General features: G+C 47.1%; 1 long non-coding RNA gene and 1 pseudogene across 1 annotated transcript; one reads left to right on the top strand and one right to left on the bottom strand.

Moving 5' to 3' along the window:
• Positions 1-24,324: 24,324 nt before the first annotated feature.
• Positions 24,325-24,515, bottom strand: LOC144511048 (small nuclear ribonucleoprotein F pseudogene; annotated as a pseudogene).
• A 17,836-nt stretch (positions 24,516-42,351) lies between these two features.
• On the top strand, positions 42,352-69,587 carry LOC144511249 (uncharacterized). The gene is made up of 2 exons (XR_013500780.1): positions 42,352-42,522; positions 69,248-69,587. It is a non-coding gene; the product is annotated as an uncharacterized LOC144511249 (long non-coding RNA).
• The last annotated feature ends 2,502 nt before the right edge of the window (positions 69,588-72,089 follow it).

Below are 72,089 nucleotides of genomic sequence, written 5' to 3'. Positions count from 1 at the left end.
GATGGGTTGAGTATCAATAGACGCACCATTTAGAGATTTCTCAGTGGAAATTGGAAAGGTGGGAAGGCTTGTAGAATCAATCATGAGCTAGTGCAGGTTGATCTGGAGGTACCAAGGATGGGAATAGTGGCCATGGTGATTCGTAATGGAGTTCTAGCCACCACACTATAGGAAGGATGCGATTGCACTGGAAAGGGAGCAGAGGAGATTCACCAGGTTGTTCCCTGGGCTGGAGCATTTCAGCTATGAAGAGGCTGGTTAGAATGGGGTTATTTTCCTGGATGGGGGGCTGGTTGAGGTGTACAACATTATGAGGGACATAGAGATGGGAAGAAGCTTTTCTCTTTGGTAGAAGGATGAATAACCAGGGGGCAAAGATTTAGGTAAGAGGCAAGAGATTTAGAGGGGATTTGAGGAAAAACATTTTTACCCGGGGGATGGTGGGAATCTGCAACTCACTGCCTGAAACGATGGTAGGTATGGGAACCTTCAACATTTAAAAAGCATTTAGATGAGCACTTGAAATGCCTTCAAGGCTATGGACCAAATGCTGAGAAATGGGATTAGAATAGATAGGTATTTGATGGCTGGTGGAGACACGATGGGCTGAAGGGCCTCTTTCTGTGCTATAAAACTTTGACTCAATGAGCCCGACGAGGATCCAGCATGCCAGCAGAGGAACGTAAATGCTAATGAGTGGCGGGCAGGGTTCAAAGGTCATTCTGCAGCAGGTGACCAGAATCTAGAGCAGGATGGGAACTAGCAGAAACCGACCATAGTTAGCTCGGTATGGAATGAAACATAGCAAGAAGCAGAAAACTGAGAGCAGGTCTGTTACTGGAACTGAGGTATGCAGCAGACAATGCAGACCTTGGAGCAACTGGAAGCGACTTTGGAGATCACTAATGTATAGAAGCAGAAGAGAAATGGACTTTGGCCAAGAATGGATTTATGGATAGGACCTAAATAGTTGCAAAATAAAGTCCGCATATAAGCCCAAGAACAAAAGTTGCTGTGATCGGAACAATGAATATGATTAACTATTGCTATACAGTAGTAGCAATATTGAAGCTGTCACAGTGACTTATCTAATCAACCCAGTAGGCCTGGAAGGACAGTGATAACAGACTAACTGCTACAGGCTTGTTAGTACTTGTTGACTTCAAAGAGACCACTAATGTATGCTTCCTTGCTTTAATGTAATGTGCCGAGGTTCTTGCCAAGTCACAATGATGGTTGGGCCATAAATCCATTCATTGTTGGAATTCATGCACATCCTACATTAGATAATGTTTCCAAATTAGTTTTATTTTACATCTGATCCCGGAGTTCTGTATCTCCGGGTGTGGTAAGCTGAACAAAATTCCACCGTCCTGACGATTTATTAAAAGACAGCAATGTCAGGAAGTTACAGCCGTACTGTTTTATTTTTTGGCCAGGGAATGATTGGTTAAAGAAAGACATGCACCAATGTAACAATTTTCACAAACTCAGGGCATCCCGGCGTGCTGTGAATTGTGGCAGCCCATCTGTCAATGCAGAGCAAGATCCCATAATCAGCGACGACAAGACAACTTGTTTTTGCAAGACGGCCTTTGGATAAATTCTGGCCAGGATACTGGAGATAACTCAGCCTCTCGACCTCACAGTAATGTCAAAGGATCATTTACTTTGACCTGAGAGAGTAGATTGACATCTCATCTGAAAGGCAGCACCTCTGACAATGCAGCACTCCCTCGATACTGCCCGAGAGTGTCAGCCTAGATTGTCTGCTCAGGTCAGATGACATAAAGGGCTTTGCATCACCTGTTCCATGTTTGCAATTATCCTATGTTTTCTTTTGGTGGCGTGCATGTGTAGTCAGCATGTTTTTTAAAATTCATTTTACAGGATGTGGGCGTTGCTGGACACACCAGCATTTATTGCCTTTTGGAAGGTGGTGGTGAATCACTGCAGTCCCTGAGGTGTAGGTCCAGTTTCATTCCTTTTTATTGACTTGCATAGAATCCCTACAGTGCAGAAGGAGGCCATTCAACCCATTGAGTCTGCCAGACTCTCCAACAGAGCACCCCACCCAGGCACTATCCACGTAACCCCATGTATTTACCCTGATAATTCCCCATAACCTACACATCTTGAGACACTAAGGGGCAATTTGGCAATCCACCTAATTTGCATATCTTTGGACTGTGGGAGGAAACCGGAACACCCGGAGGAAACCCACGCAGAACACGGGGAGAACATGCAGATTTCGCACAGTGACCGGAATCGAACCCAGGTCCCTGGCGCTTTGAGGCAGCAATGCTAACCACTGTGCCACCGTGCCGCCAACTGCTTTGTAGCAGTTGAATACAACTGAGTGGCTTGCTAGGCCATTTCAGAGGCTATTTAAGAGTCAACCACATTGCTGTGGGTCCAGAATCACATGTAGGTCAGACCAGGTAAGGACGGCAAGTTTCCTTCCCTAAAGGACATTAGTGAAATAGGTGGGTTTTTAATGACAATCGATTCATGTTCATCATTAGACTTTTAATTTCATTTTTTTGTTGAGTTTAAATTCTCCCATCTGCATTTTTCATTTAATTTAATTTTTTGTTGAGTTTAAATGCTCCCATCTGCCGTGGTGGGATTCGAACCCGGGTCCCCAGAGCATTACCCTGGGTCTCTGGATTACTAGTCAAGTGACAATACCACTGTGCCACTGCCTCCCTCAATATGTAAAATCGGATGTCATCATTCCAGAGGCACTAGATGAAATATTATTTTTATTTGCAAAACGTCATTGCTAATAAGACACTGAAATAGGCCTAATTAATCTGAATATTGTTTGCCCTATCATTAGAAGTTGGGAAAATCCATAAACAGGACAGTGAATGAATTCACTCGAGCAATGCATGTTTGACCAAAAACATTGAGAGATGTGAAGCAATGTGAAACTGGTAATTTAGTTACGGAGGATATGTTCGTTGTAGGCAGGGCATTCTACTGGGCAAACAACCTGAGCTAAATGCTGAAATCTTTAGTAGCTTTTTGCATTAAACCTTAAACAGTTCTTCCAGTCCATCCAGTTGTCAGTCAATTACCACCCAAGAAACCAGTCATTGACATGACTGATCATGTTGTCATTTCTGTCACGTACAACATCTAATATGCATTAACAAATCAGATTGCAAATAAAAGTTACACTTTATGGCATGAGGTTGGATTTGCTGATGTATTCTGAATGCTGCGTTTAATAGATGCTTCTATTTAAAGATTTTAATAGCCGGGCTTGTAGATAGCAGTATGCTCAGTGAAGACTATTTTAGAATTTTGCAGTTGAGAAAAATACCAGTTTATCTGGAGACTGGTTTGATTACATTGCCAACAGTGGCAACAATGCTCTCGACAAAAAGAGGCCAATTGGCATGGCAAGGGTGGCAGGGGAGAACAACACTTGGCACCTAAACTCCACAGTGAGGGGGAGGATGGGTGGCGCTGTCCAGAAGGCCCATCTACCCTCTCCACCAAGTCATAGCTAATAATATACCCTGGCCATGGCAGTAATCCTGTCCACTGTATGCAGGTGCAGCGGGTAATAAAAAAGGCAATGGGATGCAAAAGGACTGGAGTATAAAAGTAGAGAAGTGCTGTTGCAATTGTATAGGGTGTTGGTGAGACCACATCTGGAGTATTGTATCCAGTTTTGGTCTCCTTATTTGAGGAAGGATGTTGCGGCATTGGAGGCAGTTCAGAGGAGATTCACCAGATTGATTCCGGGGATGAAGCGGTAGACGTATGAGGAGAGATAAACAGTTTGGGCTTGTGCTCACTGGAGTTTAGAAGGATGAGAGGGGATCTGATCGAGGTATATGAAATTTTAAAAGGGATTGATAAAGTAAATGTAGACCAAATGTTTCCTCTAATGGGTCAATCTCGAGCAAGAGGTCATAGATTGAGAGACGGTAGATTTAAAACTGAGATGAGGAGGAACTACTTCTCGCAGAGGGTGGTGAATTTGTGGAACTCGTTGGCCCGAAGCGCAGTGAAGTCTGAATCGTTGAATGGTTTCAAGAGGGAGATAGACATATTTCTAATTTAAAAAAAGGGAAAGAGGGATATGGGGAACGGGTGGGAAGGTGGATTTGAGACCAGGGAGAAATCAGCCATGATCTGATTGAATAGCTCTCAGGGCTGAATTTGCCTACTTTTGTTCCTAATTCCTATGTTCACAACATACAGCCTTGGTAACATATTGGAAGAAATTTCATAAAATGCCAATACAATAAGAACCGCCTGAGCTTAATACAATGTAAACAGAACCGTATATGTTACCATAGTTCAACTTCCATTATTAAACACTTGACATTTACCTCCTGCGCATGGCCTTTCTGTGATTCCCAACTGCACTGGAACTATTATGTTCCACAATGACTTAATTGGTTGTATGTTGAAATGTGAGCAGCAAAGCGAAAATTGAAGTTCTGTTTGGCAGTCTCCCTCGGAGAGATCACATGGCTGGGCTGGTGTGAGAAGAGGAAGTTGCACATTGGGGCAATTGTGAATGAATTTTTCAGATTAAGGTAAATGCGGTTAAAGTTGACGGAGTGTAACCTCCAGATTTGACCATTCCAATGCATTCTTTGCCATCTTCTGTCTCCCGTAAACTCTCAAACTCATCAAAAAACAGCACTGCCCACATGTATCCTGGCTTGTACCAAATCCCATGTTAAAAGCACTGCATAAATGTAAAGTGTTGTTGGTGTCCTACCTATGCTTTCCTGAATTGAATTTGCTTAATCCTTACATTGGCTATATAATCGTAATGATTCCACACCAGTTTTGACATAATCTTCATCTTCTATTTGAAGAAGAGAACATTTGACCTCACACGCCATCCGTACTTTAAGGGACAATGGTAATGTAGCGAGTGGTATTGTCACTGGACTAGTCATCCAGAGACCCATGGTAATGGTCTGGGGACCTGGGTTCGAATCCCACCATGGCAAATGATAATATTTCAATTCAATAAAACAATCTGAAATTAAAAGCCTATTGATGACCATGAAACCATTGCTGATTGACATTTTAAAAAAAATCTGGTTCACTAATGCTTTCTAGAGAAGGAAATCATGGAATCTACGGCATGAAGACAGGCCCTTCGGTCTGTGCTGACCAAAAAGCCCACCTAAGCTAACCCCATTTGCCTGCATTTGGCCCATATCCCTCTAGACCTTTCTTATCCATGTATCTGTCCAAATGCCTTTTAAATGTTGTCAATGTCCCTGCCTCAACCACTTCCTCCAGCAGCTCATTCCACACACGTACCACCCTCTGTGTAAAAAAAAAATTGCTCCCCAGGTTCCCATTAATTCTTTCCTCTCTTAACTTAAAGCGATGCCCTCTAGTTCTCAATTCCCCAACCCTGGGAAAAAGACTGAGTGCATTCACCCTATCCATGCCTCTCATGATCTTCTCCACCTCTATAAGATCTGCCACACTTGCCCCAGTCTGGTCTACACATGACTCTAGACGCACAGCAATGGGGTTGACTTTTAAATATCCCTCTAAAATGGCCGAGCAAGCCACTCAGTTCAAGGGCAATTAGGAATGGGCAATAAATGCTGGCCTGCGATGCCCACATCCCTTTAAATGAATAAAAACAAAACTTTGCAAGCTGCCAAAGGCTAATTTGCCAACTCTTGTGGTTGAAGAGTTTGCCAATTGCTCAGACACCCATGATCAAAGGTAACCTTTGAAGAGATTCAAAGAGGCAATTTTACTGCAATGTTTACTGTGGCAATGTTTACAAGTAGAGTAATTGTTCAATGCTGCGCTGCTATGCTGACGGTGTTGATAGCAACTATCCTGCCTTGCTTCTGAATATTTATATGATGGTAACCCGAGATTGCAAAAATACAGATTTTCCCATCACAACATCTTGGGGTGAAACCTTGTGCTGCTAATAGATTCTGTCTCTTGTCTCTGAGTTTTCAAGTTCTCTACGTATTCACTTCAGGCAGTCTGATTGTTATAAACAATATGATTGTTATTTATAACGCTTAGACATGAGATCCGAAACACTGTCTGAAACACAGGGCAGGATTTTCCGGCCACACTCACCACCCAAAACTGGCAAATCCCGCCAAGGTCAACGGATCTTTGTATGGTCCTGTCCCGCCCGTTGTCATTCTCGAGGTGGGCGGGGTGGGAAAATTCCACCCACAATTTCAAAACAAAGCGGATAGAATCAGAGCTGGAGAAAATCTTGAAAGCTGGACAAGCCGGGTGTCAACGAGGGTGAAGCACGTGTCACCAGGTCCTAACCACCCTCATTGAAAATAGCTCTGTGTCAAAGGTGGCGCTGGTGTGAGAGGAAGCATGATCCACAGATGATGATGTGGAGATGCCACAGTAAGAAGTCTCACAACACCAGGTTAAAGTCCAACAGGTGCTACCAAATAAACCTGTTGGACTTTAACCTGGTGTTGTGAGACTTCTTACCGATCCACAGGGGTGGCAGGATCCTTCTTGAAATCCGGCTGTTTGTTGAGATCTGGAGAGACACTGATGTACATCAAGCAAGCTTTAAAAATACCTGGAGTGCAGTTGCAAAGAGAGAACTTCGAAAGTCTAGCTGGAAAGGGTTATTTTTAGATTCCTTCCTGCTGGTTGGAATTTACTGTGTGTGCACGGCGGGGGCAGGGCTGTGGATTGCAGCTCTATCTGCAAACTCTCTGTTCTTTTTTCACCCAAGAAAGGGTGGATTAAAGTGGGAAACAGGAGCCACTGAGGTCCTGCTGCAAATTGCAAGCTGTTATTTCTACTTTTGGATTGCTTTTTTTTGCAGCTGGAGCTCTATGAGGGGCATGCTGGGACTTGTAGTTCAGCCTGGAACCATCTTGTAGTTTTTTCACTCAAGTCAAGTGTGAATTGGTTTCGTGTGGGGAGGCAGCCCAAGGAAGAACTCCCTGTGTCATAAAAGCTGCAACTGTCAGATCAACCTGGGGACACTGTGCTGTTCCTTTTTTCACCCAACCAGGGGTGAATTAAAGTGAGGGAGAAGAATCGCAACTTGCAGCTCGGTTGGGAACCCTCTGCTGCTTCTGTTCACTCAATTAAGGGTGAGGTAAGGTGAAAAGCAATCCGTGTAAGAACTCTCTGGTAGATCGAACAGCGAGACAGCTTGATACGTGGACGGAGAAATAGCGCTCCAGGCTGGAGGAAATGGGTAAGCCCACAAGCGCTGGCACTGGCAAAATGGCAGGAGGCAAACCAAAATCGAAGAGTAGGACCACAGGGGCAGAAGGGGGGTCCCCACCACGCTCTCCTGGAGGAATCCCTGAACAGAGCATGCTGAGCGAAAGGACAGGGGAGGCTTTTATGGAGGCCATGCAAAGATTGGACAGTAAATTGGACCGGTGGGCCACTGAGTTGCAGGCCAAGATAGACGAGCTGAGGGAGGAGCTCGGATCATTTGTTAAATCTCTCCAAGTGTCACCATCGCCCATGAGAACCGCTTGAAGGAGCTCGAGGACTCGGAGGCATTTAGTGGAAACACTATCTCCGAGGTGAAGAGCCAAGTTACTCATTTGGCATCGGAGGTTAAGTCCCTAATGGAGAAATGTGATGAGATGCAAGGGCACCAATGACAAAATATCATCCGTCTAAAAGGCCTTCCGGAGGGAATCGAGGGCCCAAATATCACAGATTTTGTCACCCGGCTATTGAAGAATGTGCTGGAACTTGAGGATGAGCCGCTTCTGGATTGTGCACGCAGAATTACGGGCAAAGTCCAGACCGGGCGAAGCTCCTCGGCCCATTATTGCATGAGTACATTACACCTCAGCACGAGACAGAATCCTGCGGCAAGCAGCACAGGCTAACACTCTGAGCTACCAGGAAAATAAGCTGTTGATAGTTCCAGATTTTACCCCGGCGGTGGCAAGGAGAAGGGCAGCCTTCGCTGATGTCAAAGGGCTTCTGCGTGACTGTCCTGGGGTCAGGTTTGGGCTTCGCTTTCCAGCCTGCTTGAGGATCACTCTCAACAAGGGAACCGAGCGCAAGTTCACGGATCCGGCGGCAGCGATGAAATTTGTGGAGCAGACTTTTGAATCGGGTGACCGCACGGAGGATGTAAACTGATATTTGTTTTTTATGAACCTGCATGCTATATCCAGATCAAACTGTCGGCCAGGAAAGGGTCATGGGTGTGGCGACTGTTAGGTTAAGTGTTTGGTGTTGCTACAGACCTTTTCAGGTTATAGCACCTGTGACCGCGATGGGAATGGAGGTGGAGATCGTGTCCCATGCGGAGTGCTGTGAAGGGCACCACGATAAGGAGATGTTGGAGGCACAGGCAGCCTGTTTGGGGGGGGGGGGGGGGGGGGGGGGGGGGGAGGGGGGACGCTGTGTTTGTGGGTTTGGTCTGTGTAGGTGTTTTGTGTCTTTGCTATATCTTTTTTCTCTGTGGGTGTGGTTTGGCCTCTTTCAAGCCCACCCTCCCTTTCTACGTGGTTGGTTCCCCGCAGCCGGTGGGGAGGGTGGGGGGGTGGGGGGGGCCCTGGGGTGCGGCGTCTGCCGATGTCAGCGGTTGGGGGGGGGAGACTCCCCAATGAGGAGGGATACCAGGCTACTGTTAGGAATGTGGGATGCTGGCTAAGAGGCCCTTACGCTCTGACCTTGGAGCGATCAAGTTCACCAGCTGGAATGTCAGGGGATTAAATCATCCGCTTAAGCACAGTAAGATTTTTCAACATCTTCGACAATTGGGTAACCAAATTGCATTCCCCAAGAGACCCACCTCAGGCCAGTGGACTATTTTAACCTCCGTGGAGGATGGGGGGGGGGGTCAATGCTCAACTTTTCACACCGAGGTGCAGGGGACGGCAATCCTCATCCACAAGTCCTTACCCTTGGGAGTAGCCAATGTCATTTCTGACTCAAATGGCCGATACATCATTGTCACGGGTAAATTATATGGGATACCCCTGGTGTTAAGCCAATGTCTGTGCCCCAAACTGGGACTGTGAAAACTTTTTCCGATCGTTTTTCACGCTATTTCCAGATTTGAATTCGCATTGGTTGATACTGGGTGGAGATTTCAACTGTTGGTTGAATCCTACTCTGGACCGCTCCTCCCCCAGGACCACTCCTCCCCCAGGACCGCTCCTCCCCCAGGACCACTCCTCCCCCAGGACCGCTCCTCCCCCAGGACCACTCCTCCCCCAGGAGCGCTCCTCCCCCAGGACCACTCCTCCCCCAGGACTGCTCCTCCCCCAGGACCGCTCCTCCCCCAGCACCGCTCCTCCCCCAGGACCACTCCTCCCCCAGGACTGCTCCTCCCCCAGGACCGCTCCTCCCCCAGGACCACTCTTCCCCCAGGACCGCTCCTCCCCCAGCACCGCTCCTCCCCCAGGACCGCTCCTCCCCCAGCACCGCTCCACCCCCAGGAGCGCTCCTCCCCCAGGACCACTCCTCCCCCAGGACTGCTCCTCCCCCAGGACCGCTCCTCCCCCAGGACCGCTCCTCCCCCAGGGCCGCTCCTCCCCCAGGACCCCTCCTCCCCCAGGACCACTCCTCCCCCAGGACCGCTCCTCCCCCAGGACCGCTCCTCCCCCAGGACCGCTCCTCCCCCAGGACCCCTCCTCCCCCAGGACCGCTCCTCCCCCAGGACCGCTCCTCCCCCAGGACCGCACCTCCCCCAGGACCGCTCCTCCCCCAGGACCGCTCCTCCCCCAGGACCGCTCCTCCCCCAGGACCGCTCCTCCCCCAGGACCGCTCCTCCCCCAGGACCCCTCCTCCCCCAGGACCGCTCCTCCCCCAGGACCGCTCCTCCCCCAGGACCGCTCCTCCCCCAGGACCGCTCCTCCCCCAGGACCGCTCCTCCCCCAGCACCGCTCCTCCCCCAGGAGCGCTCCTCCCCCAGGACCGCTCCTCCCCCAGGACCGCTCCTCCCCCAGGACCGCTCCTCCCCCAGGACCGCTCCTCCCCCAGGACCGCTCCTCCCCCAGGACCGCTCCTCCCCCAGGACCGCTCCTCCCCCAGGACCGCTCCTCCCCCAGGACCGCTCCTCCCCCAGGACCGCTCCTCCCCCAGGGCCGCTCCTCCCCCAGGACCGCTCCTCCCCCAGGACCGCTCCTCCCCCAGGACCGCTCCTCCCCCAGGACCGCTCCTCCCCCAGGACCGCTCCTCCCCCAGGACCGCTCCTCCCCCAGGACCGCTCCTCCCCCAGGACCCCTCCTCCCCCAGGACCGCTCCTCCCCCAGGACCGCTCCTCCCCCAGGACCGCTCCTCCCCCAGGACCGCTCCTCCCCCAGGACCGCTCCTCCCCCAGCACCGCTCCTCCCCCAGGAGCGCTCCTCCCCCAGGACCGCTCCTCCCCCAGGACCGCACCTCCCCCAGGACCGCTCCTCCCCCAGGACCGCTCCTTCCCCAGGAGCGCTCCTCCCCCAGGACCACTCCTCCCCCAGGACCGCTCCTCCCCCAGGAGCGCTCCTCCCCCAGGACCACTCCTCCCCCAGGACCACTCCTCCCCCAGGACCGCTGTATCTTCCAAGTTGGCAGAAATTATTAAATCATTTCTCATGGAATACGTGGTGTCGGACCCATGGAGGTTTCTTAACCCCACTAGTAAGGGAATTTTTTTTTTTTCACCTGTCCACCGAACGTATTGACATATAGATTACTTATTGGTAAATAATATTTTAATTTTTATTTGATTTATTATTGTCACATGTATTAACGTAGTGAAAAGTATTGTTTCTTGCGCGCTATATGGATAAAGCATACCGTTCATAGAGAAGGAAACGAGAGAGTGCAGAATGTAGTGTCACAGTCATAGCTAGGGTGCAAAGAAATACCAACTTAGTGCAAGATAAGTCCATTCAAAAGTTTGACAGCAACAGGGAAGAAGCTGTTCTTGAGTCGGTTGGTACGTGACCTCAGACTTTTGTATCTTTTACCCGATGGAAGAAGGTGGAAGAAAGAATGTGCAGGGTGCATGGGGTCCTTAATTATGCCGGCTGCTTTGCCGAGGCAGCGGGAAGTGTAGACAGAATCAATGGATGGGAGGCTGGTTTGCGTGACGGATTGGGCTACATTCACAACCTTTCGTAGTTCCTACCGGTCTTGGGCAGAGCAGGAGCCATAACAAGCTGTGATACAACCAGAAAGAATGTTTTCTATCGTGCATCAGTAATAAGTTGCTCCCGGCTATGCGCTCATGCTCCTATGAAACCACTGTAACCTCGGACCATGTTCCCTTGACAATGGACTTGGTAGTGGGGAGCAGGGTGGGTCGCCGTAAGCCTTGGCGATTTAATACTTGTCTGCTATCTGATGATGAATTTGTTAGATATCTGTTAACCCAGATCGATGATTTCTTTGAGTTTAATGATGCTCCGGGAGTCTCAGCAGCTATCTTATGGGAGAGATTGAAGGCTTATTTAAGGGGCCAGATCATATCTTATTCAGTGCACGAGGCAAAGCAGAGAGGTAGGAGGTATCGCCTAAGTTGATGCCGCATACGCTATGGGCCTGTCCCCAGGGGTATATAAGGAATGTTTACTACTGCAGGCGGAATTTGAGAACTCACGTCAAGTGGAAGAGATGTTGTTCAAATCTAAGTATACACACTGTAAGCATGGGGACAAGGCAAGCAAGCTACTAGCTCATCAGATGCACCAATTCTCCACCAAAAGTCAAATACTACAAATGCAGACTCCAAATGGGGTCTATACTGAGCCACAACAAATAAATGAACTGTTTAGGGACTTTTACTCAACCCTCTATAGCTCCGAGCCAATGAGGTGGACTTCCAAGAGTTCTTTGGGGCACTGAATCTCCCCGTGGTGGACACGGGAGAGGCCGCGACACTGGAGAAACCAATTGACGTTGAAGAAATTGTTAGGGCAGCCAGAACTATACCGAGTGGGAAATGTCCAGGACCAGATGGGTACCCCACTGAATTCTACAAAAGATTTATGGATAGGTTGGCTCCCCTGCTACTGCGCATGATCAATGAATCACATGAGAACTGCGCTCTCCCGCAGACTTTTGAGGCAAGCGACAATTTTGCTTATCCTTAACAAGAGTAAGGACCCGCAAATCTGCAGCTCCTGTAGACCGATCTCATTGCTGAATATGGATCTCAAACTGATCTCTAAGATTCTGGCCATTCGCTTGGGGGACATTCTGCCCTCTATCATCTCACCTGATCAGACTGAGTTCATTAAAAATAGACATATGTACTCAAATATTCTGCAGCTGCTTAACATTATGTCAGCGAACCGTCCAACTCGGTTCCCGAGGTCCTTTTTATACTAGAGAGGTTTGGTTGTATTTCGCGGTACAAGCTTAACTTGAATAAGAGTGAGCTCCTTCCTTTGAATGCAGCGGCTCATAGCCTCCCCCTCCACACCCTGCCTTTCAAGATTGTCATTAGGCGGTTTACTTACTTGGGAGTGCAAGTGACTAGCAAATCTAGTGGGCTCTTTGGAACTAACTTTGCTCCACTCATGGGGTGGGTGGAACAGGACCTTAAATGTTGGTCCATCCTCCCGTTATCGTTTGCGAGCTGTATCAATGCGGTGAAGATGGAGATACTACTTAAGTTTTTATATTTCTTTCAGTGCATCCTGGTGTTCATCCCCAAATCTCTTTTTCACAGACTTGGTCGGCTCATTTCAAGCTTTTTCTGGAATAGGAAAAACCCAAGAATGTGGAGGACAGTCTTGCAAAGCCCTAAACGGGAGAGGGGTACGGGATTGCCAATTTTCTATTTTATTATTGGGCAGCCATTATGAGACCAGTAGTGTGTTGGGTGCAGAGAGAAAGGCAACAGGAGGTTCCTTGTTGGCTGCAGTTAGAATCCTCCTCCTGTGCTCCGTCTTCCCTGGCTGCCTTGATATGTTCCCCGGTAAATTTTCCCTCCTCCCAGTATACTAGGAGTGCACTTGTCAAGTCAACTCTTAGAATTTGGACACAATTTAGACGCCACTTTGGGTTTCAGGCCTGGTCACTGGCCTCCCCAGTATCGGCTAACCATTTTGTTCCTCCGTCTGTTTTGGATGGTGCCTTCAACATATAGGTCAAGCATGGGATCAGAACATTCCGGGACTTGTTTGTGGACATTGTTACTATGACTGTAACAATCAAATCAAATCAAAAGTCCTGCCTCTGTGGGTTACTGATGCCATCAAACTGTTACCTCACGATGTATGGTTCAGGGTGCACATGAGTGATGAGACATGCAGCTGGAGGAAACTGTTCAACAGGCTTTGATTTGATTTGATTTGATTTATTATTGTCACATGTATTAACATACAGTGAAAAGTGTTGTTTCTAGTGCGCTATGCAGACAAAGCATACCATTCATAGAGAAGGAAACGAGAGAGTGCAGAATGTAGTGTTGCAGTCATAGCTAGGGTGATCAACTTAATGCAAGGTAAGTCCATACAAAAGTCTGGTGACAGCAGGGAAGAAGCTGTCCTTGAGTCGGTTGGTACGTGACTTTTGTATCTTTTTCCTGACGGAAGAAGGTGGAGGAGAGAATGCCCGGGGCGCGTGGGGTCCTTAATTATGCTGGCTGCTTTGCTGCGGCAGCAGGAAGTGTAGACAGAGTCAATGGATGGGAGGCTGGTTTGCGTGATGGATTGGGCTACATTCATGACCTTCCTGGGGAGTCTGGTCTTGCCCCAACCCTTTCCAATCCCTAATAAAAGCAAAATACTGCAGAAGCTGGAGATCTGAAATAAAAACAGAAAATGCTGAATAAACTTAGCACATCTAGCAGCATCTGTGGAAAGAGAAACACAGTTAATGTTACGGGTCTGTATGACTCGTGTACAGAAAATCTCTAAGGAATAGAAGCAGAAGTCCTGTGACAGCAGGAATTGGAACCACCACACCACCATTAAAAAACACTTCCTCATCACAGATCCCACAGCCTGCCCACCTGCCAAGCCAACATTTGGCACTCCACAACTGTTTTCAAACTGGCCAAAACCTTAGTGCAGCAAGTCGGCACATGTGGTGATTGTCCCTTTAAGGGACAATGATGTCCCTTTGTCCAAAGGTGTGCGGGTTAGGTGGATTGGCCATGCTAAATTTCCCCTTAATGTCCCAAGATGAGTGCGTTAGGGGGATTAGCCATGGTACATAAGTGGGGGTGGGGCCTAGGTGGAATGCTCTGTCGAAGAGTCGGTGCAGACTCAATGGGCCAAATAGCCTCCTTTTGCACTGTACGGATTCTATGATTTTAAGGGCAACACAGCAGAGTAAGGGTCACCTGGCCTGGGTGAGCAATCGGAATTCATAGTGGGGAATCACCCCAGGGGGAAGGCCTCTCCTAGACAGAGCGAGGACAAACATGTTGCTGCTCTTGAAGATCACTAAATTTTGTTCACTAATGAAGTTTCTGAAAGGACATCATTACACGGAGCCTTGCGAGGAACTCAGACTGCTGCTGTGGCGCACCCCATTCATTGGCTCACATCATTGAAGGCTGCCTCCTGACAACATTCAGCAGAGGCCTTAGAGAGCTTCGTTTAATCACAACAGAAGCTATTGTCTGGCTTGGTGATTACTGCACACACTAAAAATAAATGCTAAATATTTACATTTTACTTTTCTTTTTTCTCTTCTGTGTCTTGCGTTTTGCTAAACTTTATTTTTATTCTTGTTCTAATATTTCCTTTTTAGAATTTTCTTCTTTCTCTTTGCTCCCAATATCCACTTTGTAAGTGGCAGCAGCATTTTTAGTTGCCATTCAATGGGCGGCACGGTGGCACAGTGGTTAGCACTGCTGCCTCACAGCGCCAGGGGCCCGGGTTCGATTCCGGCCTTGGGTTACTGTCTGTGTGGAGTTTGCACGTTCTCCCCGTGTCTGCGAGGGTTTCCTCCGGGTGCTCCGGTTTCCTCCACAGTCCAAAGATCTGCGAGTTAGCTTGATGATTTACCATGATAAATTGTCAATTAGTGTCAGGGGGATTAGCAGGTAAATATAGAGGGATAGGGCCTGGGAGGGATTGTTGTCAGTGCAGGCTCGATGGGCTGAATGGCCTCCTTCTGCACAGTAGGGATTCTATTCTATGATTTGACTCGCTCAAAAATAAAAGATATATGAATATCATACCAAAAATAGTCAAAGTGCTTTTTAAATATCTAGATCACGAGCTGATATCAGTTAACCCTTTACAAAAGGCGATGGCCTAGTGGTATTATTGCTAGACTATTAATCCAGAAACTCAGCTAATGTTCTGGAGACCTGAGTTCGAATCACGGCAGATGGTGGAATTTGAATTCAATAAGGAAAAAACCTGGAATTAAGAATCTACTGATGACCACGAAGCCATTGTTAAATGTCGGAAAAACCCATCTGGTTCATAATGTCCTTTTGGGAAGGAAATCAGCCATCCTATCCTGGTCTGGCCTATATATGACTCCAGAGACACAGTAATGTGGCTGACTGCCCTCCAAGGGCCACTAGAGATGTTCAGTTTAGTTTATTTCTTAGTAACACAAGTAGGCTTACTGCAATGAGGTTACTGTGAAAATCCCCCCTAGTCACCACCCTCCGGTGCCTGTTCGGGCACACTGAGGAAGAATTTAGCATGGCCAATGCACCTAACCAGCATGACGTTCAGAGGAAACCGGAGCACCCGGAGGAAGCCCACGCAGACACGGGGAGAACGTGCAGACTCTGCACAGATGGTGACTGAAGCCGGGAATCCAACCCGGGTGCCTGGCACTGTGAGGCAGCAGTGCTAACCACTGTGATGGGCAATAAATGCTGGCCAGCTGGTGACACCCATGTCCCACAATTGAATAAAAATAAATAAGATTAGTTACATATTTCTAACTGTGTTTTTTAACATGTTTAAACTGTTTGTGTTGATAACCTTCATGAGGTGACGGAATAACCCATTGCCCTTTGTGCTTGATTTCGCAGCTCCCTGTCGGTTCCTCCACAATGTGCGGAAGTCCCTGGAAGGTTGTTTTGCAAATCGATCACCTTCAATTTACACATTAAAAATAACTGTGTGAGCATGTGCTGTCTGGATTCCTCCCCAATTTTGATTGTTTAAACATGACTTGTGCAAAACTGAACAAAAGGGTGTTTGAAGGTGAGCAGGAGGAAGGAAACAGCAATGTAAATCCGCTGGTGATACTCCCGCAATCCGACTGAGTCCATCGTAGACCATTAGAAAGCGGGCAGCCTCTCTCAGTCCCTCCCAGGTAGTAGCACCTCGGAGCCGAGTCCCGGATGTTATTGGTTGGAGGGTTGCGTTGCGATTTAGAGTGGTTTATGCTACATTGACAAACATCAATCCACCTGTATATAGAGACACTGCTGTCTCACAGTGCCGGGTTCGATTCCGGCCTTGGGTCACTGTCTGTGCAGAGTCTGCACGTTCTCCCCGTGTCTGCGTGGGCTTCCTCCGGGTGCTCCGGTTTCCTCTAAACGTCATGCTGGTTAGGTGCATTGGCCGTGCTAAATTCTTCCTCAGTGTGCCCGAACAGGCACCGGAGGGTGGTGACTAGGGGGGATTTTCACAGTAACCTCATTGCAGTAAGCCTACTTGTGCTACTAAGAAATAAACTAAACTGAACATCCCTAGTGGCCCTTGGAGGGCAGTCAAAGTTACATCAGAACTAGGAGCAGGAGCCATTCAGTCCCTCGAGCCTGCTCTGCCACTCAATACGATCATGGCCGATCTCACTTTGGCCTCATCCTGCCCGCTCCCCACAACCCTTCACCCCACGACTAATTAAAATCCACTCTATTTCCTCAAATTTGTTCAGTGTTTCAGCGTCCTCTGCAATCTGGGGTAGGGAATTCCATAGATTCACCACCCTTTGAATGAAATAATTCCTCCTCATTTCCGTTTTAAATCCGCCACCTTCACCTAAAACTATGACCCCCTCATTCTAGAATGTCCAACAAGGGGAAACACCCACTCTACGTCTAACCTGTCAATCCCCTTTAGCATCTTATAGACCTCAATTAGATCTCCTCTTGTTCTCCTGAACTCCAGCGAGAAGAGGTCTAAACTACTCAATCTCTCTTCATACGACAAGTCCTTGATCCCTGGAATCAATCTAGTGAGCCTTCTCTGAACCGCCTCAATTTACACCCTTCCTCAAGTAAGGGGACCAAAACTGTGTGCAGTACTCCAGGTGCGGTCTCATCAACGCCCTATACAGTTGTAACAGCATTTCCGTACTTTTATATTCTATCCCATTAGCAATAAATGCTGATACAAGATATAGATAATGCTCTAATTAGGGAGAATATCCCTTTTGTCCGTCAGCTGGACTCAAAACCAGGATTACTGAACGGCTAAAGAATGTGACTCCAGCAAAATGCCACTGTGGGCTACAATTCTTTTTTAAACAAAGAAACAGCTTGTGAAAATTCTTTCTGTAATTAATGATCCGGTGATGAAACCGTTGGATCTTGTGGTTTTCAAACACAGTGTCATTCAGGGGCTATCAGTTTCAGATAAAAACACTCTCCCGCATGTTTTTAAGAGACCTTTTACCCTGCTGGACTTTGTCTTCTTGAAGCAGTAAGTTGTCGAAATAATGAAACCATGTTTATTCCCTTCAAGCTTAACCTTTGGAGACTGTGATGCTGTTTTGAATATAATTTTGTTTTCAATACACTAAGAAATGGATCACTGTATCCCCATTATTGTTGTTTCTCTTCCCACACACAGTGGTGCACATATGGCAGACTTCCGTCTGTCCCCATAGCAAGGTATTTCCTGGAACAGGTCACTAGCCCGTCACCAGAGGGGTGACACAGTGGCGTTGTGGTTAGCACTGCTGCTTCACAGCGCCAAGGATCCGGGTTCAATTCCAGTCTTTGGTGACTGTCTGTGTGGAGTTTACATGTTCTCCCTGTGTCTGCATGGGATTCTTCCAGGTGCTCCGGTTTCCTCCCATAGGCCAAGATGTGTAGGTTAGATGGATGGTAAATGTATTGGACCACGGGGATAGGGCCTGGGTGAATTACTCTGTCAGAATCAATTCATCCAGGCCAAATAGCCTCCTCTGCACTGTAGGGATTCTATGATTCTCGAGGCTTAAGCTTGAGGGGTACCACTCCACATCAAGCATAGCTGACCAGGAGTCTCCCCCACTCTTACTGCCAGCCATTGACCTGTTGGAAGTATTTTGCAGGCTGATAGTTAATCTGTTTGGCCAGATTATGGATGCACTTTCCTTGACCATCAAGCCCTGGAGTAGGACTTGAAGTGGAGATGCTGGCGTTGGACTGGGGTAAGCACAGTAAGAAGTCTCACAACACCAGGTTAAAGTCCAACAGGTTTATTTGGTAGCTGAAGCTGAAGCTTGTGCTACCAAATAAACCTGTTGGACTTTAACCTGGTGTTGTGACACTTCTTACTGGGGGACTTGAACGCAGAGCTTCTGACTCAGAGCCAGGGACACTACCCACAAGAAACTCCTACCGTATCAACATACAACTAGAAAATAGTTTTGTATACTTATAGGAAGTAATTTTCATTGTAATAAATCCATTTGCACCTTTAGTAATCAAACTTTTTTTAGAAGAGTTATATTCGACTCAAAATGTTGACTCTGTTTCTCTCTCCACAGATGTTGCCAGACCTGCGAAGTTTTTCCAGCATTTTCTGTTTTTGTTTCAGATTCCAGCTTTTACTTTAATCGGATCCAAGACAGTTGGTGAAGCCAAAACCAAGATGACAAACCTTTCTTTATTTGGAGAGTTTATTGATAGCTTTATTCCCACTCAACCCAGTGTCCCAGCTGTCCCCTATTTCTATGTGCTCAAAGACAACTAATACCATCACCCGTTTGTCTTCATCTTAGCAAACGTAATTGACAAGACATTAACAAACTTTGGCTCAACTCGCTAACACTTTCTGAGTCAGAATGTTGCGGGTTCAAATCCCATTTTAGAGGCCTGAGTGCATAAATCTAAACTGACACTCCCTGCAGTACTGCAGGAGAGTATATACTGCGCTGTTGGAAATGTTGACCTTTGGATTCGATGTTAAATCAAGGGTCTGCCTACCTTACGAGATGGGCGTAAATAATGTCATGGTATTATCTTGACCGAGAGCAGGGACGTTATCCCTGCCAATAGTTACCCCTCAATCAACAATGCGAAAATAAATGATCTGCTCAGTAGCACAGTGCTTCTTGTGGGATCTTGCTATGCATAAATTAGCTGCCCCAATTGCTTCATTATAACAATGGCTACACTTCAGAGACTCTTCATTGAGTGTGTTATGTATGCGGGGCATAGCCCCTTTAAGAGGAAGGGTCTGGTGACTGGGGGTGTGGGGTGACCTGTCCAAGAAACCGCCCCAAGTACATTTCTTCAATAAATCCTATTGTCCCTGTGGCTTGCCTTTGGTGTGACTTCTTTGGAGCAACCTCTCTGGTAGCCTCAGACTTAACAGAGTGTAAAGGACACTGAGAAGTCATAAAAAGTGTAATAAATGCAAGTATTTCTTTCTAGATTATTTAAAATGTGAACACTCTTTGGATACTGCAACAGAAGTGCATTCTCAACCCCCTTCGTAATACTAGTGCGTCACAGACTCGTAACTCCCATTCGTAGAACCATGGGATCATACAGTGCAGAAGAGGCCCTTCGGCCCATCGAATCTGCGTTGACATGTGAGAAATGCTTGACCTCCCACCTAATCCCATTCCATGTAATGTGTTCCCAGCTTTCATTGCAAGTCGGCTAGTTCCCCATGGAACAGACTCCACCTGGAATTTGCCTTGTCCGTCTATTCCATTATAAATTGGCGTTGCCTTGGAATGAGTCGGATCATTTCCTTTCTGCTTACAAAGAGCTTTTATTATGACAAATTATAGGGGAGATAAAAAAAATATTGAATTGGACTTCTTCCAAGTACAGGAATGAACTGCAAAGTCCCTCTAGCCTTCAAAGGATATTCTTTTTAATCTGTTGAAGTGCGAGCCAAATGTTTTTCATCTTAAAATATGGACTATAATTTTGATGCTTTTTTGAAAAAAGAATTGTATCTTGTGGGGGAAGGTGATGGCCCAGTGCTATTATCACTAGACCATTAATCAAAAAACTCAGCTAATGTTCTGGGGACCCGGATTCGAATCCTGCCAGGGCAGATGGTGGAATTTGAATTCAATAAAACAAAATCTGGAATTAAGAATCTACTAATAAAACTATTGTCGATTGTTGGGAAAACCCATCTGGTTCACTAATGTCATAGAGTCATAGAGGTTTACAGCTTGGAAACAGGCCCTTCAGCCCAACTTCTCCATGCCGCACAGATTTCACCATTCAGCTCATCCCAAAGTTTGGCCCATATCCCTCTATACCAATCTTACCCATGTAACTGTCTAAATGCATTTTAAAAGACAAAATTGTACCTGCCTCTACAGCACGGTGGCACAGTGGTTAGCACTGCTGCCTCACAATGCCAGGGACCCGGGTTCAATTCCTGGCTTGGGTCACTGTCTGTGCAGAGTCTGCACTTTCTCCTTGTGTCTTCGTGGGTTTGCTCCAGTTGCTCCAGTTTTCCTCCCACAGTCCGAAAGATGTGCTGGTTAGGTGCTTTGGCCACGCTAAACTCTCCCTCAGTGTACCTGAACAGATGCCGGAGTTTGGCGACTAGGGGATTTTCACAGTAACTTCATTGCAGTATTAATGTAAGCCTACTTGTGGCTAATAAATAAAATAAATAAACTCTGGCAGTTCGTTCCAGACACTCACCACTCTCTGTGTGAAAAAAATTGACCCTCTGGACCCTTTTGTATCTCCCCCTCTCACCTTAAACCTATGCCCTCTAGTTTTAGACTCTCCTACCTTTGGGAAAAGATGTTGATTATCTACCCTCATTATTTTATAGACCTCTATAAAATCACCCCGAAGCCTCCTACATTCCAAGGAAAAAAGTCCCAGTCTATCCAGCCTCTCCTTATAACATCAAGTCCCGGTGGCATCCTAGCAATTCTTCTCTGCACTCTTTCTAGTTAATAATGCCTTTTCTATAATAGGGTGACCAGAACTGTACACAATATTCCAAGTGTGGCCGTACCGATGTTTTGTACAGCTTCAACAAGATGTCCCAACTCCTGTATTCAATGTGCTGACCAATGAAACCAAGTATGCCGAATGCCTTCTTCACCATCTTGTCCACCTGTGACTCCACTTTCAAGGAATTATGTATCTGTACCCCCAGATCTCTTTCTTCTACAACTCTCCCCAAAGCCCTACTGAGTAAGTCCTGCCCTGGTTCGATCTACCAAAATGTATCACCTCGCATTTATCTAAATTAAACTCCATCTGTCATTCATCAGCCCACTGGCCCAATTGATCAAGATCCCGTTGCAATCTCCACTGTCCACTATGCCAGCAATCTGGGTGTTATCTGCAAACTTACTAACCATGCCTCCTAAATTCTCATCCAAATCATTAGTAAAAATGACAAATAACAGTGAACCCAGCACTGATCCCTGAGGCACACCGCTGGTCACAGGCTTAACCCTCTACAACCACCACTGTTCTCTGTCATCAAGCCAATTTTGTATCCAAATGCATCTCCATATTTTGCATGTTCCCAATATATGCTCCCAAATGCATCTGCGTACTTTGTAGACACTACATGATGACTCCTCTAGAGAGGAACAAAGAAAAACTTGCATTGTGTTATGTCTTAATTCAATTCTCGGTGTTCCGAAGTGCTTCACAACTGATGAGTCACTTTGACACGGTGCAGTCAGTGGGCAGAATCTTCCCAGGCTTCAAGCGATCATTGAGGCCTCACACGCTGCTGGTATCTTATCAGCAAATCAATGTATTCTCCATCATTCATTAATGTCAATAGAGGAACAATTTTTTTTAGAGGAACAATTGCACGCAACACAGCACACAGTGTCCCAACAAGTGCAGGGTCTTGGGAAAGATCAGCAGTGATATGTCAGCAAATGTAGCAGCCAACTGTGCACAGCAAGATCTCACAGACAACGGGTGATATAAACAGCTACTTTATCTTTTAATTAGCTCTTGGACTGTGACGATCGCTAGCAAGGCTAACATTTGTGGTCCACCTTTAATTGAGAATGTGGTGGTTTCTTGAACCATTGCAGTCCACGTGATGTAAGGATTCTTCACAGACCAGGTGAGCAGCTTTTCACTGCGGTACTGAGATGCTGCTAAAAGATGAATTGCCTGAAACATTACCTCATGTTTCTATCTCCACAGATGCTGCCAGACCTTTGGGTAATTTCGAGCATTTTCTGTTTCTAAGTTTAAGTTTATTTATTGGTGTCACGAGTCGGCTTACATTAACACTGCAATGAAGTTACTGTGAAAATCCCCTAGTCACCACGCTCTGGCACCTGTTCGGGTACACTGAGGGAGAAGTTAGCATGGCCAATGCCTAACCAGCACGTCTTTTTGCACTGTGGGAGGAAACCACAGCACCAAGAGGAAACCCACGCAGACACGGGGAGAACCGGCAAACTCCACACAGACAGTGACCCAAGCCAGGAATCGAACCCAGGTCCCTGGCGCTGGGAGGCAGCAGTGTTAACCACTGTGCCAATCTCAGTTTTCAGTATTTTGCTTTTGCAGGAGGGAAATGAAAGATTAGATTTAGAGAGAGAGGAAAAAAAAGAGAAAAAAGGGAATTTAATATATGCTGTTTTTAATCTCATTTAATAGTTCACCATGAAAGAAGGAGTTTTCCAGCCCTTTCTGCCAGTGGGATTTTCCAGTCCCGTCGAAATCAATGGACGTCTGACTGGCTCGCCGCATTTTCCACTTCCGTCTCCGACTTCATGAGGCCATAAAATTCCATCCTCTGAAACTCTCCGCTTATAATTGTTCTCTTTCTGGGAGACTGACTGGCAGTCATTAACAATCATCATGTCATTAAAAAGACACCTACATTGATAGGTGTAGAGTTAGCTTTCTGTGGTGAGTTTATTGGGAAGTTGATGTGCAAATATTAAAGTTTATTCATTAATGTCACAAGTAGGCTTACATTAACACTGCAGCGAAGTTACTGTGAAAATCCCCTAGTCGCCGCACTCTAGCACTTGTTCAGGTACACTGAGGGAGATTTTAGCATGGCCAATGCACCTAACCAGCACGTCTTTCAGGCTGTGGGAGGAAACTGGAGCACCCGGAGGAAACCCACGCAGACACGGGGAAAACGTGCAGACGCCACACAGACAGTGACCCAAGTGGGAATCGAACCTGGCGCTCTGAGGCAGCAGTGCTAACCATTGTGCCACCGTGCAGCCTCATGAAAATCATGAGGAGGTTAAGGGTGAGTTGAGGTTTTCATGCGGCGAATGATGGAGTGGTTCAGATTGTAACGATTTGCAATTCACTTTGCCGAGCCATAGGTTGTTGGTCGACTTGCCAATTAGTAGCGGTGCACATCATTCAGATCCTATTACTTGGTTTAGCTCAGTTGGCTGGACGGCTGCTTAGTGATGCAGAGCAATGTCAACAGTGCGGGTTCAATTCCCGTACTGGCAGATTCATGAAGGCCCTGCCTTCTCAACCTTGCCTAAAGTTAAAGTTAAGATTTATTTATTAGTCATAAGTAGGCTTACATTCACACTGGTCTGGTGATCCTCGGAATAAATCACCACAAATTTGAGGGGGAGAGCAGCCTATGGTCATCTGGGACAGCACGGTGGCACAGTGCTTAGCACTACTGCCTCATAGTGCCAGGGACCCAGGTTCGATTCCTGGCTTGTGTCACTGTCTGTGTAGACATGGATACCCATGTCTACGTGGGTTTCCTCCGGGTGCTCCAGTTTCCTCCCGCAGTCCAAAGATGTGTGCGGTTTAGGTGGATTGGCCATGCTAAATTGCCCCTTAGTGTCAGGGGATCCAGCTAGGGTAAATGCATGGGGTTATGGGGATAGGGCCTGGGTGGAATTGTGGTTGGTGCAGACTTGATGGGCCAAATGGCCTCCTTCTGCCCTGTAGGATTCTATTATCTGGGACTATGACGACTTTGCCTTTACTATTTTGGCAAAATCTGTGCTTTTTTCAGATTGAAAACAATTTTTATTGGATTAACTTCCACCTGAATTCACATTTGAATATGGGCAGAAAGTCAAACTGGGACAATTGTGTGTACAATTAAATTACAGTTTGTCATGTACACTTTTCAGCACAGTACAATCCCCCGGCCTAGTCAGTGCAAACCTCAAATATTTGCATTGCTGAATATAAAACAAAGTTCTTCAAAATGAAAGGAAAGTTACTCCCTCATTTCTCCACCTTCTTCCTCTTCCTCAAGTCCTCTGATCGAAAGAACGTTGTTACACCTTTCTCAGACTCCGCCAAGGTGACCCGCTAAAGCACCATTAATATGTCCTTCTGTGTTCGCCAGCTGCATGTTCGTATATCCATCAACTGATACCAAATACCTCTTGCATTCCATTCCCCATTTTAACTTCAGCATCACTGGTTTGCCAGTTAAGCCATTGATGAAAGATTTTGGATTCAATGGTAAACTCATGCTGAGGGACTGGCTGATTGATGGAGACCACATAGTTAATCCGCTAACTAGCTCATTAAGAGTCTGAACTGGCTCTACCAAGTCTGTCCAATGATTATCTGCAATAAGGAGTCTAACAACACCAGGTTAAATTCCAACAGGTGTATTTGGTAGCAAACGCCACTAGCTTTCGGAGCGCTGCTCCTTCGTCAGATGGAGTGGAAAGATTTCCACTCCATCTGACGAAGGAGCAGCGCTCCGAAAGCTAGTGGCGTCTGCTACCAAATAAGCCTGTTGGAATTTAACCTGGTGTTGTTAGACGCCTTACTGTGTTTACCCCAGTCCAACGCCGGCATTTTCACACAATGATTATCTGGGCAGTGCAGCAACCAATCATAGAATCCAACAGTGCAGAAGGAGGCCATTTGGCCCATCAAGTCTGCACCGACCACAATCCCACCCAGGCCCTATCCTCTTAACCCCATCTATTTACCCTAGCTAGTCCCCCTAACACTAAAGAGGCAATTTAGAATGGCCAATCAACCTAACCTGCACATCTTTGGACTGTGGGAGGAAACCCACGCAGACATGGGGAGAACATGCAGACTCCAGACTCCACACAGACAGTGACCCGAGGACGGACTTGAACCCGGGTCCCTGGCGCTGTGAGGCAGCAGTGCTAACCAAAGTGCCGCCGTGCCGCCCATTGTTCCACCTCAGGGCAAAGACCTTCTAAGCATTGATGGAGGTGGGAATTAACAGAGCTGGTTTAAGATAACTTACAATAAAAACGAGGGGTGGACTGCTTCATCTGCTGGTGTTCCCCTTCTCCCCAATAAACAGATGGTGAAAGCACTGCAATGGTTACAGAAGCTGATGGGTTAATAATTGTGTTCCATTTTGAATGCTGGTTAATGATATGTTTCCATAGCTGTTGCTTGTGCTTACACTCTGGGATTATTGTGAGAGCGTGCTGTGTCTGCAAAGCAGGTTTTATGTGAATAATACACCTCCACCCTCTCAAAGGAGTGGAAAACTATTGGTCTGCAGCAAAGGGTACAATATTAAAATATGTTCCATGGCTTTTTGGGTTGCCGATGTGTGGTGGAGATTACATCACTTATTCCCTTTTGGGCTATTATGTCATTGCACTACTGTGGAATTTTCCAATCGCTTTAAATCTTGTTTTTAGTCATTCAGCAACATCCAGATTAGCGAGTCGCTGCTTAAATGCAAAGTGCCTGCGATGCACTTACTTGTGAATTGTTCCTGGAGATCACAGCACTGGTGTGCGTGTTACTCTGCGTTTCTACATTAATGCAGAGTAACTTGTCCCTGGAGACATTTGGCAGTGGCTAGGCTGGTTACATTTGTCACGTGACAGTCAATGGACCAGTATTTCTGCACAAGTTGAATGTTGGGCTAGCCTTCAGTTGGCGTCGGGGAGCTCCCGGTAACCTGTCACGGTTGTTCTCAATCTGACCTCTCTGTCTTCGGCACCGTGCGGTGAATTTCAGCATCAACAATGTTATTAAACTAGAAAAGATTTGCTAGGATGTTACCGGGAATTGATGGTTTGAGTTATAAGGAGAGGCTGGATAGACTGGGACTTCTTTCTCTGGAGTGTAGAAGGCTGAGGGGTGATCTTATAGAGGTCCAGTTTTGGGGCGACCATGGCTGGAAAATACCGCCTACTTGTTCTTTTAATGATCCTGAAGTGCTATCAATTAGGCAAAAGACTACTTGTGTGCCAATACAACTGTAGGCTTTTATTCATTACAGAACTAGGAGCATATCCTAACAGATAACCGACCCGAACTGAACAAGGGGGAGGAAACAGCCACCTTTATACGAGGTGACAAGGGGAAGAGCCGGCAGGGGATGTGTCCAGGCATGACAAACACAACAACGGTGGTCCAGACAGGACAAAGGCACAACTGTAGTCCACCACAGATCCCATTACCATTCATTTTGGCTTTGCACCTTCATTCATTTTGCCATTTCATAGAATCATAGAATCCTACAGTGCAGAAGGAGACCATTCAGCCCATCGAGTCTGCACCGACAGCAATCCCACCCAGGTCCTATCCCCATAACCTCATGTATTTACCCCGCTAATCCCCCTGACAATAAGGGACAATTTAGCATGGCCAATCTACCTGACCTGCATATTTTTGGACATTTAATCTCTCCTGCCTTCCTTCTCTTTTGTTCTTTTCCCCTCCCTCCCCCTTTTTAAACCCTGTTACGTATCTAACATTTCCCAATTTTGTTGAAAGGTCATTAACCTGAAATGTCAACTCTGTTTCTCTCTCAATCCACAGAAGCTGTCTGGCCTGCTGAATATTTCCGGCATTTTCTGTTTTTACTTTGGTTGCTATGGCCATTTCTTTTAAAGGTCAAATTGTTTGAACATGAAATGTCAAATAAAGGAGGATTTTAGCAAAGTATTAAACTCCAGTTGATCAAAATTATGCGCTGACATTTAGGAGAGAATATTACAATTTGAGGCTGTGTTTATTTCTAATCTTTTGCTCAGCCTCTTCAGAGCCTCCTGTTGGGGACAGTCCCCCGGCAGTAGCAATCCTCATTCGCGTGGGGACATTTAATCGCAGAGGTGGAGTTCTCACTGGCTAACTGGAGATCCGGCTGGAAGCCACTTTGCCTCCTCGCGGGAGGTCTGCTGAATTAAATGCCAAACGGGCACTTAAGTGGCTGGTGACAGACAGTTAATGTGCAAACTCCACACAGACAGTGACCCAAGCCGGGAATCGAACCCAGGTCCCTGGTGCTGTGAGGCAGCAGTGCTAACCACTGTGCTGCCCACAAAATTGTTGTTTTCCCCTTATACTGGTGCTCTTGTTTAAGTTTATTTATTAATATAAGTAGACTTACACTGCAATGAAGTTACTGTGAAAATCCCCTAGTCGCCACATTCCAGCACCTCTTTAGATACACTGAGGGAGAATTTAGCATGGCCAATACACCACACAGACACAGGAAAAACACACAGACAGTGACCAAGCCGGGAATTGAACCCTGGTCCCTGGCGCTGTGAGGCAGCAGTGCTAACCACCGTGCCACTGAGGGTATTGAAGTCCATGAGGGTCTGAGGCAATGTTTACTCCCGATTCCGAGGGTGGCACAGTGGTTAGTACTGCTGCCTCACAGCGCCAGGGACTCAGGATCGATTCCCGGCTTGAGTCATTGTCTGCATGTGGTTTGCACATTCTCCCTGTGTCTGCATGGGTTTCCTCTGGGTGCTCTGGTTTCCTCCCAAAGATATGCGGGTTAGGTGGATTGGCCATGCTAAAATTGCCCCTTAGTGTCAGGGGGAACTAGCTAGGGTAAATGTATGGGGTTATGGGGATAGGGCCTGGGTGGGATTGTGGTCGGTGCAGACCCGATAAGCCACATGGCCTCCTTCAGCCCTGTCGGGATTCTATCCTGTACATGGAAATGTAAACACGTCTGACCTTCAAAAAGGGGCCACTTACTCCGTAGGGTTGAAATTTACCAGTGCTCTGGGATGGGCTTGAGGGGGGGGTTCCTATTCAGGCACTCTTTATACCATGGGGGTGCCACCTGCTCTCGCCAACAGACCGCTCCCACCCCTTCTGGTGCCTGCCTGGCCCCCTTCTCCCAGACCTTACTTACCTGGTTGTGAGCACGCACGTCCATTGTTTCATCCTGTTCCTTCAGGTGCTGTCCCTGCAGTAGTCATTGCTCCCTTCGATGGGCTGGCAGCTCTTGGGGGCAGGTGGCCACCCTAACTCACAAGATGTGGGCCCTGCTCCCTGCAGAACTCAAAAGAGAGCAGATGTGTCTCTGAGGGGCAGAGGGTTATGTTATTTTTTTAAAGTCTATATAAAGGTATGTTAAATATAAATAACTGCAGGAGCAGAGGATTTGTTCAATAGAGGATTACAGGGCAGGTCTCTACCTGTGATTCAGTGTGAAAGAAACGTAAGTTTCCTTACTCTGAAATATTGAATGGAACTTTTGTCACAATTTTATTCAGAAAGCTCAAGATTTTGCAAGTATTAAAATACTTTTTAATAAAATTATGGAGCATCTTCAACAAATCCCAACATTATCTTATGTGCCACATGTCAATCTGACACTGTACACACAGTGCAATAGGATCATGAGTTGTTGTGATGTTAGTTCACATTGTGACTAACGTACCATTTGTGCAGTCACATTGTGAAGCATTTTTAACTCGCCTTTTCACATGGGCGCACACATTTTTAAAAGGCATTTGTTGAGAATGTAGATGTCACTGGATATATCAGCCACCCCTTGCCCATCCCTCACCATGGCGCTTTGTGGACCATAGCTATGTACCTGCCACCTGTGCAGAGAAAATGGTGGCAGGAAACCTTATATTTAAAGTTTATTTATTTATTAGTGTCACAAGCACTGCAAAAGTTTATTTATTAGTGTCACAAGCGTTAACACTGCAATGAGGTTACTGTGAAAATCCCCTAGTCGCCACACTCTGGTGTCTGTTCGGGTACACTGAGGGAGAATTTAGCATGGCCAATGCACATAACCTGCACATCTTTCAGACTGTGGGAGGAAACCGGAGCACCCGGAGGAAACCCACACAAACACGGGGAGAACGTGCAGACTCCGCACGCAAGCTGGGAATCGAACCTGGGTCCCTGGCGCTGTGAGGCAGCAGTGCTAACCACTGTGCCACCGTGCATACAACCAAGTGGCTTAATAGTTGCTGCTTCAGAGGGATATTGGGAGTTATCCAAGTGAGGATCTGGAGGCTCAGACAGGTCAGATTCTCCCCCCAAGGACATTAGTGAACCAGTTTGCATTTTGCAACAACCTGACACTCTGTCATCACTTTTTTAATGCAGAAACTTTTCATTTTCAGATTTTTTAAATAACTGAATTCAAATGACCATGGGGGGCATTGCGTGGGGGGACTTGAACTCATGACCTCTAAGTATCTTCTCTAGTAAAGGAACCAGTGAGTATGACCATACCAGCCTCACTAGCTCTGAGATATTTGCTCGTGCAGGCTCTATACTTCCCCTTTAAAGTCAGTTCATCTTCCGTGATCAGCATATAACTAATCCCGGGAAAACATCTGATTCTCAACAACACCACCCATCACAAGTTGTATTGTCTCTTTGTTGAGTCACAGCTGCTTCGCAATATTATCCATTTGACAATAGTCTTGTGTTTGACAAGTTGCAGTTCACACCACCTCCTGTCAATAGCCCCAACTGCTGGTGGCCAAATGCTTTCAAGTTTTCTTCATGCAAAGGATCAAAGTGTTTCAAAGCAGCTGCGGCTTGGTATTTGTCTCCTTCAACGCTCCATATTCTGTTATAGTGCTGTCATTAAATTCTAGTGTGTGATAATTGATTCTATTCCAAATCACGTTGATCTGCTTTGAACATAGAACCATAGTATAGAGCCGTAGAATCTCTACAGTGCAGAAAGAGTGCACTGACTGTCCGAAAGTCCATGCCACCCAGGCCCTCCCCTCCTCCCTATCCCTGTTATCCTGTGTATTTCCCAGGGTTAATCCCCCTAACCTACACAACCTGGGACACTAAGGGGCAATTTAGCATGACCAAGCCACCTAATCGGCACAGCGGCACAGTGGTTAGCACTGTTGCCTCACAGCGCCAGGGACCCAGGTTCGATTCCTGGCTTGGTTCACTGTCTGCGTGGAGTCTGCACGTTCTCCCCATGTCTGCGTGGGTTTCCTCCGGATGCCCTGGTTTCCTCCCACAGTCCAAAGATGTGCAGGTTTGATGGATTGGCCATGCTTAAATTACCCCCTTAGTATCAGGGGGATTAGCAGGGTAAATACGTAGGGTTACAGGGATATGGCCTGGGTGGGATTGTTGTCGGTGCTGGCTCGATGGGCTGAATGGCCTCCTTTTATGATTCTGTTCTATGACATGGATTCAAATCCCACCATGCCAGGTGGTGGAATTAACAATCCAGTTAATTTTTTAAAAACCTGTAACTGAAAGCCAGTCTCAGTAATGGTGAACATGAAACTATCTTCGGTTGTGGTTAAAAACCCATCTAGTTCATTAATGTCCTTTAGGGAAGGAAATCTGCCGTACTTGCGCCATCTGGCCTACACGTGACTCCAGACCCACAGCAATGTGGTTGACACTTAATTGCCCTCGGAGATGGCCGAGCAATCATTTAGGGAAGGGCAACAAATGCTGGTCTTGCTCGCAATGCTTACATCCTTAGAAAGAATAAAGAAACACCCAACGGTGCGGAGTCTGCATATCCTCCCTGTGCCTGCGCCTGCTCTGGTTCCCTCCCACAGTCTGAAAGACATGCTGGTTATGTGCATTGGCCGTGCTAAATTCTCCCTCAGTGTACCCGAACAGGTGCCCAAGTGTGGTGACTAGGGGATTTTCACAGTAACTTCATTTCATGGCGAATGTAAGCCTACTTGTGACACTAATAAAAAGGAAATAAGTAAAAAACAAAATAATCTGCACACCTTTGGAGTGTGGGAGGAAACCGGAGCATCCGGAGGAAGCCTCAAGCAGTCACAAGGAGCATGTGCAAACTCCACACAGGCAGTGACCCAAGGGTGGAATTGAACCGCTGTGAGGCAGCAGTGCTAACCACTGGGCCACCGTGATCTATACAGTCTGCCGTCTCTGAATCAGTAAGCACGGATTTGAATCGAAGAGCGTCCAGACAATAGAGCACTTGGATCTCCGCTCACCATTCACCTGAATGCTCTCCACCTTGCCTGCATGAATGCAGCTCCAATCATTTAATTGGAAACTTTTGTTTAAAATTCTCAGGAAAGGTTTTGGATTTAGTGTGTGATTGCATCACTCATAATTCTCTGAACATGATAGATCAAACATCCATATTTGGATGGGAATCATTTGGAAACTCCAGGCCACCTCGCTTCTCAGAGCTGTTATCTGTTTCTGCAAACATAAACCAAAGCGGGGCAGAATTCGACCGCCCCGTCATGGTGGGGGGGGGGGGGTGGGGGTGCAAAAGTGTGACGAGCTGTTTGTAGGTCCATGGATATCCCACCAGTCGGAGAGGCCCTCAAATTCTCCCCCAGGTGGCCACTTTATCCTACATGCAAAGAATCACATTGAGCCCAGATTTTTACTGTCCTGCCCACCACGGGAATCAGAGCAGGCAAGGGGCGGACCATGGAAATGTCCCCTGACCTCGGGCAGGATTTTACAGTTTTGGGATGAGCAAGGCTGTAAAATCCCACCCATTGACTCCTGGAACTACTGTGTCAGACAATAATAAAGAAGACTTGCATTTTTATAACACTTGCTGATTTCTTGGTGCCATATGTGTGGCACGGTGGTACAGTGGTTAGCACTGCTGCCCCACAGCGCCAGGGACCAGGGTTCGATTCCCGGCTTGGGTTACTGTCTGCACATTCTCCCCGTGTCTGTGTGGGTTTCCTCCGGGTGCTCCGGTTTTCTCCTACAGTCCGAAAGACGTGTTGGTTAGATGCATTGGCCGTGCTAAATTCTCCCTCAGTGTACCTGAACAGGCGCCGGGGGATTTTCAGAGTAACTTCATTGCAGTGTGAATGTAAGCCTATGTGTGAGACACTAATAAATAAACTTCTCTTAGAAATATCAACAAGCACTTCGCCACCACCTTGAGTTGTTCTGAAATGGAATGAATGTGACAGATTTTAAACACACCCACAGACAGGAATCTGATGAATAATTTCCAAATCCTTTGCTCATTGAGCACAAATGTGCACTGGAGAAACAGAATCAGATCAGGATTCCACTTCATCCCCAGTATCTCACATTCCATTTATAAGCAGTTGTTCCTGCAAGAGCTGGTACCAAACCTGCCAACCGGTCATATTTCCTCTTCTCACCTCCCGATGTGGTTGACCCTGTATACACGTTCTGTGGGAAACAGCACTCCTCAAATGGGCCTCACCTGGATTATTGTGGACAAAGTGTGTTGGGTTTTAACAAATGTTTGTGATAACATAACCGGGTGCTCCAGTTTCCTCCCACAGTCCAAAGATGTGCGGGTTAGGTGGATTGGCCATGCTAAATTGCCCCTTAGTGTCAGGGGGACTAGCGAGGGTAAATGCTGTGGGGTTATGGGGATAGGGCCTGGGTGGGATTGTGGTCTCGATGAGCTGAATGGCCTCCTTCTGCACTGCAGGATTCTAAAGTAGATTCCCTGATTCCTTCCCTATCCTTGTCTGGCCCCGTGCCTGTCTAGCTTCTGGTTTCCATGGCAACAGGAGTATCACAAGTAGGCTTACATTAACACTGCAATGAAGTTATTGTGAAAATCCCCTAGTTGCCACACTCCGGCGCCTGTTCAGGTAGTACACTAAGGGAGAATTTAGCATGGCCAATGCACATAACCAGCACATCTTTCCAAATGTAGGAGGAAACCGGATCACCTGGAGGAAACCCATGCAGACACGGGGAGAACGTGCAGACTCTGCACAGCCAGTGACCCAAACTGGGAATTGAACCCAGGTCCCTGGTGTTGTGAGGCAGCGGTGCAAACCACTGTGCCACTGTAAGTTGAAGAACTGTAAGGAACAGTTATCTGGTAGTATAGAAATCACTTAAAAGAGAGATATGTTGCTAAAGTTTTTCTTTTTGCGCTCATCAGGACAAATGCAAGAATGCCAAATTTCAAACCATTGCAACAATTTAAACTGCAGGAGAAAAAGAACAAAGAACAAAGAACAATACAGCACAGGAACAGGCCCTTCGGCCCTCCAAGCCCGCGCCGCTCCCCGGTCCAGGATTGAATCCTGAATCCAGGATCCCCGCCCAATTTTCCAGCCTATCTACATCCTAATATCCTATCCACCGAGCTGTCCCTCACAGCTACGATGCTTTGTTCATCACAACCTATTAACTCACCCCCACCCCCCCATTCCAGACCATGTGATCTCCAGGGAGAGGCGAAAACCCAGAGTGAAAACCCCAGGGCCAATATGGGGAAAAAAAATCTGGGAAATTCCTCTCCGACCCCCTGAGGCGATCGAAACGAGTCCAGGAGATCACACTGGCCCTGATCAGAAAATGCTTCCCAACCCTATTCATTTCCACTTCTGCTTTACGAACACCATCTGAATTCCCTGCCCCCGAGACAGGTTCCCAACTATCCGCCGTCTCGCTCTGTACTGGCACCAGCAAGATGATCATAGAATGAAGCCTTGAAACGAGAAACAAAGAACAATTAGCCCGCGCCGCTCCCTGGTCCAAACTAGACCACTCTTTTGTATCCCTCCATTCCCACTCCGTTCATATAGCTGTCTAGATAAGTCTTAAACGTTCCCAGTGTGTCCGCCTCCACCACCTTGCCCGGCAACACATTCCAGGCCCCCACGACCCTCTGTGTAAAATATGTCCTTCTGATATCTGTGTTAAACCTCCCCCCCTTCACCTTGAACCTATGACCCCTCGTGAACGTCACCACCGACCCGGGGAAAAGCTTCCCACCGTTCACCCTATCTATGCCTTTCATAATTTTATACACCTCTATTAAGTCTCCCCTCATCCTCCGTCTTTCCAAGGAGAACAACCCCAGTTTCCCCAATCTCTCCTCATAACCAAGCCCCTCCATACCAGGCAACATCCTGGTAAACCTCCTCTGTACTCTCTCCAAAGCCTCCACGTCCTTCTGGTAGTGTGGCGACCAGAACTGGACGCAGTATTCCAAATGCGGCCGAACCAACGTTCTATACATCTGCAACATCAGACCCCAACTTTTATACTCTAAGGTGCCGATTAGTTGGCAAGTTGACTTTGATTGACCTCGGCATTGCCATGGAGAAAGCTGCGAGCTCCTGGTTAATTTTAAAAGGCACAAGGCTCGAACCAGCTCCCCATTGTTTTCTCCATGGTAACACGTTGCCCAATCAAATTCAGCTTGCCAACCAATCAGCACCCCTTTCTCCTGTGGTTTAAATAATTGTGATCCTTTGAAATTTGGCATTCATGCATTTGTCCTGATGAGTGCAAGAGGGCAAGCTTTGACAACATGCCTCCCTTTTCAGTAAGCTCTCAAGAAGCTGGGATCGAGATTGTACCTGGTTCTTTTGTGTACAGTTGAGGAAATAGCTGTAGAATGCATGCACTCTTTTACCCTGCTTTCGCCAACATGCTTTGTCCACGTCCATTTTTTCCATATCTATTTTTCTCACCGTATCTTTGATGGCGAGGGAGGCACTTGGATGGAAGTTCACAGCTGGTTTTTCTACTGAAAATCACCAAATGCCAAAGCTAATTCAATGCATGCGATTCACATCGGCATGCGATGCAGGTACATGCAATGTTGCTTTCACACTCTGGGCATGCATTTGTGCATCGGACAATGAGGGATCGATCTACTCCAGAAATGGCCAAAAACCAAATGTCTGGAATTTCTTCTGCATCCTGCTCCATCGCTGCTGATTTTTGTGGGCTTGTTTTTCACTTTCCCTTTCCTGTGATTCAGACTCTGTCAGAGCTAAAATGAGCTTTTCTATTTAAGGTTTTGCGCTGTTCTAATGAGTCATTGGCCTTATGGTCTCGCCTCGGGTTTGAGTCACATGTCAAGATTGACTGCGGGCTCCTTCTGCAGTTCAACAAATCCCCGCTGCCCACATTACTGTCGATATCTGTGCTGCCCACATGTTGGATGCATTTCTTCCCGTTAATGCTCATGTGGTGGTGTTTTGTCTGCTCTTGACACTGAGTGTGAACCCAGAGCTTATCCCCTTCACAATTGGCATTTGGACCTTATACACGGAGCTGCAATTTGCCACCTAGTGGTTGTGACCTGTAATGGTCCCTTTGACCCGATTCATTCCTTGACCAACCCTCTCCTCACCCACAGGGGCTCCATTGTTCACTCAAGTGGTCATTATATTGGTGTGAGATTTGGTATTGCGTGCTGTTAGGTGCTTTTTTTTCTTTATTCTTTCAAGGAATGTAAGCATTGCTGGCATGACCAACATTTGTTGCCCTTCTCCCAATGACTGCTCGGCCATCTCCGAGGGCAATTAGGCGTCAACCACATTGCTGTGGTCTGGAGTCACGTGTCGGCCAGATGGCGCAAGGATGACAGATTTCCTTCCCTAAAGGACATTAATGAACCAATTGGGTTTTTAACCACAACCGAAGATAGTCTCATGTTCACCATTACTGAGACTGGCTTTCAGTTCTGGGTTTTTAAAAAATTAATTGGATTGTTAATTCCACCACCTGGCATGGTGGGATTTGAATCCATGGCATAGAATAGAATCATAAAAGGAGGCCGTTCAGCCCATCGAGCCTGCATCGACAACAATCCCACCCAGGCTATATCCCCGTAACCCTACATATTTACCCTGCTAATCCCCCTGACGCTAAGGGGGGATTTAGCATGGCCAATCCACCTAACCTGCACATCTTTAGACTGTGGGAGGAAACCAGAGCACCCAGAGGAAACCCATGCAGACACGGGGAGAACGTGCAAACTCCACACCTGAGGCTGGAATCGAACCTGGGTCCTGGTGCTGTGAGGCAGCAGTGCTAACCACTGAGCCACCGTGCCACTCTTCCTTAGAACAATAACTGGGGCCTCTGGATTACTAATCCAGTGATACTATCACCACACCACGAACTGATATTGAATGCGAGTTGTGGTTCAATGGACTATTCTCTCTCTGAGTCAGACAATCCCACCATCGGCACTTGGTCACAAAGCCTAAGCTGTCATTCTGCTGGAGCATTGGTAGAGGTGCTGTCTTTCAAGTAAGATATTTAATTAGGGGCCACTCAGGTGGAAGGTACAAAATTCCCTCTGATAGCTTGGCCGAAATCTATCCCCTGAATCAACTTATAGAAAGAATCATAGAAACCTTACAATGCAGAAGGAGGCCATTCGGCCCATTGAGTCTGCACTGATAACAATCCCACCTAGGTTTTATCCCTGTAACCCCACCAAATCACCCCGCTAATCCCTCCAATCTACGCATCCTGTGACACTAAGGGGCAATTTAGCATGGCCAATACACCGAACCTGCACATCTTTGGACTTTGAGAGAAAATTGGAGCACCCGGAGGAAACCCACGCAGACACGGGGAGAATGTGCAAACTCCACACAGACAGCCACCCAAGCCGGGAATTGAACGCAGGTCCCTGGAGCTGTGAGGCAGCAATGCTAACCACTGTGCTGACACAGACTCTCCCACATTGCTGTTTGTGGAAGCTTGCTTTGCGCAAATTGACAACTGTATTTCCTGCATTACAATAGTGACAAACACTTCAGCAATCCTCATTGGCTGTTAGGTTCTTTGGGACAAGAGGTTGTGGAGGATGTTATATAATTACAAGTCTTTCTTTCTGTTTGTTTGACTGAGGTGATTACAGACTAGACGGGGTCAGTCCGTCCAATGTCCACACCTTCCCTGTGTCCATGGATGCCGGAATCAGTGAGACTGAGGTCAAACAACTCAGGCTAACCCAGAGACTGAGGCTGTTCCATGCGGGGCCCTCTGTATTCACCAAGCAAACCAGCAAAGGAGACATAGTGATCAACATTTTAGAAATTGAACCTGTTTGCTTCTGTCTCTCCCTAGAGTCAGGGAGCTAACTGCACCTGCAATCTGCCCGAGGCATTTTGGAGCACTGCTTCATATTAATCTACCCATCTCCATGTCTCCTAGTTGGAATGTAGTCTCTTGAAACACAGACAGACAAAATAACGTAGAACATTTTCACTAAACCCCCCAAAAATTCGATGAACGTCTTGTTTAATTGGCAGTTTGGCCATTCGGCCCATCGAGACCACAATCCCACCCAGGCCCTATCCCCATAACCCCACGGCATTTACCCTCGCTAGTCCCCCTGACACTAAGGGGCAATTTAGCATGGCCAATCCACCTAACCCGCACATCTTTGGACTGTAGGAGGAAACTGGAGCACCTGGTTATGTTATCACAAACATTTGTTAAAACACAACACACTTTGTCCACAATAATCCAGGCGAGGCCCATTTGAGGAGTGCTGTTTCCCACAGAACGTGTATACAGGGTCAACCACATCGGGAGGTGAGAAGAGGAAATATGACCGGTTGGCAGGTTTGGTACCAGCTCTTGCAGGAACAACTGCTTATAAATGGAATGTGAGATACTGGGGATGAAGTGGAATCCTGATCTGATTCTGTTTCTCCAGTGCACATTTGTGCTCAATGAGCAAAGGATTTGGAAATTATTCATCAGATTCCTGTCTGTGGGTGTGTTTAAAATCTGTCACATTCATTCCATTTCAGAACAACTCAAGGTGGTGGCAAAGTGCTTGCTGATATTTCTAAGAGAAGTTTATTTATTAGTGTCTCACACATAGGCTTACATTCACACTGCAATGAAGTTACTCTGAAAATCCCCTAGTTGCCACACTCCGGCGCCTGTTCAGGTACACTGAGGGAGAATTTAGCACGGCCAATGCATCTAACCAGCACGTCTTTCGGACTGTAGGAGAAAACCGGGGCATCCGGAGGAAACCCATACAGACACGGGGAGAATGTGCAGACTCCGCACAGACAGTGACCCAAGCCGGGAATCGAACCCTGGTCCCTGGCGCTGTGGGGCAGCAGTGCTAACCACTGTACCACCGTGCCACGCATATGGCACCAAGAAATCAGCAAGTGTTATAAAAATGCAAGTCTTCTTTATTATTGTCTGACACAGTAGTTCCAGGAGTCAATGGGTGGGATTTTACAGCCTTGCTCATCCCGAAACTGTAAAATCCTGCCCGAGGTCAGGGGACATTTCCATGGTCCGCCCCTTGCCTGCTCTGATTCCCGTGGTGGGCAGGACAGTAAAATTCTGGGCTAAATGTGATTCTTTGCACGAAGGATAAAATGGCCATTTTAAGCCATCTTGTTCATAAGAACTGCTATTTGATTTGATTTGATTTATTATTGTCACATGTATTGTCACACAGTGAAAAGTATTGTTTCTTGCACTCTATACAGACAAAGCATACCGTTCATAGAGAAGGAGAGTGTGCAGAATGTAGTGTTACAGTCATAGCTAGGGTGTAAAGAAAAATTTATCTTAATATAAGGTATTAAGATCCATTCAAAAGTCTAATGGCAGCAGGGAAGAAGCTGTTTTTGAGTCAGTTGGTATGTGATCTCAGACTTTCGTATCTTTTTCCCGATGGAAGAAGGTGGAAGAGAGAATGTCCGGGGGGCATGGGGTCCTTGATTATTCTGGCTGCTTTTCCAAGGCAGCGGGAAGTGTAGACAGAGTCAATGGGGTTCGCTGGGGGTCGGCTTAGCTCAGTTGGCTGGACGGCTCGTTTATGATGCAGAGCGACGCCAACAACATGGGTTCAATTCCCATACTGACTGAGGTTATTCTCATCCTTGCCCCTCGCCTGAGGTGTGGTGATCCTCAGGTTAAATCACCATCAGTCAGCTCTCCCCGTCAGAGAGAAGGGCAGTCTATGGTCATCTGGACTATGGAGACCTCCATGGTTCACCTGGTTCACTGAGCAGAGAAAAGGGACAGAGTCTTTGGCCTGATATGGGGTGAGAGCAGAGGGAGGTGGGCAGGTAATTCATGTTGTTCCACAGGTTGCCAGTACCATCTGGTCCCCGAACCGTCTTCAAGAAGACGGAATCAGGAGGTGGAATGGCTTCCCACCCAGAAGCAGCACGTAGCTGGTTCAGCGAATCAAAAGACCAATTAATTCTATAGATCAGAGGCCGACTGGACTTTTCCAATTGGCTGGCCGGCCTGTGCTGTGTCAGGGGAACTGCAGCTGCTTGGAGGCGACCCGGGCTGGGGAAGGAAGGGGGATGGGTGTCACCTTGGGTGCCAGTGTTTCATCCAGATTGCATCACCCCCCCCCATCCCCCAACAACCACCTGGTCACCATGGCAGCCACAGGTTACTCTTTCTTCTCTACGAGGGTGGCCTGGAGTCTGTGGCCATTTTTTAATGCGATCATTTTACAAGTGCTAAGAAGGGATCTCAAGATGAAGGCCACCCCCACCCCCAGCCCCCCCACTCCCCCCCTGTCACAGCCAGATGTTGCTCCCCCGTACTGGTGGCCATCTTATTGGCCCTCGAGAGCTTGCCTACTGCTCTTAATTGGATGGAGAGCGCACCCTCAGATCACTAAGTAGCCAATCAAAAGGCAAAATCTCTGTCAGGTGATTGTGCCTAACGCAGGGCGGGGACCCCTGTTGACCCCCTGTTGACCCTAACAATGGAACCTCAACCCAAAAATGCAAAACCTCGCCTATGTACTTTGCCAGCTGTATTTATGAGCTGCACATGAATGGGTGTCTGTGAGAGTGATGGTTACACATGTGCACTCTTCATAGAATAGAATAGAATCATAGAGTCCCAACAGTGCAGAAGGAGGCATCGAGCCTGCACCAACAACAACCCCATCTAGACCCTATCCCCATAACCCCCCAACAGTCCCCCTGACACTAAGAGGCAATTTAGCATGGCCAATCAACCTAACTCGCACACATGTGGAGTGCACTAGTACAAATCTGTTCACCTGTAAATAGGTAAATAGGCTTTTATGTTGATTGCCAGCATTTGGCTGGGAAAAGTTGGGAAGGGGTTTGGGAAGGTGGTTGGGGGGTGGGGGGTGGTGGGGGGGTGGTGGGGGGGTGGTGGGGGGGTGGTGGGGGGGTGGTGGAGGGGTGGGGGGGAGGGTGGGGGGGGTGGGGGGGAGGGTGGGGGGGTGGGGGGGAGGGTGGGGGAGAGGGTGGGTGGGTGGGGGGGAGGGTGGGGGAGAGGGTGGGTGGGGGGGTGGGGGAGGGTTGGGGGAGGTGCAAGGAGGCAGCCACCGAGAGTACGGTGGATGCACAGATGAATCTTATTATCTGGGTGCACAAACAGAGAGGATGTGTACAAATCTCTGAAGGTGACAAGACAGGTTAACAAAGCATAGCTGACGGATCCTGGGTTCTATAAATAGAAGCGCAGAGGCAGGAAGTTAAGCTCGATCTATATCAAACACTAACTCAGCCCTGGCAGGAATATTGTGTCCAATTCTGGGCGTCACACTTTCGGAAGGATGTTAAGGCTTGGAAGAGGGTACAGACAGGATGGCTCCAGGAATGAGGATATACCGTTACCATGGATACTTTGAAGCTCCTTCAATTGGAGAGGAGATTTTGTGAAGGTTTTTAGAGCTCTGACCGGCTAAAGGGTCGATAATCCAAGGCCACAGATTTAAGGTGATTGGTCACTGAAGCAAGGGTGACGGGAGGTAGCTTTTCATACAGTGAATGGTTAGGATTTGGAATGCACTGTCTGATAGGGTGGTGGATATAGTTTCAGAAGGAGCCTTCAAAAGAGATTTGAGTAAACACCTGAAGGAGAAGATTTGCAGGAAGATGGGGCAAGAGTGAGGGAGTGGGACTAACTGGACTGGTGCAGACTCGATGGGCTAAGTGGCCTCCTCCTGTGCTATACTATCCTGGACTAACTCAGTTGGCTGGACGGCTGGCTCATGATGCAGGATGGCACCAACAGCGCGGGTTCAATCCCCGTTCCATACGAGGTTATTCATGAAAGTCCCACCTTCTCAGGTTAAATCATCACCAGTCAGCTCACCCCCTCAAAGAAGTAACCCTGGACATACTCTCTTCCATCGGGAAAATTATATAAAAGTCTGGGGTCACGTACCAACCAACTCAAGAATAGCTTCTTCCCTACTGCCATCAAACTGTTGAATGGACCTACCTTACATTAAGTTGAACTTCCTCTATGCCTCACAGTGCCAGGGACCCAGGTTTGATTCCCAGCTCGGGTCACTGTCTGTTCAGAGTCTGCACATTCTCCCCGTGTCTCCGTGAGTTTACTCCGGGTGCTGCGGTTTCCTTCCACAGTCCGAAAGACGTGCCGGTTAGGTGCATCGGCCATGCTAAATTCTCCCTCAGTGTACCCAAACAGGCGCCGGAGTGTGGCGACTAGGGGATTTTCACAGTAACTTCTTTGCAGTGTTAATGTAAGCCTACTAGTGACAATAATAAATCAACTTAAACCCCAGCCATGACTGGAACACTATATTCTGCACCCTCGCCTTTCCTTCTCCCCTATGTACTTTATGAAAGGTATGCTTTGTCGATATAGCACAAGAAACAATACTTTTCGCTGTGTACCAATACATGTGACAATAATAATTCAAATCAAATAATCCTACAGTGCAGAAAGAGGCCATTCGGCCCACCGAGTCTGCACCAACCACAATCCCACCCAGGCCCTATCCACATATCCACCCACTAACCCATGCATCCCGGGACACTAAGGGGCAATTTAGAATGGCCAATCAACCTAGCCCGCACATCTTTGGACTGTGGGAAGAAACCGGAGCACCGGGAGGAAACCCACACAGACACAAGGAGAATGTACAAACTCCACACAGACAGCCACCCGAGATGGGATTCGAACCCAGGTCCCTAGAGCTGTGAAGCAGCAGTGCTAACCACTGTGCTACCGTGCCGCCCTGTCAAAAGGGGAGAGCAGTCTATGGTCATCTGGGACTCCGGCAACTTTACCTTTTTGCTATTCTATGATTCAATGAAGCTCTTTAACACAGGTGTAACAGAAATTGTCAACATGTAGCTGGGACATGCCTGCTCAGGAATCTTTGCTTGCATATATTCCTACAACAGTGCTCTACAAAAGTATGCGACATTATCTGACGACATTAAGTTGTGTAAATATTAGAAAGTGGCATTCAGAACACACAGAGTTAATCCACTGATATTGATCTGCTGAGGCCAAGCAGAAATATCTGAGCGGCTCATTAGTAACACGATGACTGAGCTTCCTTGTATTTATTTATGTGAAGTGGTTGGTGAAATGTCGATGCAAGGCATTAACAGCCTCACGGAGGCTTGGTCAGTGACTCACTGCTGTCATGGTGTGCATATGGCTCAGCCGATTTTTATTTAACTTTTAAGCCAGTAAAGAGAAAGAACTCGTACTTAAAGAGCACCTTTCATATCATCAGGATGTCCCACAGTACTTGGCAAAAGGTAAATTATTTTTGAGGTGCAGTCTATGTTATTTTCCTTGGCAAACACATTAGCTGCGTTCTGCATAATAAGGTCTCGCAAACAGCTAAATCTGTTTTTGGCTGTGTAGGTTATGGGTTCAGCGACAGTCGGGCGTTCTGGGAATGCGCTGCTTTTCTTTGACTTGTTCCATGAGACTTTTTTTTTCATCCAGTTAGAATCCCTACAGCGCAGAAGAAGGCTATTCGGTCCATCGAGCCAGCACCAACAACAATCCCACCCAGGCGCGACCCCATAGCCCCACGCATTTACTCTGCTAATCCCCCTAACACTATGGAGCAATTTAGCACGGCCAATCAACCTAACCTGCACATCTTTGGACTGTGGGAGGAAACTGGAGGAAACCAATGCAAACACAGGGAGCACGTGCAAACTCCACCCAGACAGTGACCCAAGCTGGGAATCGAACCCAGGTCTCTGGAGCTGTGAGGTAGCTGTGAGGTAGCAGTGCTAACCACTGTACCACCGTGCCACCATCCAGATGAGCAGCTTAAAAGCGGTTTAATGTCCCGTGCAAAAGACAGCGCCTTCAGCAATGCTGCACTCCTTCAGTGTCACACTGCAACCTCAGCCAAGCCTATGGGTGGGGTGGGATGCAATAACCTTTTAACTCTCTGACCATGGGGTCAAGAAAATCCAAAGAATAAAATTGATGGCAAAAATCTTGTGTTACTGAAGATACAAAGTAACTAATCTGCACCAGTGTCATCATTAATGTTCAGCATCATCCAGTGCGCAATACTAATAAAATTCTGTGTGGATTTGACAGCATAATGGAGAGGGATTGCGAAGTTAACTGAATTCTAACTGAAATACATTTCTAAAGTCCAACTTTGGACTGCTCTTGCTAAATTCTGTCGAAAGACCTGATGAGAAATAGCCAGAAGAAAGTCCCAATCCAAGATTACAAAGTTATTCTCAAATACCCCAACGTGAAGCCGTGTGGAATAGCTGGTGGGCTGGGACTCGAACTTTCAAAGCTATGGGCCATTTAAACTGAGGGCTATCATTGTGCATTCAGCCCCTGGAAGGTTGCGTGGGTGCGATGGTACAGGTCAAGTTACCTCAGCAGCCCAACATAACATCGATTCAATTCAAATATTTTCAGAGCGGTCTATTCTTGACTCTTCTGGGAACCCAGCCCACCTCATATAAAACAGCAACACCACTTTCTGTAAAGACACTGCGTTCATTGTTGCAGTGGTACTGGATGTCGTTCAATGTCCTTTGCAATGTGACAGCAGAGGCTTTTAGACCTTCCTGCCCTCCGGGCGAGATAAGAAAGCAGGACTTCTCCAGCAGCATAAGTGTAGAGGTCTTTGAGATCGTAGAAACCATAGAAACCCTACAGTGCAGAAGGAGGCCATTCGGCCCATCGAGTCTGCACCGACCACAATCCCACCCAGGCCCTACCCCCATATCCCTACGTATTTACCCACTAATCTCTCTAACCTACACATCTCAGGACACTAAGGGGCAATTTTAGCATGGCCAATCAACCTAACCCGCACATCTTTGGACTGGGGAGGAAACCGGAGCACCCAGAGGAAACCCATGCAGACACGAGGAGAATGTGCAAACTCCACACAGACAGTGACCCAAGCCGGGAATCGAACCTAGGTCCCTGGAGCTGTGAAGCAGCAGTGCTAACCACTGTACTACTACGTGGAGGGTTGTGACAGATTTTCTCTGAAACGTAAAGGTTTTCCTAATAGGGTTGTTTCAGTCACAGTGCACCCTGTGGGCAGCACGGTGGCACAGTGGTTAGCACTGCCGACTTACAGCGCCAGGGACCCGGGTTCAATTCTGGCTTCGGGTGATTCTCTATACGGAGTCTGCACGTTCTCCCCATGTTTGCGTGGGTTTCCTCTGGGTGCTCCGGTTCCCTCTCACAGTCCAAAGATGTGCAGGTTAGGTGGATTGGCCATGCTAAATTGTCCCTTAATGTCCCAAATTTGTAGGTTAGGGGGATTAGTGAGGTTATTGGAATAGGGCCTGGGGGGGATGCTCTCTCGCAGACTCGATGGGCTGGATGGCCTCCTTCTGCACTGTAGGGATTCTATGAAGTCAGCATTGCGCACGACAAAATGTATGGGTGCATGTTGAATGTTTTTCATACCTACATCGATGGTATTCGCCGTGGCAGCGTTGGTGATATTCTTACTAATTGTCAGAAGGTTGCTCCAGGTGTAAAATCTAGATTGATGTTCCAGTGTAGCAGTGAGGGAGCGCTGCACTGTTGCAGGTGCCACCTTTTGGCTGAAGACACCTCTGTCTTTCACAATGGACGTAAAAGATCCCTCCTCTCATGGGGAGGCAATGGCCTAGTGGTATAACCGCTAAACTATGAATCCACAAACTCAGCTAATGTTCTGGGGGACATGGGTTCTAATCCCACCACGTCAGATGGTGGAATTTGAATTTGATTTTAAAATAAATCTGGAATTAAGAATCTACTGATGACCATGAAAGCATTGTCGGAAAAAACTAATGTCCTTTCGGGAAGGAAATTTGCCGTCCTTATCTGGTCTGGCCTATATGAGACTCCAGAGCCGCAGCAATGCAGTTGACTCTCAACTTCCCTCTGAAATGGCCTAATAAGGCACCCAGTTTCAAGGGCAACTAGGGGTGGGCAATAAATGCTGGCCAGCCAGCGACACCCATGTCCCATGAATGGATTAAACAAAGAAGAGCAGGAGAGTTCTCCCGCTGACCCACCTGCTGTTCAAGTGGGCCGTCATTGCATGGTGGGATCTTTCTGTCCTCCAATAAGCTACTGCATTTCAGACACGACATCACATTCTTAGAAAGTATATCATTGGCTGTAAAGCACATTGGGACATCCTCAGGTCAAGCAAGGCGCTACGTAAATGCAAGTCCGTCTTCCAAAATATTACAACACTTCCATTATTTTCCATGCCGGATGTATTTTAACACTTGTTGGTACATTGGGGGTGGGGTCAATACAAAAATCAATACAGAAAAGGAGATCCCTTTGCCCCCAGAGGAGAACATGCCGGAGCTGACACAAACACTATGTAGTTTCCCACAGATACCAAGTACGGACATGTGGCAGAGTCCAGAAATAATGGTCTGCATCGAGCACACACATGGGAATTCAAGCCAGGTTCCTGAACCCTAGGACAATTTTAGTAAGCAGCAAAAGTCCTATCCATTTACAGAGATACAGAAAGTGGAATCTGTGTCCTGAGTGCCAGGCAGTTGTATCAAATTCACACCTTCATGTTTAACTGAAAGCAGCGCTGTCGCCCTGAGAAAACATGTAACAAAAACTTTGATCCAGAGTTAGAACTCCTCTATACACAACTACATTATTTTATGTTTAAGACTTAAACAGATTTAAGACGATTAGTAAAAGAACCAGAGGGGACCGGAGGGAAAACTTTCTTAAACAAAGAGGGTGGCATGGTGGCACAGAGGTTAGCACTGCTGCCTCACAGCAGCAGGGATCCGGGTTCGATTCCAGGCTTGGGTCACTGTCTGTGCTGAGTTTGCACGTTGTCTCCGTGGGTTTCCTCCGGGTACTCTGGTTTCCACCCACACTCCAAAGGTGTGCAGGTTAGGTTGATAGGCCATGTAAAATTGCCCCTTAGTATCAGGGGAATGAGCTGGGAAAATACATGGGGATACAGGGATAGGGCCTGGGTGGGATTGGTGCCGATGGGCTGAATGGCCTCCTTCTGCACTGTCGGGTTCTATGATTCTCTGATTCTACGAAAGAGTGGTTAGGATTCGGAATGCACTTCCTAATAGGGTGTTGTATACAGATTCAATAGTAGCTTCAAAAGGGAATTGGATAAACACTTGAAGGGGAAAATTGCAGGGATTTTGAGAAAGAGCTTGTGTCTTGGACTAACTGGATTGCTTTTCGAAAGAGCCACACAGACTCAATGGGCTGAATGGCCTCCTGTGCTGTACTATTCTATTATTATATGATTCCATGTATTCATAAAGGATTATCCCACTACAGGACATTTATACAGTTCCTTTAGATTGGAAAATCCTTCCAAGAAGCAAGGCATATGGTCATCCTGAGTAAAAGCGTTGGCTCTATTCTCTCTCCACAGATGCTGTCAGACATGTTGAGATTTTCCAGCTTTTTCTGTTTTTGTGTCAAAGGAGAGATTTGGATGGGTGACCGAAATCTTGGTGAAAGAGTTGTGTTTTAAGGGTTGAGAGGGAGGTGGAGGGGAAAAGGATTTTAAGGAAGGAATTCCAGAGATGGCTGAAAAGATGGCTGACAATGATGGGATGAAAGAGGAGTATTTTAATATGAGGCCAGAATCAAGGGAAGGCAGTGGCCTAGTGGTATTATCGCTGGACTATTAATCCAGAAACTCAGCTAATATTTTGGGGACCTGGGTTCAAATCCTGCCGCGGAAGATGGTGAAATTTGAATTCAATAAAAATATATATCTGGAATTAAGAATCTACTGATGACCATGAAACCATTGTCGGAAAATCCCATCTAGTTCACGAATGTCCTTTAGGAAAGGAAATCTGCCATCCTTACCTGGTCTGGCCTACTTGTGATTCCAGACCCACAGCAAGGTGGTTGACTCTCAACTGCCCTCCAAAGGCAACTAGGCAATAAATGCTGGCCAGCGACGCCCATGATCCACGAATTAATTTTAAAAATCAGAGGAACAGATGGTCAGCGGCTGGGGGAAGGCTGAGGAAATGATGTAAGTTGATTTGGGTAGTGAATTTGGGCAGGACTTGAACATTTTTAGGTTAGTTTCATTTCGTAGTCACTATTATAAATAACAAGGTCAAGGAAACCATTTTAACTCCAACATGTGGCTTCCAGCAGCCATCCTTTCTGAATCATTTTTATTATCTACTTTATTGACTTTGTATTTAAAGTCATGAAACAGGTTATCTCTTTAAGGAATGTACTTTGATTAGGTTAATTGATGTAATTTATAAATATGTTGGAAAGACTAGGGCCAGAATTCTCCAGCCTTTCATGCCAGCAGGATTCTCTGGCTTAGCTCCACCCTCCATCCTCGCTTGCAGCAGCGGCAGGGCATGATGGGTAGATTTTATACTATATAAGCTTAAATGTTTCTAGAAAACGCAGAACTAGCAGAAACTCTTCAGACAAAATAAACTTCGAGCCTTCACATTCTACCAAGATCTCACTCAGGAATCAGACTCATGGTTCACAAGGTGAGTAAGGAGCTGTCTTCCATAAACTGTCCTTTTGAACCAAGATATTGGACAGGATTTTCCGGCCGCACTCGCCCCTAAACCGGAAAATCCTGCCAGAGGTCAAAGGACCTTTGCATGGTCCGCCCCCGCCCGCTATGATTCCCGTGGTGGGTGGGACGGCAAAATTCCTTCCGTTATTATTGAAAAATGTAATTAAAGACCAATTAAATTAACCTAATAACAGCCAGAACCAATCAGTGAGCTAACAGTAACTCGACCGAACATAGGAGAGGCGATGGCCAAGTGGTATTTTCGCTAGACTATTAATCCAGAAACTCAGCTAATGTTCTGGGTAGCTGGTTAGAATCCCGCCATGGTGGAATTTGAATTCAACAAAAAATATCTGGAATTAAGAATCTACTGATGACCATTGTCGATTGTCGGAAAAACCCATCTGGTTCATTAATGACCTTTAGGGAAGGAAATCTGCTGTCGTTACCTGGTCTGGCCTAAATGTGATTCCAGAGCCACAGCAATGTGGTTGACTCTCAATTGCCCTCGGGCAACTAGGAATGGGTAATAAATGCTGGTCCAGCCAGCGACGCCCATGTCCCACGAATGAATTTAAAAAAGCATGATGTCCACTAACAGGGATAAAAATGGGGAATTGTGAAGGTTCATGGCTGGTTGTGCATCAATTATCAGAATTATCGTGAAATAAGGGTTAGTTTGGCTTACATTTCTTTGGCTTGTACAACCAACGGAAGTCATCAAAGTCTATTTTCGACTGATAAGTATAATATTTTCCTTCTCTACTGATAAGTATTTTTCTTTTAAATGAGGTTCTTTCAATTTACCTTCTGAGAGTTCTGTCTTACCTCATGTTTAGTTAAAACTAAAGCAATTGTTTGAGTTATTTAGGGCCAGCTTTGTGTCTGGATCACAATGAGGTGATGATCCAATGTGACTATGAGGGCTTACTCGTACAAACCACCCTGCACCCCCGCACATTCAGACCTAACTAAATTTACAACAAATTATTGGTGAATTGGTCTGATTGCATATTTTTGTTAATAAATCACCAGATGGAGCGATTTGAATGTAAAGGAAGAAATTTAAATTTGAGCCTTTAGAGGACTGGGAGACAAGGACAGGCATCATGGGTGAGTGATACCAAGTGTAAAATAGGTTCCTGGTGGCAGAGCTTTGCTTGGGCTGGAGGTGATATCAGGTTAAGGAACAGCCGACTGGAATAGGCAAGTCAGGAAATGGCAGGAGTGGGTTTCAGTGGCAGCAGAGGGTAGAGATAGACATGGGTGCCATTCCAGAGGTGGAAGCAGACAGTTTTTGTGATGGAGAATATGGCAAGTTGAAAGTTTAGCTCAGGAAGCTGCTCGGGTTGGTTTAGCCTGAGGCTGTGGCCGGGGTCGTCTATGGAACTTGTGGCTAAATGATGGAGCTTGTGGCAGGGACTAAGAGAAATGGCTTCAGCCTTTCCACTGTTTTACTGGAAGAAATTACAGCTCATGCAAGATTGAATGTTGGGCAATCAGACTGACAGCACAGGGGCAATGGGGAGGTCGTGAGAGGTGGTGGAGAGGTGTTGGGCATCTTTGTCAAGAAGTATAACATGTGGATGAGGAAGAAGAGAAGATGGAGGATGGATCCTTCCAAATGTGAAGGTGCGGGTCTTGGAAGAGAAGCCATTGATAGAGGTCATCTAGCTATGTTTGGATAGATAACATTAGAACTAGCAAGTGGAGTACCCTGGAGCTGGACAAGCAGAAGAAAGACTTTGGAGGAGAATTGTACAGTTGTGGGAAAGACTGCAGAGGGATGGATGACAGATTGGAATAGCACACCATCGGGAAAGTTGGAAAGACTGTGGCTCATGCCGGCGGGATTTTCCCAAGCCGCTGCAGTGCATGGAGATTTGGCTGGGCGCCAAGTTCTCTGACCTCGCTGCAGCGGGAGTGTGGCATGGACGGTGGGTAAGATCGTGCCCTGTGACTTTGGTTAGGGCCATTTTGGTGTTGTCAGAAGGGTGGAAATCTGATTGGAAGGATTCAAGTAGGGAGTCACAGGAGAGGTGGGTACTGATCTGAACCGTAACGGCACCTTCGAGGACTATGAACTGGAAAGGGGAGAGATCAGAGATGGAGTAATGGATAGCAAGGATTGAGAGGTCAAAGTTGAGAAGGGGTTGATGATGGCAGTGTTGTAAGGCAGTGTCTAAAGAGAGAGAATCATTCTCAATATCAGCTAGAATAGGGGCCAGGATGGGAGGTTTGATGATGAGAGTTTGCATGAGTTTAGGGTTAAGGAAGCTCTCAGGAATGAGTTGGAGATTTGAAAAGGAAAATTTAGATGGGAAAGGAATTAAAGAGGGAGAAGGAGACAGAGGTAGAAAGAAAGAGAAAAAAGAGAAAGAGAAAGGAAGAGATCAAGAGAGATGAGGGTTCAGTGTTAAACTGAGGATGTAGACTGTGGGGCAGATTGGCTAGTGGGTAAGGATAAGAACATAGAACATAGAACATAGAACATTACAGCGCAGAACAGGCCCTTCGGCCCACGATGTTGCACCGACCAGTTAAAAAAAAAAACTGTGACCCTCCAACCTAAACCAATTCCTTTTCGTCCATGAACCTATCTACGGATCTCTTAAACGCCCCCAAACTAGGCGCATTTACTACTGATGCTGGCAGGGCATTCCAATCCCTCACCACCCTCTGGGTAAAGAACCTACCCCTGACATCGGTTCTATAACTACCCCCCCTCAATTTAAAGCCATGCCCCCTCGTGCTGGATTTCTCCATCAGAGGAAAAAGGCTATCACTATCCACCCTATCTAAACCTCTAATCATCTTATATGTTTCAATAAGATCCCCTCTTAGCCGCCGCCTTTCCAGCGAAAACAATCCCAAATCCCTCAGCCTCTCCTCATAGGATCTCCCCTCCATACCAGGCAACATCCTGGTAAACCTCCTCTGCACCCTCTCCAAAGCCTCCACATCCTTCCTGTAATGTGGGGACCAGAACTGCACACAGTACTCCAAGTGCGGCCGCACCAGAGTTGTGTACAGTTGCAACATAACGCCACGACTCCTAAATTCAATCCCCCTACCAATAAACGCCAAGACACCATATGCCTTCTTAACAACCCTATCTACTTGATTCCCAACCTTCAGGGATCTATGCACACATACACCTAGATCCCTCTGCTCCTCCACACTACTCAAAGTCCTCCCGTTAGCCCTATACTCAACACATCTGTTATTCCTACCAAAGTGAATTACCTCACACTTCTCCGCATTAAACTCCATCCGCCACCTCTCGGCCCAACTTTGCAACCTGTCTAAGTCTTCCTGCAAACTACGACACCCTTCCTCACTGTCTACCACACCACCGACTTTGGTGTCATCAGCAAATTTGCTAATCCACCCAACTATACCCTCATCCAGATCATTAATAAATATTACAAACAGCAGTGGCCCCAAAACAGATCCCTGAGGTACACCACTTGTAACCGCACTCCATGATGAATATTTACTATCAACCACCACCCTCTGTTTCCTATCCGCTAGCCAATTCCTGATCCAATTTCCTAGATCACCCCCAATCCCATACATCTGCATTTTCTGCAGAAGCCTACCATGGTGAACCTTATCAAACGCCTTACTAAAATCCATATATACCACGTCCACTGCCTTGCCCCCATCCACCTCCTTGGTCACTTTCTCAAAAAACTCAATAAGGTTAGTAAGGCACGACCTACCTGCCACAAAACCATGCTGACTATCACCTATCAATTCATTACTCTCCAAATAACTATAAATCCTATCCCTTATAATTTTTTCCAACATCTTGCCGACAACAGAAGTGAGACTCACCAGTCTATAATTCCCGGGGAAGTCTCTGTTCCCCTTCTTAAACAATGGGACAACATTCGCTAACCTCCAATCTTCTGGTACTATACCAGAGGCCAACGACGACCTGAAGATCAGAGCCAGAGGCTCTGCAATCACTTCTCTTGCCTCCCAGAGAATCCTTGGATAAATCCCATCCGGACCAGGGGATTTATCTATTTTCAGACCCTCCAGAATATCCTGCACATCCTCCTTATCAACTGTAATACTGTCTATTCTACTCCCTTGCAACCCAGTGTCCTCCTCAGCTATATTCATGTCCCCTTGCGTGAACACCGAAGAGAAATATTGGTTCAATGCTTCACCAATCTCCTCCGGTTCCACACATAACTTCCCTCTGCCATCTATAACTGGCCCTAAACTTGCCCTAACCAACCTTCTGTTCTTGACATACCTATAGAACGCCTTAGGATTCTCTTTAACCCTATCCGCCAAAGTCTTCTCATGTCCCCTTTTAGCCCTTCTAAGCTCGCTCTTCAACTCCCTCTTAGCCAATCTAAAGCTTTCTAGTGCACTACCCGAGTGCTCACGTCTCATCCGAACATAAGCCTCCTTTTTCTTTTTAACCAACAAAGAAACTTTTTTGGTGCACCACGGTTCCCTAGCCCTACCAATTCCTCCTTGCCTGACAGGGACATACCTATCACAGACTCGCAGTAGCTGCTCCTTGAAAAAACTCCACATGTCGGACGTTCCCAGTCCCTGTAATCTCCTAGTCCAACCTATGTTTCCTAATTCTCTCCTAATAGCCTCATAATTACCCTTCCCCCAGCTAAAACCACTGGCCCGAGATTCATGCCTATCCCTTTCCATCACTAAGGTGAACGTAACCGAATTGTGGTCACTATCACCAAAATGCACACCAACTTCCAAGTCTAGCACCTGGTCTGGCTCATTTCCCAGCACCAGATCCAATATAGCCTCACCTCTAGTTGGCCTGTCTACATACTGAGTCAAAAAACCTTCCTGCACGCTTTGAACAAAAACTGACCCCTCTAACGAGCTAGAGCTATAACAATTCCAGTCAATATTAGTCAAGTTAAAATCCCCCATAACAATTGCCCTATTACTTTCACTCCTAAGCAGGATTGACTCCGCAATCCTTTCCTCAACCTCTCTAGAACTTTTAGGAGGTCTATAAAAGACTCCCAACAGGGTGACCTCTCCTCTCCTATTTCTAATCTCCGCCCATACTACCTCAACAGATAAGTCCTCATCAAACCTCCTCTCTGACACTGTGATACAATCTCTGACCAATAATGCTACCCCTCCCCCTCTTCTACCTCCTTCCCTACTTCGACTAAAACATTTGAACCCCGGGACCTGCAGCATCCATTCCTGCCCCTGCTCTATCCATGTCTCTGAAATAGCCACAACATCGAAGTCCCAGGTACTGATCCACGCTGCAAGTTCACCCACTTTATTGCGAATACTCCTGGCATTGAAGTATACACATTTCAAACCCTGCTCCACCCCACCTCTGCAATGCCGTGCATTGCAGTCCCCATCCATGCATCCCTCACTTTCAGCCCCACTACTCAGGATCCCTCCCCCCCCCCGAATCAGTTTAAACCTCCCTGCTTGGCCTTAGCAAATTTACCCCCCAGGATATTGGTCCCCTTCTGATTAAGGTGTAGACCATCCTTCTCATAGAGGTCACACCTTCCCCAGTACGAGCCCCAATTGCTTAAGTACCTGAACCCCTCCCTCCTGCACCATCCCCTCAGCCATGAATTCAAACCTTCCCTCTCCCTATTCCTCTCTAAACTATCCCGTGGTACAGGCAAGAGTCCAGAGATAACCACTCTGTCAGTCTTGGCCTTTAGTTTCCACCCCAACTCCATAAATCCCTGCCTAATATCCCCTTCCCCTATCCTCCCTATGTCGTGTGTCCCCACATGTACAATAACTTGTGGTTTATCTCCCTCCCCCCTAAGAGTCCTGAATACCCTGTCAGACACATCCCGGACCCCAGCCCCTGGTAGGCAACACACCAACCCTGAGTCCCTACCTTTAGTTCCGACCCTCCTATCTGTCCCCTTAATTGTGGAGTCCCCAATCACAAGGCCCAGTCTTTTACAGCCCCTAACCACCTGAGCTTTCTCACTCGGCTCACCCCCAGAGATCTGCTCTCTATGCTCAGTTGATTCCTCCTCAACTGTAGCCTCCAGCACCGAAAACCTATTATGGAGGGGAACCGCCCCAGGGGATTGTCTTCCCGATTGCTTCTTACCCCTCCTCCTGGCATTGACCCAAGCCTCATTTCTAGGAGTTACTATTTCTCTATAACTCCTATCAACTTCCACCTCCGCCTCCCGAATTATGCGGAGTTCCTCTACCTCCCCCTCCAGCTCCTTTACACGCTCCTCCAGAAGCTGCAATCTAATGCACTTCTTACAACTAAAATCTCCTGAAACACTACTGGATTTCCTCACCACATACATCCCACAGGAGATGCAGCATACTGCCTGAACTGCCATCCCTGAAGCCATTACCAGCAAGAAGAAAAGAAAACAAAAAACTTCCCCACACTTATAATTAGGTTAGAGGAGGATGGAAGGGTGGGATCCTCTACCAGTGTAGAGGATCGGGTATCTCCTCTGCACCAATTTATAGGGCTAGGGGCCCGAGAGAAAAAAAAAAAACTACTACTGAGGGGGAACCACCCAGGTAACTGACTTTTAAAGTTAAAATAAAAACCCTTCCCAGACTCCTTTGCTGCCCACTTCTAGTTTTCACTTAAACTTGAAAAACTGCTGTTAAAGTAAAGGCCAAAAAAATACACACACTAGCTGACTAATTAAATAAATAAACAATTCAATTAATCCAATTAATCTCCTACCAGCACTGCTGCTTTTCAATCACCCCTCTCAAGGAGGAAGAGGATGGAAGAGCAATTTAAGAATCAGGTTAGTGTTAGGATAAAGGGGCCTGGCATTATCAGGATGATCCTAGAGTAGGAGACAGGTTTGGCAGAGGCGAGTGGGGCCTGATGGGTCTCGAGGTGGCCAAGTCAGATCCAGTGAAGGATGGCAAGGTGTACGAGGGAGAACTTTCACAGTTCTCCAGCTGCTAGTAACACTGTGCTTAGACTCACTGAATTACCTGGGACGCAGACAGGTTATTTTCCAAATGTGCACTCCAATCCCTTCTTCTTTTCTATGGACAAAGGGGATCCAGTGATTCCTGGCCATAAACCAGGAACATCTCCATTATGGTGTGACAACAGCAAGAATCCAAGAAATTCTTACTGTAATTACTTCAATCAGGCCGTTGGGGTTGGCCTATTGGAGTATAAACTCCCTGATTAAGGTGTAAATTGATGGGTCAATCAGGGAGTCTGTTCCTTGTATTTAACCAGGAGTGTCAGTTCCTCTGGCACTCCTGAAGGTCGACTGCTGACTGATAGCACTCTGTGCACTCCTGCTGGAATTGTAAATCAAGGGACTTTGGTCAAGGGACTTCTGCCTCCGAGGACTTATTAAACATACCCAGCTCAGTTTTGATCAAAATACAGGAGTCTGAGACATCAATCACATCAAAAGATTATCTCATTCCTCTTCATTTCCGACTCCCTTGACTTCCTCTTCTGAACTGCTGACTCCTTTTATCGTTTATTGTCAAGGATGTCAACAACACTCTCATCCAAATTCATGATGAGCTCTGGGGGGTGGGGAGGGGGTGGTGGTGGTGAGGGTGGAGGGGTCTGGTGGGGGGTTGGGGGCGCAATCCTTCCCAGCAGAGACCAGGATGGGGGAAAGTTAAAATAGAGTGGGATCCTTTGCTGCTGGCCTCCCAGCGTCTTCTTCCCCCGCCACCCTGCCCCCACTCCTTCCCCAACCCCCCAACCCACCCACCCCCCCGCCCACCCCAATGAACACGGCAATGAAGTTACTGTGAAAATCCCCTGATGCACCATCAATCAAGCAAAGACTAGTTTGTATGCAAGGACAAATAGGCTTTTATTAACAAAAGACTTGGAGCACACCCATGCCGATGAACTGGTCCAGAGACTGAGGCAGGGGGTGGGGAGCAGTCACCTTTATACCTGGACCGGGGGGGGAGGAGTCCCGGGCAGGGCCGGCAGGGACGTGTCCAGGCATGTCACACACACACAGGCAATAAACTAACAGTGGTTTACCACAGTCCCCTAGTCGCCACACTCCGGTGCCTGTGCGGGTACACTGAGGGAGAATTTAGCATGGCCAATGCACCAAACCAGCACGTCTTTCGGACTGTGGGAGGAAACCGGAGCACCCAGAGGAAACCCACTCAGACACGGGGAGAACGTGCAGACTCCGCACAGACAGTGATCCAAGCCGGGAATCGAACCCGGATCCCTGGCACTAACTGCTAACCACTGTGCCACCGTGCCGTCCATTATCAACATTACTGAAAAAATAGATTACCTGCTCATTCTCAGTGTTATTTGCGGAAGCTTGCTATGTGTACATTGGCCGCAGTATTTCCCACGCTACAATGGTTGCTGCGGGCTGAATTTGCCCATCCCAGAGAGGTGGGACCAGGGGCAAAACCAGTAAAAGTGTATCCGATTGGCTACCGATGAACCCCTCAGCAATCTTGCCGGAGGCAGACGTTGCTCCGACCTGGCCTCGATAAATCCATCACTGGGCCAACTTGGGGAGAGGTGCCACTGCGGTTGCCAAGATTTTCCCGAAGGTGGATGGATCCCGCCGGAGCCTGGAATTGAACTGGAAGTGTTCTCCCAGAATCCTGGCTGAAGGAGAAGTGGGTTGGTTCATTAACGCCCCTTCTCCATTAACCCGGCTCACTGGGATACAATAACCAGAGCCTTGGCCTCAGGCTATTCTGTGGAGGGGATCTTGATGGCCTGAGAGTACCTCCATCATCGTCCAGGTCTCCTTCCCGGTTCAGCAGCATCCCCCTGCCTCCTGGCAGGCCCTCTGATTGGGCAGCTATATCCTTGGCGTGCCCGCCATCCTTAATTGGATGGAGCTCCCAGAGGCAACTTTATAATTGGCTGCCTTTGGGATGATCGCCAGTGACAATCCGACATTGCTAATTCCAGGTTACTGAGCCGGGCTTGAGGCCGGTGTCGGGGGCAGGACCCAACTGGGAATATCCAGACCCATAATTTAAAATAACTTAATTGGTTGTAAACCCCTTCAGGATATCCTAAGGTTGTCTTTCTAATTCTCACCAATTTGCTTTCCCTGTTGCCATATAATTTGCTCTTTGTACTTCCTTTAATTTTAGGATGAATATTTTCCTGAAACATTTCTTTGTATTCTTGTCTATCTCTGTTGGTACATCAGCCTCTTGTTATGGAACATTAAACATATAAGTATTTGCTGATCCCTGTTCTTCTTCTTTCAAATAAAATTTAAAATTAGTGCTCTCCTTTAAATTAATCATATAAATTGATAAATTTTAGAATCCTACTAAGAGGCCATTCGGCCCATCAAGTCTGCACCAACTTTCCAACAGATCATCCCACCCAAGCCTTATCCCCATAACCCCACATATTTGTCCCGCTAATTCCCCTAACCTACACACTTTTGGCCGTGCTAAATTTTCCCTCAGTGAACCCCAACATACTTGGGGATTTTCACAGTAACTTCATTGCAATGTTAATGTAAGCACTAATAAACAAACTTAAACACCTTGGGACACTGAGGGTCAATTTAGCATGGCCAATCAACCTAACCTGCCCATCTTTGGAGTGTGGGAGGAAACCGGAGCACCCGGAGGAAACCTACGCAGACGTGGGGAGAATGTGCAAACTCCCCAAACAGATAATCCCCCAAGGTTGTAATTGAACCCTGGTCCCTGGCGCTGTGAGGCAGCAGTTGCTATTCATAGACGACAAGTTTCACTTTCTTCTCCCTTCTGAGGCATTCCCTTTGGATCAAGGATGCCTTGCTTCCATTCCTGATATGATAGGTTCTGAAATGGGGGTAGGGTATAAAATTTATGGCGCTGATATGGGGGTAGGGCCTGGGTGGGATTGTGGTCGGTACAGACTCGATGGGCCGAATGGCCTCTTTCTGTACTGTAGGGTTTCTATGATTTCTATGAAATGGCTGGTAAGTCCAGACTCTGCCACACAAGGGACAGGTGGTGGTTAAAGGGTTGTGTAGATGGCTTGTTTGGAGGTACGTATACTCCTTTTGATAGCTTGAGTGAGAATTCCAGCCCAGCCCTCTGCCGAGATTGTCCAGTCCTGCCGAAAGTCAATCGACTATTGCCTGGCCCACCACCACCTTCGTGGTGAGTCCCAGCTGCGGCGGGGATGGAAAATCTTGGCCTTGGCTTTGCCTTGCATATTCCCAATGAAATATTTTGGTTTGGTGCCTTCTCCCTTTTCACCAGACCAGGTAAGGATGGCAGATTGCTTTCCCTGAAGAACATTAGTGAAACGGATGAGTTTTTATGACAGTCAATAATAGTCCCATGGTCACCATTACCGAGATAAGACTTCAATTCCAGATTTATTAACTGAATTGAAATTCCACCAGCTGCCATGGCGGGATTTAAACACTTGCCCCTCGGGGCGTTAGCCTGGGCCTCTGGATTACTCATCCCATGGCTTTACCACTACATCATCGTCTCCCCTGTGGGGTTGGCACAGTGGTTAGCACCGTTGCCTCACAGCGCCAGGGACCTGGGTTCGACTCCTGGTTTGGGTCCCTGTCTGCGCGGAGTCTACACATTCTCCCCGTGACTGCATGGGTTGCCTCCAGGTGCTCTGGTTTCCTCCCACAGTCCGAAAGACGTGCTAGTTAGGTGCATTGGCCATGCTAAATTCTCCCTCAGTGTTGCCATAATTACCCGAACAGGCACTGGGTTGTGGCGACTGGGGGATTTTCACAGTGAGTTCATTGCAATGTTCCTGTAAGCCTACTTGTGACACTAATAAATAAACTTAAACGTATTAATAAAGTGTTGGTTCACTCCAAAACTGAAAGGTTGGGGAAAATACTTATCAAAGGGAAATCAGAATCCGTTTACAGAGGGGAAGTCAGGGCTGGTTAAATTAATCCCCATCCTGTCTGTAACATCAGATTCTGAGTGAGCGCACACACAAGTACATGCTGAATCTCTGTGTGAGGTTGAACTGGTTTTGTTTTGCGACTGGAGGCAGTGTAGGTTGAACAATTTCCCGTCTGTTCCGTAGATTATCTTCGTGTTGTGGATAATTTGCTGGAGTTAATTTGCCAGCAAATGAGTTTCACTATGAACCTTTCCTGGAACCAAAGATGGATTGCGTTCCCAGACACTTAATCATTGAAGGTGGCAGGATAGGTCGAGAGGATAGGTCGAGAGAGCAGTTCAAAAAGCATACAACATCCTGGGCTTTATCAATAGAGCACAAAAGCAAGGAAATTACTCAAGGGCGATTAGGGATGGGCAATAAATGTTGGCCTTGATCGCAGTGCCCACACCCCATTACAGAACTTTTAGTAAGTTATGGTTAAAAAAAGCTGCTTTGGCCTCAGTTGGAATATTGCATTCGGTTCTGGGCGCCACACTTTAGGAAGAATTTGAAAGCATTAGAGAGAGAGAGAGTCAGAAAAGATTCCCAAGAATGATTCCAGGGATAAGGAACTTCAGTTACAGGATAGATTGGAGAAGCTGGGACTGTTCTCCTTGGGGAGGAGAAAACTGGGAGAAGATTTGCCAGAGGTGTTCAAAATCATGAAGGAGTCTGGATAGAAGCGTAGAATCCCTACAGTGCGGAAGGAGGCCATGCGGCCCATCGAGTCTGCAGCGACTCTCCGAAAGAGCATCCCACTCAGGCCACCCCTCACCCCCACCCGCCACTCTACGTATTTCTCATGGCCGATCCACCTAACCTGCACATCAATTGGACACTAAGGGACAATTTCTCATGGCCAATCCACCTAACCTGCACATCTTTGGAGTGTGAGAGGAAACCGGAGCACCCGGAGGAAACCCAAGCAGACACGGGGAGAAATGTACAAACTTCACACAAAGGCCAGAATTGAACCTGGGTCCCTGGCGCTGTGAGGCTGCAGTGCTAATCGCTGTGCCAACTATTTAGAGTAATAATATGTTATAATAATAATAATATGTAACTGCCTGCCTGAAGGCTTTGACAGAACTTTGTGCCTACGCACAAGTAGAAGGAGGAAGTATTTGGGTCTCTGAACCTCCCACTGGCATCTGCGAGTCACTCTGCTTTGCAACTGAGATCCTATGATTACAGAAGGATATGAATGAGGAAATGAATGAATGAGGTAAGGGTATGAATGAGGCCATTCAGCCCATTCCCTATTGACTCCACCCAGAAATGTTCAAATGTTACCCATGCCTGAAGGGGAAATTTGCCTTTTGCTGGTTTGAATTATCTCTGTGAATTCTGTTGTTGCTACGATCTGAAAAATCTATTGACATGGATCATAATTCTCGCTGGATATTTAGTTGTGACCTGTCACTGGCATCCATCAAGAGGCTACTTACCTCACCGATATTTCATTTCTTTCAAGGGAGTTAGTAATGGGTGAAGCAATGAATTCAAATCGCAGTGTGATGCATCACTAGTGGGAAGACATGGCTTGACTCCCACATGCATTGAGTCACTGTGGGGAGGTGCTTCCTCATTCCTGTGGGTACACCTTACACCTCAGGCATTGCAGTGGTTCAGGAAGGCAGCTCACCATCGGAAGCACGATGAGGAACGGGCAATAAATGCTGGCCTACCCAGCGATGCCCACATCCCGTAAATTAATAAGATAATTATTGGGAGAGTATTTGGGGGAACGGGCAAACTTCCCTGTAATGAGGAACAAGCGGTGGCCTATCAACTGATCTTCAGCCACTCCACAGATGTGCAGGTTAGGTGGATTGGCCATGCTAAGTTGCCCCTTAGTTTCCCAAGATACGTAGGTTAGATGGGACTAGCCATGGTAAATGTGTGGGGCTGCGTAGATAGGTCAGGGTGGTGGGCCTGGGTAGGATATTCTACATAGAAACATAGAAAACTACAGCACAAACAGGCCCTTTGGCCCACAAGTTGTGCCGAACACGTCCCTACCTTCTAGACCTACCTATAACCCTCCATGCTATTAAGCTCCATGTACTCATCCAGGAGTCTCTTAAAAGACCCTGTTGAGTTTGCCTCCACCACCACTGACGACAGCCGATTCCACTCGCCCACCACCCTCTGTGTGAAAAACTTACCCCTAACATCTCTCCTGTACCTACCCCTCAGCACCTTAAACCTGTGTCCTCTCGTAGCAGCCATTTCCACCCTGGGAAAAAGCCTCTGAGAGTCCACCCGATCTATGCCTCTCAACATCTTATACACCTCTATTAGGTCTCCTCTCATCCTTCGTCTCTCCAAGGAGAAAAGACCGAGCTTCCTCAGCCTATCCTCATAAGGCATGCCACTCAATCCAGGCAACATCCTTGTAAATCTCCTCTGCACCCTTTCAATCTTTTCACATCCTTCCTATAGTGAGGCGACCAGAACTGAGCACAGTACTCCAAGTGGGATCTGTCAGGGATCAGTGCAGACCTGCTGGGCTGAATGGCCTCCTTCTGCACTGTAGGGATTCTATGATACTTGTCACTGCCAGCGACTCCATAAGCTGAGAATATTTTAGCATCCTTGTGGACTAGAGTGGCTGGTTTCTTTTGACTTTGCCTCTTCTTGATCTGGGATATATATTTGCCACAATAAATAACAGCCACTTCATTGCTGATTCCACTATTAAAAATGATCTCCCATCTTTCCCACAGCCCCCACTCACTCCCTCTAAATCTCTCAGTGTCACTATTCACATCTTCTGCCTGGGCTAGCCCTCTTGCTGCCTGTCCAACACTCCCAGCAACATTGCCTCAGTTAAGTAATCTTGTGGGCCACACACAGTGGGAAGGGGCAAAGGTCAATGCAGGTGCCATGGATTGGCCGCACCTTGGAACCTCAGGTACAGGCACAAATGTAGCTTTTCCAGCAGAGATATTTCATCTTTCCACTCAGCGATGGAAAGACACATGTAGTACATCTGTAAGACTGTAGGCACCAGGAAAACAATCACTCAGCATGTCTGTAATGGGGAATTCATTATCTGAAAATGACATAATGTCTGGGGCCGGCCTATGTTTAACACAGCTTGGTGAATTCCTCTGTTAATATTAGGCTCAGCAAGGAAAGCACATAGTGACCACATGTACATTTACTTAAACAGAGTGTATCACACTTACAGAGATTCAGAAACAGGAAAACTCCAATACAAGCCCAATTTATAATCGAAAGAGTTAAACTTATGCTGGAATTTGCTTACTATTTTGCATGTAGGAAAATTTGATTGCTAGTCATAGATCTCTTAGCAAAAGGAAGGGAATCAGTATCATAGTTTTGGTGATCTGTTACCAGAATGATACCAGAGCTAAATAGATTCAGTACAAAGCCTCACAACACCAGGTTAAAGTCCAACAGGTTTATTTGGTATCACGTGCTTTCGGAGCGTTGCCCCTTCATCAGGTGAAGGAGCAGCGCTCCGAAGCTCATGATACCAAATAAACATGTTGGACTTTAACCTGGTGTTGTGAGACTTCTTACTGTGTCCCACCTCAGTCCAACACCGGCATCTCCACATCATAAATGGATTCAGTTATGGGGACTATATAGGCTTCTATTCCTCTGAGTCCACAAGATTGTGTCGTGATTTAATTGAGATGTTTAATGTGACTTGGATAGGGCGGGGAAGAGGGTCTGGGTAAGATGCTCTGTCAGAGTGTCAGTACAGACTTGGTGGACTGAATGGCCTCTTCTGCACTGTAGGGTTTCTATGATAATGCTTTTCTATGAGAATGATTTAATCGGGCAGATAGAGAGAAACTATTTCCTCTGGTGGGCAGGCTCAGAACAAAGGAAGGTAATCTTAAAATTGGTGCTGGACAGTCAGGAAGCACTCTTCACATCAAGGCTAGTGGAACTCTGAAACACTCTTGTTAGGGAACTTCACAGTTCTCCAGCTACCATGTACTTCGCTCCCCTTGAGAGACCAGACAAAACTTCCTGAGTTTTAAATCGGCCTTTATTCAAGTTATAGCAGGGGGTGATAGCAGGTTACAGCTTGTGCTTTCCAGTAGGTGGTACAGACTCCCTGAGCAATACATTGCAGCAGTAATCAGACCTTTATACTAGAATTCTACCACCTCACCTGCCACGGAACCGGAGCAGGCGAGGGGTGGACAATGGAAATGTCCGTTGACCTCGGGCAGGAATTTCTGGTCTCGCTCGAGCGAGGCCATACAATCCCGCCCTTGGTTATCTTACAAGTAATTTACATATACCAATCACAAGTATACATTTGTTCTGAAGCCATTGATATCCTATTACAGGGGCAGCACGGTGGCACAGTGGTTAGCACTGCTGCCTCACAGCACCAGAGACCTGGGTTCGATTCCCGGCTTGGGTCACTATCTGTATGGAGTCTGCACATTATCCCTGAGCAGCGTGGGTTTCCTCCGGGTGCTCCGGTTTCCTCCCAGAGTCTGAAAGATGTGCTGGTTTGGTGCATTGGGCATGCTAAATTCTCCCTCAGTGTACCCGAACAGGTGCCGGAGTGTGGCGACTAGGGGATTTCCACAATAACATCATTGCAGTGTTAATGTAAGCCTACTTGTGACTAATAAATAAACTTTAATAGTACTGATTACTTCATTTATGTCAGGTGAATATAACAAACCAGTTACAGCCTCGATATGTTTGTCTAATTATAATATTCAATTACTAATGAAGCACCCCATCCAAACATCCACATCTGCAGTCCTTGGGTGTCACAGCTATCTCCTTGTGGCTTATCAAAGTTCCCATCCCCTTGTCCCTCACTCATCTTGTTTGTGCAGTCCATCTGCGGCTGTGGGAGTCTCACAGAAACTTCACAGCAGTTTCCCAGGGGAACTCTGCTGTACTCAACTCACAGGGAAATTCTGCTACACTCTCTGGTTTTAACCCCTTCCACTCTCTTCCCAGAACACTGAGGTGGCAGTGTCATTTGAAAGCTTCAGAACGACGGGACGGATATTCACGGCCACGGGTGGGACTGTAGTTTTGTCAGGCGAGGGTATTAAGTGTTACTGAACTAAGGTGGGTAGGCAGAGCTAAAGTACAGATCAGCCCGGACCTATTTGAAAGGGAAAACAGGCCTGAGGGGTAGAATGGCTCACTCCCGTTCATACATCCTTTCCTAGGTAGTACTTAAAGAGCATCGCTGCAAAATACAGAGGCAGAGTAATGGATTCAAAGTGCACCCCCGCCCCCCCACCACTAATGTTATCCGCACCCAGAAGCATGGGTGGCACAGTGGTTAGCACTGCTGCCTCACAGCTCCAGCGACCCAGGTTCGATTCCGGCCTTGGGTCACTGTCTGTGTGGAGTTTGCACGTTCTCCCCGTGTCTGTTGGGTTTCCTCCGGGTGCTTCGGTTTCCACCCACACTCCAAAGATCATAGAAACCCTACAGTGCAGAAGGAGGCCATTCGGCCCATCAAGTCTGCACCGACCACAATCCCACCCAGGCCCTACCCCCACATATTTACCCGCTAATCCCTCTAACCTACGCATCTCAGGGGCAATTTTAACCTGGCCAATCAACCTAACCCGCACATCTTTGGACTGTGGGAGGAAACCGGAGCACCCGGAGGAAACCCACGCAAACACGAGGAGAATGTGCAAACTCCACACAGACAGTGACCCGAGCCGGGAATCGAACCCGGGACCCTGGAGCTGTGAAGCAGCAGTGCTAACCACTGTGCTACCGTGCCGCCACGGATGTACAGGTTAGGTAGATTGGCCATGCTAAATTGCCCCTTAGAGTCCCAAGATGTTTAGGTTATGGAGAATTGGTGGGGAAAATACATAGGGCTATGGGGATAGGACCTGAGTGGGATTGTCATGGGAGAGTCGGTGCAGGCTTGATGGGCCAAATGGCCTCCTTCTGCACTGTAGGGATTCTATTAAAAAAGATTCTGTGCGAAGCAGTTCCCTGCCTTATAAGGAACAGCAATGTGGGCTAAAGGCCAGGTTGTTACAAGGATTGGTAACTGATCTGAGTCACTTCCTGCAAGGAGATTCAACTAGAATGGCACTTCATGTGGGCACAGTGGTTAGCACTGCTGCCTCACAGCGCCTGGGACCCGGGTTCAATTCCAGCTCGGGTCACTGTCTGTGTGGAGTTTGCACATTCTCCCAGTGTCTGCGTGGGTTTCCTCCGGATGCTCCGATTTCCTCTCACAGTCCAAAAGTGTGCGGGTTAGGTTGATTGGCCATGCTAAATTGACCCTAGTGTCAGGGGGGTCAGCAGGGTAAATATGAGGGTTTATGGGAATAGGGCCTGGGTGGGATTGTGGTCAGTGCAGACTCGATGGTCAGTATGGCTTCCTTCTGCACTATAGGGATTCTATGATTCAGGGTAGCAATGTCTAATCTACGGGAACCACTATTCGGTCCATTGAGCTACTAACCAGATGATTGATTCAATTTTGGCCATGCCTGCCATACCTCACCATTTAGCAAGGGACAGCAACTGCAATCCCAAAAGCAGTCGGGCTTCAGTCATCAAGCATGGTTTTCCAGTTAAAATTGTGGCGTCATTGGCATAACTTTCATCCTGTCAGCAATCTTCAACCCACGCACTGACATCAGTGGCATCAATGCTTGCCATAAGCAAAATGCCAGCTGCAAGTTTGAACAGATGCCTACCCATCAGACAAACTCTTCCAGGTTGAGGCACAGAAGATTATTTATATAAACTCATATAAGTGGCTATTAATCCATTTCTGAAGTATTATCAGAGACAAGTCAGGATCAACCACATTGGTGTATCAGGATTCATGCCAAAGTGATGATAGATTGTTCTCAATCAAACACCTGGGATTTCAAATAGAAGAACAATAGTGTTACCAAACTTGAGAAACAAGAATATTGACTGTCTCCAAAATAACTGGCAGAAACAATAACTGGATGTTCAGTCTGCACTCAGAACCTCATAGAACCTCAGAACCATGCCGACTATTTTTGGGTTGCCAGTAGTGACAATGAATTCCCTGTATGTAAAAAGCAGAGTACTACATAGACCTTGACTATTGAGATAAGGGCACCTTAAATAGAATAGAATCCCTACAGAACATAAGGAGGCCATTTGGTCCATCGAGTCTGCACTGACCACAATCCCACCCAGGCCCTATTCCCATAACTCCGCTTATTTACCCTGCCAGTCCCCCTGAACTGTGGGAGGAAACCGGAGCACCCGGAGGAAACCCACGCAGACATGGGGAGAATGTGCAAACTCCACAAAGACAGTCACCCCAGGCTGGAATTGAACCCAGGTCCCTGGTTCCGTGAGGCAGCAGTGCTAACCACTGTGCCACCGTGCTGCCCACAATTATATCAATTGTAAAGCAATATAGGTATTGATTTTATGAACTGGCATTCTTGCTGGCGCACTCCAAATAATTCCATTAAACTCAATGCTGGATTAGTAACTGAGCCATTATGTTATTAAAACTCTGTGTGATGTATATGCTCCATGACATCCTTCCCCAGTGCCTCTCCTGTATTGACTATCTGCATGAGATTTCCCCTGGATGATTTGAGTCCTCCACATCCTCTGCAATGGCTTATCTTCCCTCTTTACTTCCTCAGCTCCTCACCCACTTCCTCTCCTGATGTCCCTCAGTGAAATCATCCACATGTTAACTTCCATGGAATACACTCCTATACCTCTCCATCATTTCTCTCAACCTTCCTACCATCATCTTGCTGTTGGACCGTTTGCATCATTGAATCATAGAATCCCAACAGTGCAGAAGGAGGCCATTCAGCCCATTGAGCCTGCACTGACAGCAATCCAACCCAGACCTTATCCCCATAACCCTATGTATTCGCCCAGCTAATCGCCCTGTCACTAAGGGGCAATTTAGCATGGCCAATCAACCTAACCCACACATCTTTGGACTGTGGGAGGAAATCGGAGCACCCGGAGGAAACCCACGCAGACACGAGTTAAAGTTAAAGTTTATTTATTAGAGCCACAAGTAGTCTTACATTAACACTGCAATGAAGTTAATGTAAAAATCCCATAGTCGCCACACTCCGGCGCCTGTTCAGGTACACTGAGGGAGAATTTAGCATGGCCAATGCACCTAACCAGCACGTCTTTCAGACTGTGGGAGAAAGCCGGAGCACCCGGAGGAAACCCACACAGACATGGGGGGAACGTGCAGACTCCGCACAGACAGTCACCCAATCTGGGAATTGAACCTGGGTCCCTGCCGACGTGAAGCAGCAGTGCTCACCACTGTGCCATCATGCGTCGACACCCCTCCCCCACAACCCCACCATAGTCCAGCAATTTTTCCTCCTTTAAATATTTATCAAATTCCCCTTTGGAAGTTTTTACAGATTCGCTACCATCCGCCCACTCAGTACGTTCCAGGTTGTACAACTTGCTGTATTAAAAAACATCCTCTTCATCTCACCTGTTTTTTTTCGACAAATGCATGAAATCTGTATCCTCTGGTTAACAAGCTGCTGTAACTGGAATAGTTTCTCCTAAAGTACTCTATCAAAAACTTCTGTGATTTGAAAGCCTTTATTAAATCTCCCCTTGACCTTCTCTGGTGTCGAGAAAGTAGACTTAGATCTTTGCTGAGTTCATGATCCTCTGCAATATTGTTTTCTCAAACTTTAAGATAAGTCCACCTGCGCAGCTTTCTGTACCTACGTTATGCAACTTACGAGCATAAGACCCTCTCCTCTGCTGCTATTGGTTCCCCAACAAGTTCAATTTTGATTTGTTTGTGAAATATGTTTTTATCTATGGTTATCAGTTTAATATTGTACCATTTTTAGATACAACTGTGTCCTTTTCGTGGCTATATCAATGACTTTTTTCCATCATGAGGTCAGGAGTGGGATGTTCGATGATGATTGCACCACGTTCAGCACCATTTGCCACTCCTTGGACACTGGAGCACTCTGTGTAAATGTACAGCAAGACCTGGACAATATCCAGGCTTGGGTTAATAAGTTGCCCAGTAACATTTGTGCCACACAAGTGCCAGGAGTGACCATTTCCAACAAGACAGAAACTAACGATTTCCTCTTGGCTTTCGAAGACATTACCATCACTGAATCCCCCATTATCACCATGCTGGAGGGTTAACATTGACCAGAAACTGAACTAGACCAGCCATATAAATACTGTGGCTCCAAGAGCAGGTCAGAGGCTGGGCATTCTGAGATAAGTAACTCACCTCCTGATTCCCCAAAGCTCGTCCGCAATCTACAAGGCACATGTCAAGACACGAGATGGAATACTCACCACTTGCCTGGATGAGTGTGGCTCCAACAACACTCAATAAGCTTGACATCGTCCAGGACAAAGCAGCCAGGGATTTCAGATGTTTGTACTCTACAAGATGCACTGCAGCAAATCACCAAGCTTCCTTTGATAGAATCTTCCAAACCCATGACCTCTACCACCTGGAAGGAAAAGAAGCAGCAGAAGCATGGGAACAAGTCCCACACAATCCTGAATTGCGCCTATATCACTGTTCCTTCTCTGTGTCCAGGTCAAAATCGCTTCCTAACAGCTTACCCCACATGGTCAGCAGCAGTTCAAGAAGGTCATAAGGACGTAAAGGCCTTCATAAGGGCAATGTGGGATGGGCAACAAATGCTGGCCTTGCCAGCAATGCTCACATGGAGTGGCACGGTGGCACAGTGGTTAGCACTGCTGCCTCACAGCAAGAAGTTTAACAACACCAGGTTAAAGTCCAACAGGTTTATTTGGTAGCAAATAAACCTGTTGGACTTTAACCTGGTGTTGTTAAACTTCTTACTGTGTTTACCCCAGTCCAACGCCGGCATCTCCACATCATGACTACCATAGAGGCCTCACAGCACCAGAGACCCAGGTTCGATTCCCGGCTTGGGTCACTGTTTGTGCAGAGTCTACACATTCTCCTTGTGTCTGCATGGGTTTCCTCCGGGTCCTCTGGTTTCCTCCCACAGTCTGAAAGACATGCTGGTTAGGTGCATTGGCTGTGCTAAATTCTCCCTCAGTGTACCCGAACAGGCGCCGGAGTGTGGCAACTAGGGAATTTTCACAGTAACTTCATTGAAGTGTTAGTGTAAACCTACCTGCGACACTAATAAATAAACTTTAAACTTTATCCTATGATAGAAGAAAATAAAGTATTGAGTGCCTTTGTTTCCACTTATGAAAAATGCCATGGTTATGATTTTCTGGCCGCACTCGCCTCAAGATCGGAAAATCCCACCCATGGTCAACGGATCTTTGCATGGTCCACCCCCACCCGCTACGATTCCCGTGGCAGGCGAGACGGGAAAATTCCATCCTATGTCTCTACTGAGAATATTGGATATCCCTCTCAAAACTGGTCAAAACTGACCCCCCACCCCGCCCCGCACACCCTCTGCTTTCCTTTTCAAATAGTAGGACAATCCATAACTCCCTTTGTTTCAGATTTATCTCTGAATTGCTCAAGAGCCGAGCACCAGTCTCCGCAATCCCTGAAAAATTGAATTCCTTCATATATAAACAGGTATTTCAACACTGGAAGTGTGACTGAAGAACAATCCGGTACTTGTGGCTATCCGAGAGCTGGGAGGAAAATCCAGTCCATCAGATGACCCTGTTCCGGGCACTGTCTTTGGGGTGACCACCAGAAGATTCGCATCCCTTCCATGATCCGCCCAACCAAGGCAGATCATGATTGCTGTGCGTGAGAGAAAGGAGTTCTGGAACATTATTAAACCTGCACACCATCCAAAAACAAACCATGAAGAAACAAGTGACCACACAGGGCTGGCTGTGTAAATGTATCTGTGTCAATGATCTGGTGCTATTAATAAACTCCTGCTCTGTGAGGCATTTCGCTTGACCATTTTGGTATTGCATTTATTTTTAGCAGCTAAAGTCTTGTATCATGTATTTCACTGCGTTGAATCCGTTGACCCAATTCTCTTGAAGCCACAAGGATCGGCTTAACTGTGCTTACTGAGTAGGTCAAATATGACTGCCTCAATCAACTGGATTCTAGTTTTTTATCTGATTTTGATGTCGTGTTTTCTCCCCTCCTCTCTTGAAACTGGTGATTTCAGACTGGAGCAATTTTCCATGGGCCCTGGCAGTCCTCTGGTACTTGTCCTCAGTGCCCATTCTTGTCTGGGCCCAGGGGGCATTGGCAGCACCATTGAACCCAATCCTTTTCTGCCCAGTTTCCTGGTTATCCATCCGTGTTCCGGCCGGATTCATTGGATAGCTGTGGAAGCCAGGCTGAGATTTTCCCCCCTCACCCCTGCCATGAAAACCCTATCCCAGGGATCAATGGCCAAGTGATATTCTCGCTGGACTATTAACCCAGAAACTCAACTAATGTCCTGGGGATCCGGGTTCAAATCCCGCCATGGCAGGTGGTGGAATTTGAATTTTTTTAAAGTCTGGAATTAAGAATCTACCGATGACCCTGAAACCGTTGTTGATTGTCGGAAAAACCCATCTGGTTCACTAATGTCCTTTAAGGAAGGAAATCTGCCGTCCTTACCTGGTCTGGCCTACATGTGACTCCAGAGCCACAGCAATGCGGTTGACTCTCAACTGCTCTCCATGGGCAACTAGGGATGGGCAATAAATGGTGGCCTGGCCAGCGATGACAATATCCCATGAATGAATAAAAAAAACCCTGTATCATTGTCTGCCTTCATCTGATCCACTTTCAAAATCTTCATGCATAATTAACTTCACCTCCGAACTTGACTGGCTCCCCTGGCTAACCTCCCATTCTCCATCCCACAACTATTAGAATGTTATCATTTATGGTGAATTGATTACAGAAGTTGGGCGGTTTATGCTTCAGTTGCACAGGGCATCGGTGAGACCCCATCTACAGCAACTAGGGATGGGCAATAAATGCTGGCCAGCCAGTGACGCCCATGCCCCACGAATGAATAAAAAACAGCAGCCATCTTTGCTCGGATCAGTGTATTTGGTAAATGTCACAAGCTGTGAGAATGAACACGGAGAGGATCATGCGTGTTGAAATAGAAGGCTCCAGGACACGTTTCTCCACCTTTCCCCCAGTCTAATCGTGCCCTCCAGCTGGTTCCTCGTACTGTTTAATCTTTCTCTTTTCCAAGCAGCTATCTCATAAGCTTTTGAAACAAGTTTTGGTTCAATACTGGTACCAACACTGAGCTGAGCTTTCACCTCTCTCCCCTCCTTTAAGGCATTCCTTAAAAACTATCTCTCTGATCAATCTTTATGTCACAATGTTTGCTTCTTTGCCTCAGTGTCAGGTCTCCTTGCCTGATTATGATCTTATGCAGCAACGTGGGAATTTTGGCCATGTTAAAGGCACTACATTTTATTTTGCAGTGGGTGGCATTGCTAATTATGGATAAACTCTTCCAGTGACAGGGGAAAACATTGTGGCGAGGGAATGCTGTCTGTCTCATGTAAACCACAGCGAAGATCAATCAAAATGTTCACCAGATGCCTGCATTGCAGCACCAAGGCACAAAGAATCATAGAATCCCTACAGTGCAGAAGGAGGCCATTCAGCCCTTCGAGTCTGCACCGACCACAATCCCAACCAGGCCCTATTCCCATAACCCCATGCATTTATCCTGTTGGTCCCCCTGACACTAAGGGGCAATTTAGCATGGCCAATCCACCTAACCCATACATCTTTGGAGTGCGGGAAGAAACCACAGCACCCGGACAAAATCCACGCATACATGGGGAGAAAGTGCAACCTCCACATAGACAGTGACCCAAGCCGGGAATCGAACCCAGGTACCTGGCGTTGTGAGGCAGCAGTACTAACCACTGTGCCACCGTGCCTTCTTGTGTAAGACTACAAGCATTCTACAAAAATACAAGAAGACTACAAGAAAAGCATTGGCTGTTTGCTTGGCTCTTTCCCCCTTTGGCATCTGGTCCATCATTGAGCTGGGAATCCATTATGTCGTTAATGGCCATATTCCCTCCCTTTGAAAACAAATGTACTGATCTCTGCCCTTCTGTTTCCACCTCAAGCCTATGACACCTGAAACTTCTCACACAGCTCTTCATTGCTTCAGGAACCACAAACTTCCATAAGTGCATTCGTTACTGCACTGCTGATAGTGCCTGCTGTAGTTGTGAGAAGCATCTGGATGGATTCTGATGGGTGGGCTAAAGGCATTCTTGTTCTAAAGATTGGTATCTCCAATGACGAGGACCAAGAGGCAGCCGGACGTGGCCCTTGCGGCTAAAGGGGTCAAGGAGCATGGAGAGAAAGCAGGAGTGGGATACTGAAAGTGCATGATCAGCCGTGATCATATTGAATGATGGTGCAGGATCAAAGGGCCAAATGGCCTCCTCCAGCACTATTTTCTATGTTT

The sequence above is a fragment of the Mustelus asterias genome, chromosome 24 (genome assembly GCF_964213995.1).
Source record: "Mustelus asterias chromosome 24, sMusAst1.hap1.1, whole genome shotgun sequence".
NCBI lineage: Eukaryota > Metazoa > Chordata > Chondrichthyes > Carcharhiniformes > Triakidae > Mustelus > Mustelus asterias.
This window is presented reverse-complemented; position numbering and strand designations above follow the sequence as displayed.